This window comes from Phaethon lepturus, unplaced genomic scaffold (assembly GCF_000687285.1).
Source record: "Phaethon lepturus isolate BGI_N335 unplaced genomic scaffold, ASM68728v1 scaffold18715, whole genome shotgun sequence".
NCBI classification, from domain to species: domain Eukaryota; kingdom Metazoa; phylum Chordata; class Aves; order Phaethontiformes; family Phaethontidae; genus Phaethon; species Phaethon lepturus.
The window spans coordinates 1-63,956 of NW_010541406.1; the positions used below are offsets into that span (position 1 = coordinate 1).

Sequence of the window (63,956 nt, forward strand, 5' to 3'; positions counted from 1 at the left end):
GGCGTGCCGGCGCAAGCTGCCGGCCGCGCCGCTCCCCTGAGTCATCGCTCCGTCCTGCGAACACCCGCGACAAAATCAGGCCCGCCGCGCTGGAAATGGAAGAGCCTTTGGGTTTGTTACGTAAACTGGTGATCAGCTTCAGGTTGGCAACAGCTGGCGGCTTGGTACGCACATTTGCTTCGCGAACCGCCATTTTGTCCTCCCGCCCGCTGGGCTCCCGGGTGTTCCGTGGTGGTGTTTGCTTGCTCGGCCTTGGCACCCAGCAGCACGCGTTTGCCAGCTGTGCCCCGGCGGCAGTCTGCATCCAGGTGGGAGCGGCACCAGATGCCGGGCAGCGTCTGGGCTTGGTCGTACCCGTTCCTTCCAGGGCTGGTGCTCAGCGCTGTTAATACCAGCTGCACCAACGTGCAAAAGTACCAGACAAATAGGAAACAAGTCCTGACCTCCAGGTCCACGACCCGAAGGAGGAAACAGACGCTTACCCAGACATTTGCCATTGCCATGGTTGGCAGCGCATCTCAGGCGTAATGGTGTGCCTTTCCCTTCTGATCCCGTGTAATGCACCAAATCCTCTTGTCCTTAATGAGATTAAATGAGGATTTTCTACTAGTTTCGTGCTCCAGCCGTTAGGCACTGTTGTGCATCTCTAGGCAGTGATGCACCTTTGCATGCCTGGCCCAGTGTCTCTCTCAAAGCCACGATGTTTAGACTTCTTCCTACCAAAATCATTTTGGTAACTGGTCTTAAGCTCGTTGGCACAATGCTTTGAAAGGCAGATTTAAGTGTATACACCGAAGAGGCAATCGGAGCCACTGAAGAGCTCAAAATATCAGCAGCTGCTAGGTGTATAAATATTTCAGCTACCAACAAGTCATTTTGCCAGGCAAAGTGCTGCACCCCCTCAGAGGCAGGAGATTTGCCATGAGGTAAAATTTAAACAGTGCATTGTGGCCTAAATTTAGAGAGTGCTTGTTAAGAAGAAAGAACCAAGACAAGCCTGTGGCAGGATTTCCTAGCAGGGAAGGGAGAACAACGATCCGGGCTAAAGTTTCCACGTACAGATGAAGAGCTCCTCGTTGACCAGTCCCGTGGGAGTTACAGATGCTGCCGGCACCCTGTGCAAGCCACAGTGGTGGACAAGTGCTGGCCACCCCGGCCACCCCGGGGACAGCTCACCGTGCCCCCAGCCGCCTACCCTCTGCTCCCATCTGGGTGTATAACATGCCCCCCTCTCACCCGCCCAGGCATCGGAGGAGACCCCAGAAGTGTCCTGTGACACGAAGGTGTGTCCCCACGTGGGGGGCATTGTGCTGCGGAGGGGGGAGCGCTTCCCCTTGGGCTGGCGCAGGTGAACTGGGAGGCATCCCACAGAGCTCCCGCTGTTTAAGAGCTCGCCCACTCGCAGAGCCCGCCTTCAGCGAGGGGTGTGGGTTTGTCTGTTCTCCCCCCAGATACTCGCTCGGGAGCCGTCAAATCAAATCGCAGTTAGCTCGCTTACCACACGAAGCACGGCGTGGGGTGCGTTCCCTGGCAGGCAGCTGCCCTCGCTGCGGTATGGCAGCAGAGGCGAGGGGGAGGCGGGAGGGGCGAGGGGGGGACCTGTTGCTCACACACCCCCTGACTGGAGCATCACTGGTACCCTGGCAGGTTCCCATCACCAGACTAGGACAGCCAGTGCACACAGGCTGCGCCTGAAATCCCGGGTCTGACACAGGAGCATCCGCTCTGCTCACGCATCCTCTCGTGTCAAATACTCGGGCTTTTTGGAGCTTTTATGTAATATTTGGCGCAAGGCAGCTGCTGCTGCAGTAATTGCTGGTAACAACAGGTATTGTAGCAGTGCTCTAAACCACCTCAGGAGCATCCCTGGGAGAGGTTTGGTTCCTGTTTCGCTGCCAGGTGGTTACCAGCTAGCTGGCAACAGGGTGAATGCACGTCTGCGGTTGCTGGCATCAGCCCATCCAAGCAGGGGCTGGGGCTCGCACCCTCCCCAGCACACCAGCCCCGGTTACATGTCCCGCTGCCCAGACTGGCTCTGCTGCCGGTGCAACCACATGGGCAACAGGCTACTCTGGCTGAAAACCAGCCCCTTCAGAAAAGGTTTGTTTTAGCTCATCCAGGCAGGTTTCACGAACTCGGCACCAGGGGCATGGGAACATGTGGAGAGATGGGGCTGAGATCGTCTGTTTTGGTAGCAAGCCCCGATCTGGCTGCATCGCTGTGATCACAAACCTCATGTGCAGCAGCGATGCTGCAGAAGCTGAGACAGACCAGCACCCTCTGGCCTGTCATTTTGCCTGACTTGTGCTGGAAAAGCGGGACTCACCACCCAAGCCCGCCCTCCCTTCAGAGGCTGCTCCGAATATTATATTCAGAAGCTTAATAACTAAGCCATTAAGCTTCTCATTGCATGTGAAAAGTGAAAATAAATTTAGTTTTGTACAAATATTTGTGCGATAGAAGAAAAACAGTATTTAAGTTTGATTATCTGCTGTGTAGCTAGACCACAGTGAAGAGCATGGGACAGACTCCTCAACTTTTGGCAGAGATCAGGATCAGGGGACCTGAAAGAGCAGCTCAGGTACCAGGTAACAGCACTAAGCTGTCCCCAACTGCAAGAGGGTGACATGGCAATGAGCCATGGGCATTGGAAGAATAATTCCCAGGTTTGCCCAGTGTCTTTGTGTGGATCTCAATGCTGATGGGCACCATTGAGCTGTTACTGACTTGTGAGTAATCCCCATCGTGCCTGTCTTCTGGTGGATGATGTCTAACTGCTTTTATTCCTGCAGGCTTTGCTCACGTGGGAGCAAGGAATGTGGTGATAAAAAGACTGGAATAATTTCAGTGCTGGATAGTTTCCATTAATATATTTCTCATTATATAACGCTGCCATCACTGTAAAAAATCTGGTAAGGTGCCTTTCAGGAAGATGGAACATTTCTACACAGCCGCACTTAAGAAAGTTGTGTGGCAGAGCAGGCTGGGCTTTGATCAGATACTTTTTAGTTGCGCCGGATGTGCTTGGGCTTTTGCATGGTATGGATTTCTTTGCTTTTACATTATGAGGCACCTCATAAATTAAACGGTTGATGTTGTCAAATGCATGCCACTAGCACTCTGAGCAGATAATCCGTTCGGTGGCCTCAGCGGAGTCTATCGCAGGGCCTGTCTCCAGATAACGCCCTGGAAGAAGAACAATGGTGCTCCGAGCTCCCAGGGACCTCCACTCTCTGGTTCTGTGCTTCAGAAGAGAAAAATTATCATTATCTGCATGGCTCAAGCTCCCTTTGAAATGTGGTTATTTTTTACTCATACATTCCAAGTATTTTTTACATGATATCAGCGAGAAACTTGAAACCCCTTTGAGAAGAGAAAGATTTCCTGCAGCCCTACTACTAAACAAAAAGGATAGATCAAGTAGTAAAGTTCAATGACTTACTTAGCATTAAATAAGAAAGAGAATAATGAATTGGATTTTGTGTGCCTGTTTTTCCTCTGCAGGGAACAGTCAGGCTAATGGATTTGCATTGCCTTCTGCCTCTGTTCGTCAGTGTAGGTGAGTTCAAAACACTGCTGCCTTTTTGTACTCTTTTTTCCCTGCTCACTTGTCACAACTTCAAGTATTTGGAGCCTAACGAACACATCGGTTTGCTACCATCAACACCATCCTGGCCAGTGAGGAAAACATGTGAGATTAACCCCCTATGTCCAATGAAGACTTGTGGCTTGCTGCGTAGACATCTGTATTTTATGCTAGGTAGCTGCAAGTAGGCAACTCCTTACTTAGGGTGGACACTAGTTTCCTACTATTATGAGCTCAGGCTTTAACGTCCTTCAAGAGAGACATTATTTCCCTACTGGCTTCACCAAAAACTGGTTGGGTCTCCAAACCCCTCCTTTGTTTACAGGCTTTGCCGAGATCGCCGTAGGGCTTTTTATTGGGGAAGGAAGGGAGGTGGTGTAGGAGGAAACTATTACAAAGCTATATAACATAAACAACTTTCTCGTGTAAACTCCAGACACCGCTTGGCAAGGAAGAGGTTAAAGCTGGGGGGAGGATGAGGGAACTCATTAGGGCAAGGATATAAATAGCAAGTCGGGAAGCCTTTGGAGGGACACGGGGGAAGAGGAAGCGATGAGTTGACCCTAGATGGGGTGGACTCCCTTGGCTTGCTGAAAGCCCTCTGCTGCTTTGCCCTTGGGGTTTGGACCTGGTCCTCCCTGTGGCATCCCAAAGCAGGGGGATGCTCAGACAGAAACCCTGCATAGCTGAATGGGGATTGCATTTGTTCAAAGGTGAACCTGAAAGGTGTTTGGGTCACCTGAAGACTCTGCAGAGCCAGAAATTGCTGCTGCTCCTGCCTGCCCCTTTCTGCCCCACACTTTCACTGGGTCCACCAGCGCCTGCCCGGAGCCAGGGAGCTGCTCTCTGCCCACTCAGATGGTTGGAGCAGGATTTCCTTTTTCCTACCAGCCTTGGTGCCTCAGGCTTTCTGGTCTGTTTTTTGTCCGAATGGGAAACACATAATGAGAAACTGTTTAAACAACTCATGGTACAAGGAAGCTTGCTGGAGTAAAGTACGACACTGTAATTTATTTCCAAGGAAATGATGCATTCTCCAAAAGCACTCCGCACAAGCACTGCAATTTAAAGTTGCAGGATACTTGCTGGCCACCTTCGGTGCTGCCTGCAGCCCTCCTCTAGGTCTGCGCATGGTGCACAAGGAGGGCAGGAGCCTGCCAAGATTGTCTGTGCTGCTGTCTGGCCTTGCCACCAGCAACCGTTCATCAGAAGGTTATTGCAGATCTTTGCACGCAATGAGATGCTCGATGTGGGTATAACTCCGCTGGCGAGGAAGTGCCAGGCAATGTTACATAAACTCTGTGCCAACAGGGATGTTAAGATATACACAAATGCTAGCGAGGGTGTTGCCCTAGCAATGTTTTAAACCACCCATAGCAGCTGCGTGGACCAAGATGACAAAGTGCAGAGAGCGACCAAGCGAAGGACCATATCTCCCATCTCCCAGCCTGTAGCAGGGTCGGTACTTAGGCGCAGCTGAAAGCCTGAGGTTCAGGAGGGGCCTGGCTGTTAAGAGCTGTCCTGACTGTTGGTTTGCTTGCACGGGTGGGTCTGGACAGCCTGGTGCTGGTGAAGAAAAGCCCAGGAGCCACTAAAACCCCGGTGGAATTCTCTTGTGCTATTTCCAGCCCTGCTTTTTAAGATACAAAGAGCTTCAGATCAGATGCATTTCTGAAGCTTATCTGTGTGAATATTTGACTGCTTATCCAAACAGAACAAAAACCTTCAAACCTTCTGAGGTCCATCCATCAAGAGCCTTATCTCCCCATGTCACCGCTTGTCTCCTGGCCGCTGCTGCTTGGAGCCTCCTGCTACCCGGGGCTCGGCTCTGCCCACCGGCTTTCCATCTCCACTCTCTGAGCGGCTTCACAGCATTATCCACAGTCACCTCCTTGGCTCCCTGCCACCTCAGTGATGGCTTCTGCATTGCACGCAGGAACAGCAGGCCTGGGCTGCTGCATGGTCTACAGCCAACTAGCCAGCATCCCAACAGATGGCATTTATGCTTGCTCTATCGCAGCCTATCGTCTCCATCCCCCACGTACATAGCCACTGGGGCGATGACCATAGCCATGACCAGAGCAGAGCACACTGACTCTGCTTGGTCCTAAGAAACGAGAATGTTTGTCTTTTTTTATGAGTTACTAATGAAGCCCGGGTAAAGGAATACAGTCTCCTCTATCTGACGTTCAGAGACTGAAATATCCAAGGAGAATATTTCTGATCCACTCTCTGGTAAAAAGGAGGATTTGTGAGAGGTCTTCTAAATCCCAGCTGTTGGATAGGGGAGGAGGGGATGTCAGCCCTTGCCACCCGACAGCCGCTGGTCCCCTCTGGCAAAGGCACCCTCACCACTGCAGTCAGGCTGCTGGAGATCTCAGATAGCACGCCTAAAATCCCCTTCAGTAGCTGAGCACGGCACCTGAGCCACCAGGATGCAGCGAGAGCACGGCAAGTGGGCAGGGGGGCACCAACATCATTGGCTCCGTGGAGGTTCCTGGCTGGGTAAAATGGCCACATAATTAGCCTTACACCCAATTTATACAATGCATTATTCAGCCTTGTCAGAAGAGCCTTTGCAGTGCGCTGCACTTTGCGTCGGGACCGCAGGACATTTCTTGCTTTGAAGCTGAGCTGGCGCAAGAAGCCGTCTGCAGTCCTGCCGTCCTGTCAAAGCCGTGGCCAAAAACAACAGGGTGAAGACTTTGGAAAGAGCCACCCATCCACAGCATAAGCAAGTTAAAATGGGGTCCTGGCTGGCTCAGGGCTTGAGAACAGCTTTTAAGCAAGTCGGAGGTTGAAATCCTGTGCACAGCGGCAGGGATCAGAGGTCTCTGCTGTTTGGTACCGCCTGGTCTTGGCCCGGATCTAGACAAGCTTCGTCATCGGGGTGGCCTTTTCCAATGGGGACCATTTTACTCAGGTCCTTTTCACAGGAGACTCTGGCCGGTGGGCTGTTGTTGCTCTCCTTCCCATGGTTTTGATTTTTTTCTCTGTTTTGATAGGCAGAAGGGTAAAACTAATTCCCATCTCATATATAACAATGAATTTGACTCAACAGCAAGAGGATAAATGTACATTTTATACTGTGGTGTATGATAAGCTATTTATAAATATCATATCACTTCTTGGTCATCTTCAGAGTTTAAAATAAAGTCATTTTCCAGTGTTGACAGATATGATAAATATATTTTTCTTCCAATAAAACCTAATTTCGACAATGTTTTGTAAAAATCATTACAAGCTAAGGATTATTCACCCAATTTTTTTTTGCTTTGTTTGTCTCCATGTTCCAGTGTTTAGTTTAATGTTACATACCATTATAGAAAAAAACATCTGTGACTGCAGTAATTCGTTCACCAAGGCCTCTGCTTAAGGGATGGGAGGATGCTTGGTGTCACTGGCTAGAAAACAGGCATCTCCCAAGCATGTGTCTCATGCAGAATTAAAATAGGATCCTGTGAGACCCCATTGCCATTTCTCTCTCTTTATTACTGTCCAGGTAGGCTCTATCAGGCTCCCCAGGCTCAGTAAGAGAAGAATGATGGCGAGAGGCCTTAGCTTGTCTCACGGAGGCCTTGGGACAGTCACAGCACCTCTCTGCACCATTAAGGGACACCATGCCTTCCTTGCAGCTGCATGGGGGACTGCATGGGGGACCACTGGGAGATACCCTGCCTTGAAGGGGCTCAGGACACGCGATCTGGTGCTGGCACAATAGGAGCAAAGGTTCTTGGTCACAGCCCAAGCTCCCAGGCCTGTGTGACACCACTGCAACATGATGACAGCAGTACATTAGCATTGCTTCAGGGAACCACATGTTTGTGCAACGGCCCAGCACCACAGGGGCCTGTCCCTAGGCTCCAGTGGCACATGGGACTTCTTTTACACTCAGACTCCGTTACTTAAATCATTCTCCCAGGTGTGAAGATGATGGTCACCTCCTCCCCTCCGGAGCATCCCTCCTCTCTTCCAAAGGCTCCTTCTCAGGCTTTGAGACCATGGCAGAACCAGCCCTCAGGGCACTGCTGCAAAGCCTGGCGGCAACTTCATGGCAATTGAGCTAACCTTGATATTCAAGGTGATCCCCAAAAAAAGCCATGAGGGCACAGTGGGACACATTTCATGTCTGGAAGGTGAGGTTAAACAGAAATCCTCCATCTACAGGAGGGTTGCATTCCTGTTGCCTGAGCTAACCAGCCATTGATGAGCCGAGTCCCTCCAAAATTTCTGTGGACCTTCTCTGGTTTTTCTGCTTTCCTATGTAACCAGCTCAGAGGAAGATCTCTTTTTCTGCAATCAAACATTTTCATTCTGAATAAAATAGCTCTTACATCAGCTTCCATTGTATTGTAGATGCAAATGCAGCACAACAGAGCCCTTACACGTTTTGAGGTGAGTAGCTCAGATCCTGTGCTTGAACAACAAAAGTACAAGGAACGATAAGCAGGAAAAACAACTTGTTTTAAAGTGCTTTAAAGCTGCTATCTTCTGAGCCCTGCAGCTTACAGCCCATACTTCTCACACTGCCTTCCTGTTAGACAGTCAAACAAGAGATGATGCTATTGGGAGAGCAAGTCTGTGCTGGAGATGTGCACGCACTGACACTTGTATCCACATGGACTGGCCTCCGTCTGCAAGGAGCCTCCAGCTGCTGTGCTGAAAATACCTGTGAGAGAGACATGCAGAAGGGGAGGGAGGTCTTCTACTGGTGGGCTGCCATGTCGCTCAGGCTGCTTTCATGGCGATGCCTAGTGGATGTCATCCGGCGCGACCAGCTATGATAATCCTTTCAGTGGGAACAGGTGCTGGAGGATAATCCTGCTGTTTTTCTTGGTTATGGTTCACTTCAGTCACTAAGACTGAGCAAACAGGATTATCATAGCAGCAATTCAGGGGGTGAAGTTACTGGTGCTGTGTGTCCGTGCCTCTGTGGACAGTCGTTTCCAAGGCAGACGCCGGCTTTGCTGAGCAGCCGGCCCCGGCGAGCAGCGGGTGAGGAGGGCTGGATCCCCGACGCAAAGCCCATGCTCTCTACAGCGCTCCTGCAAAGATGCCTCCCCCAGGCCCCCAGCTGCGGGTGGGGTGGAGACTGCCCGGCCGTGCAGCAGCTAGCAGCATCACCCCAAAACCTGGGCTGGGCCAGGGCACTGCTGGAGGAGCTGAGGGAGGACAAGGGGCGGCAGCTCTGGCTGGGCTGCCAGATCTGCTCTGGCAGGGAAGGCTTGAGGCACTGCAGGCTCCCCCGGGGTCTGCGGTGAACCAGCCCCTCCTGACTCTATGAAACTTCAGAGCGAGTCCATCCCTGTGCACACGCTGGCTTGTGCCTGCAGCAGACTTTAATGTATCGTCAGGTTTTGTTTTAAATCCCCGGAGTGCTGCACTCATCCTTGGTCTTCTTCCACCGCTCTTAGAGACCAAGGTGTGCCCCAGTGGCACTCCTTGCTACACAAAGTCAGTGCCTCTCTGTTCCCGTTTTACCATCTTTTGCTTCTGCTGATAACAATCCCCTTGTCCCCTGCAATTCCCTTCTCCACCAGCAAAGGGGCACATGTAAGGTTCATGGCACCAGCCTCCACGCAGTGTCTGTGCACAGTTGTCTGCTCCCCTTTCCTGGTTTGCTTCGGGACTTAGCTGACACCTACGTTGAGCAACAGCAAAGCAATTGCGCTTGGCATCATGGTTTTGTGGCGATCTTGGCCCAAAGCTGTTTTAAATAACAAGCTGCAAAATAAGCATACATGTACAGGGACAAATACTAAACTGCAGGAATAGCAACTAGAGACGTGCAGCTCAGGAAGGGCTGTTAAAGTTCCAGCTTGTAGCTGTGCTGATAAGGCAGTTTCCAAGAAGTTGCCCAGCCCTTAAATTCTAGAAACTCTCTCTTCCCAGGTCAATAACCTTTTATGGACTGAATCCTGGTGTCGTCCTACACGAAAACATGGTCCAGACAGGACCTTCTGCAAGTGATACAAGAGAGAGGAGAACCGGTGTTGCTAAGGAAGGGGTCCAGAATCTTTCTGGTGTAGAGAACCAAAACACACAGTGAAAAGCACATTTGGTAATTCTGGTAGTTTGGAAAAGCACAAGAAAATGTGCTTCAAATTCATCCTTCTTTGGCCAAGTCTCTTCCTTGCCCGAGATGGGATCAAGGTGGCGTTAGCTGAGCTGCTAAGGCTTGGACTCCCTCCAAGGTCTCCCCTCTTCCAGGGAGCAGGGCTGTGCACGCTGGCTGCCCCAACACCAGCTTCCTCACAGCTCCACTCCCTGCTTTTCACCAGCCTTAACTTCAGACATGAATAGATCTCTCTTCGGAGAGAAGATTTTCCATAGCAACCTGCAGCTCTGTTCACAAAAATGTTAAATATGGCTCTAGTGAGAGCACCAAGACAGGGCTGATGAAACTCAGTTGTTTGGCTCCCTCATTTCATGGGGATTTTTAAAAATATCTCATGCAGGTGCGAGAGTTGACACAACAGAGCATGCACCACATTAAGAGTCCATCCAGCTTGTGTGTAAACACTGCTAGTCCTTTTTTAAAACTCTTAGGAGTTGTTTCATAAATACAAAATATTTTGCTTAATTTCCAAATCATGTGCCATTTCCTCAGCACACTGGCGGTGGAGGAGCCGCCCATGCGGACATGGGCTGCAGCCCTGTGTCCTGCAGAACAGTCCCGCGTCCCTGCTGGAGCTGGCAGCAGAGCCAGGCAGAGGCTACCACCTGCTGGACCTTCTCCATTGACTCCCTGCTCTGCACCTCTCCGCAATGCCCCTTACTGACGGCACCAGCCGCTTTCTGGGCAACCGCAGCAATGCTGTGTGCTGAGCACCGTGGCACAAACACCTCTCACTAGCTCTTCGTCAGTAAGAGAGCTCTTGAGATGTGTGCGAGCCGTGCAAATGGTGAGGATGCTCAGCGAGCAGCTCTGTGGACCTGACCTGTTTGTGGCTCGTTTGGGGTCTGACACATGTTTTCCAGAGTCTGGGTGTGCTTTCTTCCCTTGCTGGCCCCTCAGAACCTTTCTGAGCTGAGGCAAATTGCCAGAGTTTCGCTGAATAGGGGAACCTGACATTTCCCCATCGAAACTTGCCCCTGCCAAAAAAAGAAATGACTCTTCCAACAGTCCTTAATAAGTGTGGGGTGGGGGAGGCAGGAATTCATGCATACTGGATGGGCACCTGCCTGAATTTACATGGGATCCCACCCTGGCATGGGGGGTCTTGGGGGTCTTCACAGAGAGCCCCCTTGCATGCTTAGGGGTCTTCATGGGAAGCGGTGCTAGAGCATGAACCCAGCTCTGCCGTGCAATCATGCATCATCTCGCAGGCAGCACTCCTGAGCAGCCGCGTCAGGTCCACAAGGCTGCTGCTGCTTTTGTGAGGGTGCAGGACCTGGCCTGTGTAATCCAGACAACCCAGGGTCATGTTTGTCCCACTCAAGGAGCTCATCCAAATGACTCCTGTAACTAACCATGACTCCTGCAGTCTTGAGATTAAGGGACTTGGTATCTGTTTTGCATGGGCAAACTTTGGGCATCATGCAGGGCTCAACGTCCAGGGCTGCCAACATGTCCAGGGGGGCTCATGGTGCTGCAGCATGTGCATTTTTGGGGCAGAGACTTCGGTTTTGCACCAAGCACGCTGAATGCTGTCAGCGTAATTTCCTGATCTAGCCTTTTTTTGATTGACCTGCTTTTCTGAGCTGCCCTGAGCCTCAGCTGGTCGTGCTAGCTCGCACCTACAACACGTCAGGCCACAGCTGCCCAGTTAGACAGGCTCCGGGAAGGTCACTGGAAGGACTCCAGTGGCCTCAAATAGGAATTGACTCATGCCCCATGAGATCAAAACAAAATGTCTCTGCATAAGAAAAAATATTATGGAAACTGTATCATTCATGCACAAAAGCCGCACTTCAAACTTTATCATATAAAATACATAATAATGTAAATGGAAAGAAAAATTGCATGAGGTCTGGTGTGCATTAAAATTGTTTGGCCTGTGAAAAATGTCCCTTCCCATAAACACAGCTATTTCCTGGGGTCTGGCACACAAGTAGGCATCTGAAGCTAGAAAACTCAGACCCTTTCTGCACTCCTTCAAAGCACTCTTTCTCTGTAGCAGTTAGTCTTTTCAAGAGTGACCCAGAGCAAATGCTTACGATGGAGTTATTGATATGAGGCGATGCGGCAGTGTGACAGGTATGCTTCAGGACCTCCTAACTACAGCAGGGGCACCAGAAAGTGCTGCCTGGGTGCAGAGATGGATGCGGAGAACACCCCATGGGTAGGCTGCAGCACTTGGCTTGGTTAGGTCTTTGTGGGAGGTCTGACTCTGTTGACCAGTCCTGCCCCACTGATGCTGGCCAGGATTTGACCGTGGTGCTCAGCAATGCAGAGTCTGTGCAGTTCCCACAGCTGCCATCTGCACCTTGACCATATTCCAGCAATAGCTGTTTGCCATAGCCCAGGGAGCAGGATTTAGCGTATCACCTTGAGGAAAAGAGCCGAGGATGGCTTGGCATGCTCAGCAGATGCAATTCTTAGAGAAAAAATTAATTAATGAGGGTATTAACCAGAAATTTGTTGTACAGCCTCTAAAGCCAGCTTCTGCTGTTGTGAAGTGTGCGGTGAAAAGTGATGGATACTTCTGCCTCTCCTCCGGCTCCTCCGAAGTTCTTCACCGCTGGGAGCAGGTGAACACCACCAAGGCTGTTTGTGGCTCAGCAAATGGGAGAAGTCACGATGAATGCTTCAGCTGCTGACTGCGAGTGGCTCCCTATGGCTGACCTGGGGCCATAGGGCAAACTGTAGCTCAGCCTTTCCCTCTGTGCCATGCTTCCCTCCTCAGGCAGGAGCATCAGGAGCTGGCTGCAGGCACTGCAGAAGCGCTGTCTGTCTCCTCTTAGGACCCGAAGCACTTTCCATTTCTCACTCTGCTGTGTCTCAGCACCACCACCCTGCAACACGTCTGTGATGGAGGGGTCCCACTGCACGCTCCCCAGCAGCTGGGCCTGAATGCAAACACATTCAAGCTTCAAGCGATACTGAGCCAAGTGAAAGAACCCAGCTGCACCATTTGTCCACTACTGCAATCAAATTACCCCTTTTTTCCCCCAAAACACATGCAGTTCAGGCCAGCCAGTCACACTGTGCAAACCCATCACTGATCCATATGCCTACAGCGTGCAAGAGCTGTGAGACGGCTGAACAGCTCTCATGCTCTCCTGCCCCGGTGTTACGGGCTGGCTGTGGAATGGGGCTCAGCTAACTGTGCTATGTTGGTTCCCTGCGGACCCTGTTCCCCTAACTGACATCAGGAGATATCCCGCTGTGATGACTAAGCTCTTCTTACATTCCACAAGGCCAACAAATACATATTTCTTGAAAATAAGCTAGTGGTTTGTTTTGGGAAATGAGTGAACCATCAGCCTGGTTGCTTTTGTGCAGGGGGCAAAGCTTCACAAGGACCCGCAGGGCACCAGGCAGTAACATGAGCATCTCGCTTGCCCGCCCTCCCAGCTCGCCTCTCCTCCTTTGATGGGTTTGGAATGAGCTCTGGAGGTCTAACTGTGGAGAGTAATGATGTGTGAAAGCTCACTTTCATTTTTCTCTCTACTTTTTTGGAAGGTGGAACATTTTACAGTTGACAGTACCATGCTAAAGCCATATGAGGCAAGCAACTATTTTTAACCAGACAGAGACTATCGGAGAGTCTACTGCTGAATCATTTTAAACAAGGAAGAAATCATGGGATCCAAAAGTGGTGCTGGGGGGAGGGAATGGGTGTGGAAAGGCTTTTATCATGCACTTGTTCCAATAACTGTTCAACTGCTTCACGACTATGACAACAACTATCTGAACGTGTCTGTGGGGTCACTTCAAGTAGTGGCTGCGTTTTACAAAATGTTTCTGCTTTGAGAGGGGGCAGGTACTCAGGTTAGAGCAGCTTGAGAGGCTACCCGTGCTCGCTAATGCCCTTCACACCCCGCGCCATGCTCCAAACTGTGCCAAATGGGAGAATGCACTTGAGCTTCTCAGCGCTGCCCTTCTCCCAGCCCCCATTGCCCCACCAAGCATTAGCTGGGTGCAATACGCCGAGTGCTTGCGGGACCACAGCCTGGGGTGGGAGGAGAAAGGGTGGCCTCAGCCCTGGTCTGGATGTCCTTCCACCTGACAACGTAACGCACCATTTCCCCCTTCTTTGCCCACGCCGGTAGAGAGGTAGCACTTCAAATAAGGTGAGTTTGCCAAGTGAAACCAGCCTTGTGGATAAACTGAGGAATTTTCTTCCTGTTTCCTTTGTCTAACATACCTCAGACTCGCAGCTACAGCCCTTCTGGCTGGAGGGCCGACAGCTATGGGCTAAGGCAGCTCCTCGCACGAGGAAAGGGAGAGCTAGAAAGGGCAGCTGTGTTCTAGCCCCGCAACAGGCCGTGGCCCAAGCCGTGTTACAAGCCTGTCAGCACGCTGCCGTGAATTAACGCGTAGTCCATTTATACTCCCTCAGAGCACAAGGGTGGTAGACACGTGCATGGGGTTAAGCTCTGTTCCGAAGGTTTGCGGTTCCGTTGCATGTGCAGCATTTGGCCTTGGAGCTGAGCTGCGTCCACGTGGAAACGCGGCACTGCTCGGGCACGCCGCGGTGTCAGACCAAGGGCCGGGAGGAACATTTCTGCGCCTGACCCTGCTGCGGTCTGCAAGGCTTCCCATTTTGCAAGGGGAAATCAAACCTCCTTCCCTGACCTAGTTTGCTACTCGGTCGTTGGCCTGTCTTCTCAGTGTCATCGAAACCATGGTGGGACGCGTGTCCTCAGCCCTCTTTAGACCATTCTCTTGGCTCTGATTTCCCAAAAGCTGCTGCTCCTGGGTTCCTCTGCATTGAGAACAAAAGTCAAACCCTGTCCGGGGCTTGCAGGGCAGCATGGCTGGGGCAGAGTGTGCGGAGGTGACACCAAGGCCTCATGGAGAGCTCCTGTGTCTGCTTGCCACACAACAAAACATAGTGTCTGGCTTTTGGGGAGATGGGAGAGTTTGAATGAACTCTTTCTCTACCAAGCCATCAGTGTCATTCTACAGGAGGAGTAAGCGCATATCAAGAGCAGTTTTAGCTGCCAACTTGGTGGCAGCCTCAGATGAGGGCCCTGTTGGCCATAGTGGGTTGCAGCTCTCTCCGGTGTCTCTGCTGCACTGCGTTTGCCTTTGCAAACATCCTAAATGTGAGCTATAAGACCAGGTGGACATTTTGGCTGCAAGGACCCACAAGCAAACTTAGCCAAAGGGACTGGATACATCCCCTTTAAAAAGCCGCCAGGGTCAGTGTCTGCAGCACGGGGAACTGAGCCCAGAATAAACGATCCTTGAACTCCACGTTTTTAAGAGCAATTGCAAAGCAAAAGGAGCGCAGCACGGCCTGCTGCGACCTCTGACAACCTCCGCGCAGAACCCAGAGCGCTGCAAGGCCCCGGCTCCGTATCGGGTAGTTATAGCTGTCACCATAGCTGTCACCTCGTGGTTTTGCTCTTACCGTGCAGTGGGAAGAAGTGAGAAGCGCAGATTGCATCACTACCCGTGATGTTAAATGCAGCGCAAGCTGCCAGACTCACACGTGTGGTCTGCGTGGCCTTGGAGGAGGAGACTTGCATCTCCCATGGGACTCAGCTCCCACGTGGGATCTCCATCCCCGGAGAGGACCACAACTGCCCTTCCCTCCTCGTCTCCCTTTTCCCCATCTTTTTCTGATCTCACCCACCCTCTCCAGGTACTGCGGCGGGGAAGGGATATCTCCCTGCCCACCACCAGCCTGCCCAGACGGGGCAAACCATGACCCCATGCAAAGCTGACCTGGGCCTTTCTCTTGAGGAAACACGTGGTTCAGCTGGTGCCTCTGACCGGCACCCAGAGTGCTCACGCTTGCACGCCACGCGTGGCTTATCCTGTCCCCACGCCTGCAATCTTGAGTAATGGGGCCTGACACGTGTTTTTCCAGAACACAATCTCTTCAGATCAAATTAATTCTGTGATTTCCATCTGCTTCCTTCTCTGCATAAATGATGAAGATTTCCTGAAGCTAACGGCCAAGCTTGCTTGAAGCTGGGACATGAAAATTAATCTTTTGTTCTTGGTTACTTTCTGTAGTCTGATGACGCTGGGTGCTACTTCTCCCTTCTCGCCCGCAGACCCGTAGGTCCCAAAGCTGCAGCAAAGAGGCATTTGCGGGGGGGAAGAGGAGGGCAGGGCAGGGTGTGAAGAGACTTGTCGGTGGGTTGAGCCCGCCTGGAGGCTCCCACTGAAAGATCTTTGCCGAGAGCCTCCCTGTTGAGTGGGAGGCTCTCGGCAAAGATCTTTCTGGCCTCCAGTGAGCCTGCATCTGCACCCCGCTTCCCAGCCTAAGCGTGAGGGTCACCCAGGCATTGCGGAGGACATGGTAACTGAGGGCTGTGTTTAAAGCTACCAGATGATCTCTCCTTCCCAGGTTGAGGGGGTGCTTGCTGGACGGGGTGTTTGTATTTGAGTCCTAGCAACACTGTGTCCTGTAGGTCCTCTTTGCATTAAGAGGAACTGAGATTTTGATGGGAACAACTTGTGGTGTGTTTTCCCTCTCCCGCTTATCAGGGATTGCATTGTGTTACTTATATTAAAGTCTAAAATACAGATGAAGCTGTGAAGTGTGAATAATAAATGCTGCTCATCAGTAGATACCCCAGAAGCACATCCCGTTAACAAATTGTATTGGTTTATGTATTGGTGAATAAAATGCCTTTTACACCCCGTTAAAGACATTTTTGTTCACTGCTTTTCAGCAAAATACAGGACTCGGTCTGAGCCAAGCTGTTTATATTTTTATGTGGACCTACCTTTGCATTTTCTCATGTCTAGTTCTATAACCTGACTGCATTGCTAGTGTAAGTAGTGCTGGCACCACAAAATTTTCATAGCCTATAGAAGGCATGGGGCAGAAGTCTAGAGAACATACCCTGCATCTGTCTCCCCCCCGCAGTGCAACCACCAATACTTACCTTACGGGTAGGACGTCTCTCGATCAGAGATCTCAAAGCCCTTGGTGAAGTGTATTGCTTCTTTTTTAAAACGTGCTAATCGCATCCTTATCCCGTTTTTTGTTCGAGGAAGGTGCAGTGCCCTGGTGCTGAGCTGCAGCTTTCTCGGCTTGCTCCGCTCCCCAGGTGGGTCTGTTCTAGTGGGATTTTAAAGTGTGGTGGATTTTAAACTAATTAGTTAAAAATTTACAAACCTGAGCATGCAGTCCTCTTGCGTACCTCAGTATCGCCCCTCCGAGGCCGGCCTGGTTGACACTCTTGGTAAGGCCGAGTCCATCCCGTGTTCGGAGGGCGCGTCGCCTCGCAGCGAGAGGGAAAGCAGCTGTAGCCACGTCTGCCCCACCGGGCCCCTCTGTTTTAGCGCTGGTGTTACCTGCTCCTGCTTCTGTGTCCTTCTTCTGCCTGCAAGTTGTGAGGTCTACCTCCCTGTTACACAAGCTACCGTTGTCGGTGTTCCCCTTCTTGATATTTAGACTCCACTAGCAGCATTTAGATTATGTCATTGCACCGTTTTAGGGGTGTTTTTCTTGGCTGCATGTTTGATTTTTTTGGCATTGCAGTTAGGGCATCTTTGCAGACACGTACACTTGCTAGCTGCACACTCCGTTTCCCCATCGGTGCACCTTGCACTCGCCTCTGCAAATGCAAACTGCAAAATACTTATTTTGCAATTCTTCCCTTGCTTTTTCACAAAGGCTAACGCAATTTCTCTTCCTCTTTAATTTTTGTACGTCAGTACTTATCTTGCATTAAAGTTGTCCTTATACTATTTACATGAAATCTTTAAAGTTTTCTTTTTGATAGCAGTGCTTAGGAGATCCAGGCAAGGATCAGGAACAATTTCTGCTGGTTCTGCATGGGCAAAACCCAACACTCCTGGTCGCCAAGTGCTTCTGCTCTAACCTTCACATAGGACAACAGAGGAGCATCAGGAAACGATGGTGCAGCACCACCCAGCGCGACAGACGTACGTGCTTAGCACTAACCATTTTCAGACCTTTGCCAGCAGCCGTGCAAAGGGATTTCATAGGAACTGTGAAGGATAACTAGGTACTTTTGAGTGTTTTTCACCACTGCACCCACAGCTCTACTGTCACATTTTGCTTCTCCTTCTCTGGGTGCGTACCTTCCCAACAGAATGGATTTAGGACTGTGTTTTGCCTCGGGCTGTTTAGCAAAGCCCACTCCTTACTCCTGGCAGTTCTGCTTTCAGGGTGACTCCAGCTTCCCACAACATTAGTGCAGAGTTTTTGGTGGATTCATTCAGATCCTCACCTTTTTCATCCCCAATACTATTAGCACACAACCTGCCCTTTCTTGTAAGAGCTGACAGTCAAATCAGACATGTACAGTTTGCCAGTATAGAGTTATCTGCTTTCTTATATTTCCAATTATATTTCTTGCCAGTTCTTTTTGTTAAACAAAACCAAAGCAATTGCTTCCCAACAACAATCTTCTTTCTCCTTTAAACCCATCAGAAATCCTATAAAGGCATCAAGCTAGAATCTGCATCTTCCTTTTCTCTCCCCCTGCCTATATATTGCTGTTTCTGTGCTCCCTGCCCTGGTGCTCCTGGCTTTCAGCTGCCACGGCCATGGCACCCAGCCACAGCGAGCCCAGTGCCGGCTCCCAGCATAGCCCTGTACGCCGGTGGCAAGCATGGTACGTGCCATACGTCCCACCACACAGAGCAAATTCACCAAACTCTAGGCCTCCAGGAACCTAACAGCAAACCCGAAATGCAAGCCAACATGCGGCCCTCATGACTTCTTGTTGTAAGGTCTGGGAAGAAAGAAGAGAAAATTGGCCCAGCAATTACTCCGTGAGAAAGCGGTACTGGAAGCGCAAGGTTTAACTGAGGGGAAAGTCCCTGCGCTGCCGTCGTGTCCTGCTGCTCGGTGGAAACACTGCGTGAGCGATCATGAAGCTGAGGGAGGTCTGGCAGGGGCTGGGGTCCTTGGCCCCTGCGCAGGCAGCAAACTCCCAAAAGCACGGAGAAGAAAGAGGGGAAGGGAAAATCGATGGGGTTGGGAGCCTACACACAGCCCAGCGCAGGCAGGCGCTTCCCAAAAGGAACCTCCAAAGTAAATACAATTCTGCAAGCCACTTGTGTGCCATGTTGGCAGAGACAAACTTTTCTGTTTCTTTCTCATATATATCCACTCAAAAGTGCACAATTTAGATGCCCCGGGGTTGAACAGGAGAAGTTAAGACCATGCTGTCAGCTGCACTCCAGATCTGGGCTTGCAGCACCCCGCGTTCTTTCTGTGGAGGAGACGCTGCAGTGCTCTGAAAGTGCGCGGGGTTTGCTCTTGTGCCAGGATGGCCTTTCTAAAAAAAAGAAAAAATTATTTTTTTTCCTCCATCTCTCAGCTTTTCACCAGCTATCCAGTTCCCAGCCCCTTCCTCTCCCCCGTACGCTGGTTTTAAGCCTTGCCTGCGCACGGCGGGCAGGCAGCCGCCCCAGCCCGCGGTGCCCGGGGCAGCGCTGGGGGGGAGCACGTGCTCACACCACTCCCCACCACGTCTGCACGCCTGACTGGCCTCTTTCCAGCCCAAGCTTGCCGCTTTCTGAAACCCATCAAGGACACAAAACCAAACTGAACCGGGGATTTTTTCTTTTTTTTTGCAAGCATCATGTTTTCAGAAATAAAGTCTTTGTTCAGGCCCAGCCTCAATGTCTCACGGACCAGTCCAATTCCTCAATTCATGGACAAATTGTACATAGGAAAGTCCCACAAACAACAGGCTCATTTCAGGGTCTGCTCCACCTTTCTGACAGTGCAAGCTGGGTTTTCTGGTTGCCTTCATGGCCGGAACTAACAAAGCCAGGTCTGGTCTCTGGGGAAGACTGGCTCCTCTTCCAGCCCCGCCTTGACTACTCCAGCTGATTTTGTCACCACTCAAAGGTTTGCCCTAGCTGACGAGGAAGCAGGTTGGTAAGGGAACAGGAGGTCCTTCAGCATCCCTGTGCTGTTGCATGTATCAGGTCCCTGGTGGCCAGAAGACTGAAAAATCAAAGGAACCATCTCATGTTGGAAAATGTATGAATTTTTCATCTTAATATATATCTGAGGGATCAGGACCCCAGCTGACCTGCCCGGTGGCTGTGGCTGAGACAGGCTCCTCACGAAGCACCCGCACAGAGGACGGCGCCCGGCCGGGAGCTGCTCCTCCGTGCCCCGGTCCAGCGCGGCAGGGACAGGACGCCAGCGCAGGAGCCTGCGAGGCTGCTCTGAGTCACCCTTTGGAAGGGCCTCGCTTCCTCGCGCTCCGATCCAAGGCTGCTTTCTTGGCAGAAGCCTCCCCCAGCAGTCGGTGGTAAACTCCCTGCTTTGGGTTGGGAGGGCTGGTTGGTTTGGGTTTTTTCCAGTGTTTGCTCTGATACTCTGATACACAATTAATTAAACGTAAGTGCCTCTATTTATTGCTCTCTAGAGAAAGCCTACTGGCTGGCGTGCCTTGGACTTTGGGGACATTTCTATTGTTTCAGCTACCGCCAAAGCCAAGGAGAGCTAAATCATGCTCTCCTTCAGTGCGATGGGAGGCAGCTCGCCCGCCACCGTGCCTCGGCATGGCTTGCGGTTGCCTAAACATTGTCTTTAATGAGAGACACGCTGCGGTGGATTTGGCATTACAAGGTGACCACTGCCAGCAAGGTCTGGGCTCTGTCACCAACCCAAGCAAGGTCAAATCAGTTTGAAATAGTTGACCGGTCTTTCACCGTCAACAAGCAGCCTTGGAAGATTGCAAGGGAAGTCTGAGAGAGGGAAATGGTTTGACGTAATTCAGGTAACAAAAAAATGTAATCTGTGAGCCTCGTGCTACAGGCTTACTGCCAAATCTGTCACATCTCTTCCAAGGGCTTCACCTGCCTGAGGAGCGAAGGTAACTTGATCCAACCCGTCTTTTGTCAGGTCCTGGTTTAGCGGTGCATCTACATTTTTGAAGTGCCAATGTGGTGGTCATTCCCTGCCGGCAGACCATCTTGATGCATTTGGTATCAGGGTTGCACAGCCCAAGAAAAAACACGAGGGCTTCAAAGCATGGCATACGGGGCCACAGGTGCCCGGACCGATGGCTGCTCACTTCACCAGATCGGCTTACGAAGCAGAGGCTTTCCTCTGCCAGTCCTTGCTGATGGACAACGCCTGCTTGGCTCCAGCTGGATCTTTCTAGAGCCCAGAAATGTCTGACTGAAGCCAAGTGAAACAAGGGGCTGTGGACGCTGAGGGAGGGCTTACCCAGAGCCGCGCAGGGGTTTCGCCGCCAGCCGTCCTGCCTCGCGCGAGGAGCTCTGTCTCCGCAGCGTGGAGGACGTGGGAGCTGTGCAACCACCTCCGACACGCTGCAGGCCCCAGCGCGGCATTGCCAGGGAAAACACGTACTCCTTGCTTTGCCTCAAAAGGCTGAGCAGTTACCTGCAGCGCGTCAGGAGCTGCTCGGACAGCTGGAAAACCGCACGGCTTGGGAGCAGGTAGGCAGCTGTGGGCAGTAACCTCACCCCGGGACAGTCCTGTCTCCATCCCCACTGAACTGGAGCCCTGTCCCCTCCGCCAGCCGTCCCCAATGGCCTGACTGAGCCCTAGGGCCAGATCAGACTCATGGCAAGGGGAAGGGACCGGGGAACGGACACTGCGAGCCCGGTTGCCAGCAGCCTGCGTCACTCCCTGTGTTAAGCCCATGACAAGTCAACAGCAGCTCATTCCAATTTCTCACTTCACCTTATGGCTGAAGATCCCTTCTCCAGAAGGGTGAAGCCTTTAAACATTTTCCAGACTCCATCTAATCAGTATTTCTCTGATAATCTAATTGCTAAGGTGAAGCCAGACCAGCTGATTAGTGCAAGCCACTTACAGCATTAACAGGTCACAGCTCCGAGCCCAAGTTGGGTGTTTTTCAACCTCTTTGACATGTCAGAGTTTCCAGGGCATTTGCAGACCTACGAAACAGGTTTAGGCTGACCCGCGCTAGGCTTGTTTTTTCAGCCCGTAACTCGGCCATACGCTGCTTTTACCCCCGGTGTTGATAGAAGGGATTCTCACCTTCTTCCTTTCCCCTGTGCCAGGCACTGACTGGAGTTAAAATCATTTCAGATCTAATCATTTTCAGAGTATTTTTAACCAGCTCCTTCCACTGTGCAGCCTCACAAACCCTTCTGTCTGGCTGCCGGGGCTGCAGACGGCAGCTTGAAAAAGCATCGCCCTGCTTGCACCTTGCTCCAAGCCGTCTCCACCCGCAAGGGCAGCGCCTGGAGAACTGCGGGTTGGACAGCCCAGGGCAGCGTTTGAGGACCCCCAGGCCACCCCAAAGGGAACAGCAGTGCCTGCTACGCTGTGCTCACCTACCTCGGGTCAAACACCAGCATTTTGGTTAGAGCTCGTGGGCTCCTCCGTGCTTTCATTTGGTGCTTTTCCTTATACCACATACAGGGGTTTATTTTATAAATAGCAACTTCTTAAGAAGCCCACAAGCGTTCAGACCAGAGCGGATTCAGCCTTTTAGTCAGCAAGGTGCTGCACTTGAGGCATTAGAGCAGCCCCGCGGAGATCAGTGGGCAGCTGCATGTGGTAAAGAGCCCTGAAAAACCCAAAGGCCCGAGTATTTCCTATAGGGCACCCACCGAAGCAGAACAGCAACAAACACATCTAACAGCATATTTACACACATTAGATGAGAACAACTTGTTCAGCAGCACTCTTCTACTGCAACAGTTACATTTATGCATGCAAAAATCTTGCAAAATCTGGCACAGACCCACTATGGTTTAATACAAAATAGCCTAAAACCAACCACAGCAACAAAAATCCAACCACACCTCTCAAAAAAAACCCTTAAAATAGAGCAGGGAAGGAGAGAAAAATAGCAATGCTCATTTCCTCTTTCACAGTCAGATAGACAAGTAAACTGCAGGCATAAGGTTATATATATTTACATATATATTTATTACCCAACAGCTCCAGCATGAGACTGGCTTGCTTCAGGACCGAGTACTTAACTCTGCAGTGCCGTGACAACCCTTCTTCTGCAAATATAGTTGTGCTGCGTCAGCCTGAAATACAGACCCATCTGTAAAACCGGGGTGGGAAGTTGTTCACCGAATGGCTGCTTGCAAATACCACCCAAGCCAAGGTTTGTATGTGAGGAAGTTTAGCTTCAGGCTGTTGTTTCTAAACAGCAGTGCTAAGTACTTGGGGAGCACAAGTAAATCTTGATTTTTGGTCATGTCTGTCAGCAAGAGCTGTATCTGCAATCAGTGGAAAAGGCTGGAAGAAAAATGGTGAACTGCAGAACAACTCCAGCAAAGGGTCATACAGGTAGCAGTAACCAGAAACTTAGTGGGAGCCCTCACCCTGACCCCGGCAAGCTGGTGGTGGCTTGCCATTAAATTTCAAGAAAACAGGACACCTCCTTCTCTCACTTAAGGTACTCAGGGAGATACCAGAATAAACTCCATAAATTATCCCCTTCATGGTATTCCTTCTTCCTTTTTTCTGTCTCCCTACAATCACTTTGGAAGGGCAGGACAAATGTGATTGCCAGACTTCTAGTATAAGCATAGCCACAACGAACAGCCAGCAACCTGACAGCTTCACTTTTTTTTTTTAAACAGTAATATCATGGCTAAAAACCAAACTACATTACCTACAATCAGTTTGGAAGGGCAGGACAACTCATACAAATGTGATTGCCAGACTTCTAGTATAAGCATAGCCACAACGAACAGCCAGCAACCTGACAGCTTCACTTTTTTTTTTTAAACAGTAATATCATGGCTAAAAACCAAACTACATTACATCTCTGCAAGGGAATAAATAAACCAGAGCAGCAAACAGTGTCCCAAAGGCAGAGCTGTGGCCAAGGGAACCAGCACTTGCTACTGGGACTGTAGGTCTGTCAAATCCCCACAACACAAGGAAAGAGGACTCCAGCCACGAGGCCACGCTGTGGAATTGGCAATAGCTCACTGCAGTGCTTAGCTGCAGCACACCCATCACCTGTCCTCGGGAGGGACGAGTCTCACCCCTTTTTCCAAGAGATGAAGTACAGTACGAAAGGCGTGCAGCCCTCTCTTCCTTGGCTTCACTTGTGAAGAGCAACTCGCAGAACCAGAGGTGTGCGGCAAAGACGCGCTGACGCCTCGTTTACAGAGCGCAACAGGAGCGCACAGGCGGGCAGCAGGCATCGCCCTGCCAAGCTGCGGGAAGCAGTGCCTCCAACCGCAGGTCATACTATAGGGTTATATACAGTTATATCCACTTGAGGGGAAACAAGAAGGGGCTTTTATGGTCCCCTCCCAGAATCCATGCTGGCAAGAAGTTTTCTGGCAATTGGGCTGCTTTTAGCCCGGAGTACTTGTAAACAAGCATCGCAAGGACGTTTCTGCACTGGGGGAAGGGAAGGCTCCCACTCACTAAAGACGACCACCCAACATGGAGCACCCTGCTGCTGCCACCACCGGCCTTCACTAAAAGCTACCAGCACAATCCAGAGTCAGGCAACAGTAAATAAGCAACAGTGACAACCACAGAGACTTTCACACATTTGTATGTTTATTATTTCAAAGTACAATATATACATAATGTATAGTCATAGCTTCAAAAACTTTATACAGAAACAGGTATCTACAAAATTAAATCAATAGACATTCTGTGTGTATTCAGACAACATACATACATATATTGGAAGATTCAACATAGTTTCAGTTAGAACACAAAAACGGGAAGGAAACCCCCATCCGTCTTGGAAAAGGTCTAAACGCCACCCAGCTCCCTCTGCAACGCAGCCCTCCGCCAGGTTTTGGGTCCTTGTGGAGACACGGTAACCCTGATTTCTAGTGCCACCTACTGCTGACATTTACCATGACAGTCGTTCCCCTGGCAGCGGGAAGGGTGAAGGCCCCTTCGGACACACCATGTCCTCAGAACCCCTTCCTAGATTTGGGTCTCTGCAGCATGTGGGCACTCAGCTTTACACCCGATTCAGTGGAAGCCAAAGATTTTGATTTTTTAGCTTTTTATTTTTTAAGTTATGAACCAGAATATTGTAATGAAAAGTATTTCAAGAGAGTAACTTCAGTTTTCGTAGCTGCAGATACTGCTGCTGTTGCCAGCAACAAGTGAAGATGATGAAAACTATATCCGAGGAACAAACAGATCTCTAGTGTTGTCTGGAGACTAAAATTAAAACTATTGCACAAGTCTATGTGGCAGAAAGCCAGTGATTTCTAGGGCATAAAATGGTATTCTTCAGTTCAGAGGATCTGGCTTTAGACTATGACAGTGCTGGATTTTACAGAGGGTAGAAAAACACAGGCAGCTTTCCTGTGGGGCCTCTAACATCATCTGCATGTGTGATGTTTGAATTAAAAGAGCACCTGAGTATTTAAGAAACAGATGTTTAAGCCTGTAGGACAGAACTAGCTACAAGCTCAGAATTTTCAAAAGCAGCCTGTGGCAATTACATGTCTAATGGACGCTGAATTTCAATGCTAGTTATGTAGCCAAACAATCCAGGCTGCCTTCAAAATAGTTTATCAGTTTCTCTCTAAAATTCAGTTTATCTGAAGACAGCTTCCAATCTCAGGTTCATAACATAAAAAAGTTTCCAAAACAAGTGTAAGTGCAATGTGACTGCTACGCAAGCCTTGCACCCGCCGGTGCTCACCTGGTGTGAGCCACCCCCCAGAAACACAGAAGTGTTCCGGTTACACGCCCCAACAATACTACGCTCCTGACAATCTACCCCGTGGAAACAACAGACAGGTGGCTTGCCAGCAACATTTTTATGACTACTACACCACTGCGTCTCAGGAATGAGCAACACCATTAAGCAAGTTGCTGGCTGACCCTGGCATGTATTCATCACGTTGTGGACGTACTGGATAGAGAGTCATTTGCCAATGTGTGAGCTAGAATGAAATGGCCATGCCTACCAGGTATGTTTAAAATAACACCTGTAGAAGGTTACTTTGGTCCCTGAAAATATTGTGCAGAATAAACGATGTGGTATTTTGGCTGCTTTGTGTGTCTCCAATAACCAAGAAAAAAAAGTCTGAAAAGTTACCAGTGCTACAGAGAGGAAGCAGGATTTCCAGCAGGGCAGGAGGATAGCTAACTAGGTTTCTCAAATAACTTAAAAGGAGAAACAACCATGCCAAAAAGAAATAAGAATCTCCACAATGTCATTGCACTTATTCCATCTGCACCACACCTCTCCTTCATTCATATTGTACACCTGGAGAACATACATTAAATGATTACAATATTAACAGGTATCTAAAATACTGGAGTCATTCAGCTGAATGCCTGAAAATATCCAGAGATCTGGTATGTTAAAGCATGAACACAAACATACAAGAGCTAAGCTATGTTTTGACATGCAAATTGTTCCAAATACTTTCTTTCAGCAGCAGGTCTTGTTCAGTCACAAAACAACTGCCTGTTCACTTCCTGGAAGCTGGTGACAAAACCGTTTCAGCAGAGCCAGGTATTTTCCTCTTCCCATCATTCAACAGGAAAGCATAGGTAGTCCCATGACTGGACTGGTCCAAATTCCTTAACGCTTCAGATAACCATTGCTCTCAGGAATTAGAAAAATATATGTATAAAAAAACCCCACCCAGATTAAAGGCTCACAGTTTCTGCAATGCTCAGTCAGGTTTTAATAATTTGTTTCCAGCCTTCCTTTCTAAAAAATACTTAATCCTTTGACACTGAAAGGACCTGCCATCCAAGACTCCCGAAGCTCTCTGGACCACAAATCAGGTCTCAATCCCACAAGGACTTTCAGAGATGCCTATCTTTAAAGTAAAAAGGAAATCTCACTGTCTTGACTCAAACTACTCAACCCAAATCAGGCCCTTTCGCTCAATCTGGTTCATTACAAAGCTCAAGTGACTCAGTGGCACCTGGAAATAGAGTACACACCCCTAAGTCACCTAGATGCTTTGATAAATTGTCCCCCTGTGTGCTGCCAGATTCAGGCCTCTTGTTTTGTGTATGATGCAAATGGTGCCTGCAGTGAGATAGACTCTCCCCCCCCGCCCCCAGTACCCTTTCTTATTAAAATGGCTAAAGCATTGCTATTGTAAATGTACATTGAATCTTTTTTCATGATAATAGGAAATTCAAGTATTTAATAAAACCCCGAAGTATATATTTACACTGTGATCTGGTCAATTCATTTTGGTCAAAAGGCAATAAATACAGAAATCTATGCATTTACTCCTGGAATAGAGATATTTCAGATCCTGTAAATTACTTACCCTGGAATTAAAATGTGAACATGACATTGTGACTAACAAGAATCTTGTCACCTTGATATCTTCCTCCATCACTCTCAGAGCTATCGAAGGACTACGTAAAAGTTCTCAGTTCGTGCTACTTTGACCAACTAATTCTTCACAACAGTAAAATTAAGGAGTCACACAGATTTCTGTGCCACTTTCACAGTCCAACCAACAGATTAAAATCCCAGTTAAATGTATTTCCCATTTCTTACCATTACTTTCACTGGCTGGTCTAGCTACAGTTATTGAGAAAACTTAACTTCCATTTGTTTTAGAAAACAGATTTTCTGATCATCTGAAAACAGATGTGATCACGATGTCTACCTGTATATACGTAACTGTAAAAAACTTAAACTAGTTAAACTAGTTAAAACTTCTACGTTTTAAATGCTGTCAGTTATGCAGAAGGCCAGGGAACTTCATTAACCAATTAATCTGATATCAGACTTCTTTAGATCTGTATGTCTAAAGATCAAGGGTTTTCAGGATTTGTTGAATCAACATTTGTTTCAATTATACACACTCAACAACTGAATCTGAAAGCTTCTTAATCCCTTAATTTTACTGTTGTTTCACTTCTTTTGAATAAAGAAACTGAGCAGTTGAACATTAATCTAAAGCAGAAAATATGCAATATCATGGCCACCATGTAAAAATAAAAATTTTGTAACAACTCATCTTTCCATGCATATGTCAAAAATGCTGAATCAGCCTAAGTATCAGAAATAATCTGCCAGAGAGGAAATAATGTCTGAAAGTCCTTAAAGCTCAGTAACACTGGATATGATCAACAGCAAATAAGACGTAATTGGTTTTATTTTTTCAAGCTCCGTCATTAAGAGACTGGTTAATTACACAGTGCAGAAATTAAAAGCTCACTGCAACTCACTCAAAACATAGTATGCACTGCAAAGCATCTGTATGTCATTTCAAATAAAAGTTTTAGATAAATGTAGTGTGTAGTAAAATTCAGCAACACCTCAGGCTGGTATTGGGTAGACAGAACCATGCTGATGCCAAACGCTGTAGATCTCTCACATGAGTAAGCCTGTATGGTTAAAGGCTGTATATGCAAAATACCAGATGCTTGTGCTGGCAGGTAATGAAATTTCAGGAAAAATGTAAAAAAAACCCCAGTGGTCTGTAGCACCTGCCTTTTTTGCATCTTCGTGTTGGTTATTCAATAAAAGTTTTAGTTATGTCTGTTTTATTCTCTGTTCCAGTTCATGCTTGTGTTTAATAAGCCGTTCTATTTCTGTTCCTAGAGTTTGAAGGTTTTCCTTTGGGGGAGGAAAAAAGGATAGGGTAAGTTATACATGGAAAATCAATCAATCAACACAAAATGCACTAATAAGTTAAAATTACTGTTTATGTCAGCAGGTTGATGCTTTCAAGTATCTGGAACAAGCGCAAATGATTAGACAGTTGGAGAAAACCAAGCTCATTTCAATAAAGGATGCAGAGCTCTCAGCAAGTCTTTTTTTCATTTTAATATTCTACCAGCTGTCTAGAAAGTATAGTGTTCAAGGGGAATGATAATTACAAGAAGAGATCTCCAACTTCCATGTAACACTGCAGGCCACCTGGCAGCGTGCACATTTTCCAGCGTGCACAGTATTTTCCAGCGTGCCTTCTTTCCCTTCCAGCAGACATGCTGCCCCAATAGAGGTACCCAGCTACTGGGTACAGGGCCATGCCCCTGGCTCTATGTGACTGGGGGAGAGCATGGAGAGGCCCTTCCCCGCTGAATGCACAGGCAGCCCGGAATTTATTTCAAAATGCAGCCATTTAGTGCAGCGTACAATGAGAGTCCCAATACAAAGGTTCAGCATGGACCATGTTACAGAGCTCTTTGATTAACCCAATGCTATCCAGCATCACCGATTCACAATGCACTGACTTCTGAAAAGCCTCCTCCTTTTAACATGCAACTTTTTGAAGGCAGTATCTCAGAACCACAAGAACATGCTGAAGAACTGGCATAGCTACTCACTTTCAATGTAATATTTTTCAGTAATGTATCTTCTAACACAGCCTGCAGCTTCCTGTTTATCTCTAAGGAGAGTTCCAACGTGAGACCACTATCAGCGGGATGAGATGTATACAGAGATGCCATAATCCCACCCCGTCTACTCAAGTGTACTTTGTTGAAGTCAGAGGCCTCTGATGATAGTGTTCCAGCTTCTTCCCGCAAAACATAACTCTGAATAATTCTGGGGTGGAAAAAAAATTAAAAAAAACCAAACAAACAAACAAACAAAAAAAAAATTATAGCATTATAAGGCAATTAAAAGTCAGATATTGAAGTAACTTCAGATTCCCAACATAAGAGTCATTTTATTTTCAAACAGTACTGTATTACTGAAAAAGCAGTAAAAATCAACTCCTGCAACTTCAGGGTCAGAGGAAAACCTGGGATACCACAAGTGTTACAGGAGATGCTGGTAAGCTGAGTCACTAAAATGTGTGAGATTTACATGTGTAGAAGCATTCTGAGAAAGTCATACTGCTACTGGAGCAAAAAAACAAGGTACTTAAAAAATGCCTCTCTCTCCTTTGCTGAAAGATTCCAACAGGGAATCTTGAGCTTTCTACAGATGAGACAAAAATTACGAAGTCTCTGCTCAAGACTCTTCACAAGCTGTGATCATGTTCTATGAAATGGTACCAGATAGGCATAAATGTATAGGCTCATTAAGCAAGGGCTACACTTAACAGACAACTGTACTTTCCAGAGGAAGGTATATGCCACAATTTCTTCCTCTCCTAACAGAAGTTCCAGGCATCACCCTGTAAGATGATATTCTCATGTAAGTGGAATCTTGTCTCACATGTTAAACATCGACCACCTTTGGCTCAGCTACATTGTTTGGTATGCATGCCAGACTACCATCTGGAAGTATGCAGAGTCTCCTTCCAAAACACACACTTTCAATCAGCACCTTTTTAAGCACATGAAGAGAATGGACTCCTGTTAGACAGCGGCAGCACCTCAAATCAGCCACCTGGTAACCATTTTGCTACCAAAGAAACATACCATTCTATTCCTCCTGAAAAATTGTAGTAGTAAACAACTCAGCTATTACTGTAACTGCTGGGGAAAGCTAAGGAGAAAAAAACCCCAAGACTAATCCTACCTTTGAGATCTACTGTTACTGCAGTATTTTTATTGTTTTAAATATTTTCATTTAGACAATTACTTGTCTTACATAAAATCCAGAATACTTCGCTAGTGCACCAGCTCAACACTGAAAAACCATATGAACAGAACTCAGAACATACTTTGTTTTTTTCCTGATTTCTTCCACCAGTTGTTTAATGTGATCCTCCATAAACTCCATCTTTTCATTTTTTCGAGCATGTGCCTTCTGTAGCCTTAGTATTCTTTCAACCAAGACAGACTTGTCCACCTCTGGGAAGCTATCCACAGCTACTGAAGATCCAGTATTCTCAGGTGACCGATCCTCATTGCTGCTGCGCGCATTAAGGGACCCTGCCAATACATCCAGATTTGTAAAAGCTCTTTTTGCTTTTATACTAGGTAAAATGTGTCCACTAGTGCGGTGCATGCACTCATTACATTTCAGTAGCTTAGGGTATTTTCTTCAGAATGTCAGTTTCCCTTATATTTTAGTGGGTTTTTATATAAACTATCCTTACATCATTTAAATGATACATGCTGAAACAGCAGTATAGTCCCCTAGCATGGGCATAGCTCCTTTACCATAAGTGTGCTTGCTTCAGTAATGCTTATTCCTGTGTAAGTACCTTTATATTCATTAATATTACTTTGTACAAGACTGATCTGATTTCAATCTCTTTTGGAGTCTACTAAAATTACAACACTGAAAACTGCGTACAGAGTGACAAAAGCCCTATGTATAACACCCTGCAGAATTGTTCACTTAGAGCTTGAAAAAACATTCTTTTCTTTCTCTCCTTCTCTCAAGTATTTCTCTCTCTTATACAGAGAGATTACAGGACACTAACAGAACTAACCAAACTTAAAAGCCAAAGATATCAAGGAAGAAAACAGACGTTGTTTTCAGTGCTAAAATAACCGCTTTAATTCTAACTGGATAGAAAGTAATGAATTCTACACAAATATGCTGATGCCTCTAAACATGCTAATTGATTTATCATTTATACAGTTGCAACTGTCAATAGTGCAATTAAGCAATGTTGGAAGCCACTGCTCATTTTTGTTTTGCCTCTGGCAGAATTTAAGAGGGTCCTCTATAAACTGGAGTCCTCTGAGCTTCCTCCAAACATAAAACCAACAAAATAAAAAAGGTAGGCATTTAAAAAGAACCAAAATACATAAACATTATAAACATTAAACTTAAATCTCATAATAAGAATAAGCACCCACAACTGCATTCATCCAAGCGCATTTTGGTGCTTAAAGGCTATTTTGTCAGCTTAAATGGGCGGCTGCCCACACACTGCATATGCCCAAACCACAGAAAGAGCAAGGCTCATGACAGCACACCATGGCAACCTTATTAAGATTGAAGGATTGTTTTGGCAGCCCTGCTATGTGCTATATTACCTGATGAACTGGAACGGCTCCCCATGCTGCTGACTTCTTTGTCATAATTACCATTTTCCATCTGATCCAATTTCCTCCGCGCTAAAAGTATAATAAAATTATGGTTACCAACAGATTAAAGCCCCAAAATCATAGCGTTACACAATATACACAAAACTCTAATCCTCTCTGACCTGCACTAATTTAACATGGCTTGACAACTGAAAGATAATGGTAGCAACTAAAAACTTCGGCGGGGCCGGCGGGGAGGGACACACGACAAAAACCAAACAGCTCGCCTCCTCTTCCTGCATCTAACCACGAAGCACCTGGATGCAACTTCCACAAAGATCCCTACACCCTGCGGCAGTTGCCAGCTGACAGGGTAATGTCATACATAGGATTAACTGGGAACAATTTGATTTTACTTTCAATTAGGACTGCCATGTAAATAACTACTGAATGACAGAATGGCAACGCCGTTCCAGGATCTCATAACTGTATCACTACTGGGAGCAGAGTGTAGTACTTGTGCCAGAAGCACCACTCATTCAGTAAGGATCAAGAGGGAAAGTGCACAGCTGTTCATATATATACAAAGACATGGAACTTGTCTTGCACAATGCCAACAGGATCTCTTCTTTCAAATACATTTCAAAAAGATCTGATTATATTAAAATCTGTTTGCCTTCAGAGCATATACATTATTGGGTATTCAATGATTTTACACTTGTTGACAAAATTAGTCATCAGTCTCTCCATATCCATCTTTAAAAACTGAAGCACTCTGCTTAATATACTAAAAAGCAACTGTCACCAGCAATTCCTGATACAGTCAGCAACCATGAAACTTCTAGCAACCTTTGAATATACTCCTAACACAGACCAGGATCCATATATACCCACAGTGACATTTCAGTAGTCACATGATAACAAAGACCAAGCTCCTTTGAAATAAATCTCTCATTTTATATCTAAGCCTATTTCAAAAGTTGTATTTAAGACCAAAAATTGACACCAAGGCCTGTTTTCTGTAACTGCAGATTCCCCAAGATCTAACTTGCTCACTCACTCTCACTGTCTTTAGGGACAGGGAGAGCTTGAAGGGCTACACTCAGTGTGCATACACAGACCGGACAGTTCTCTACCAGACACTGTGAAGGGTCTTACAGATGGGGCTGACTCAATATATTTGAAAAGAATTTCAACCTAGCTGAAGTTGTTTCGTGAGATCTTTCAGGTTTGCTGTATGCTTGCGCTTCTGGGTAGCCAGTTCATCCTTCAGTTCATCCACGTGGGTCTTCAGCACTGTTAGTTCTTTCTGCTCTGAAGCTAGCTGAGCCTGTAGTGTCTCAACCTCTAGCTTTCGCTGATCCTCCTCCTTCTGCAACCTGGTGACCTGAAATTGTAGTTTTATTTTCAGTCATATACAAAAAATGCCAGCCTAACATACTGTACACTCAACAGTCCTAACTCTGCACTTTACTTTTGACCTGCAAATCATTCACATTTTACATCTACTATTTAGGCTAAACACTACAACTGCAACTGAATATGCAGTACAGTGCAATGCTGCAGTAAGACTCCTGAACTATCTCCAAAACATCTACATGTAGAAAGCCATGCTGTACAGTGCAGTCACATCACCTTCCATGACACACTACGTTTATTAAAAATTACAATCATCTCATAGTACAAACAGGACCCAAGACACAGTTTACAGTAATAAATTTCACAGACAAATTACAACTTTTTGATTGTTTAAATGACAAGTTGCACAGAGAACCCTGTAGTTCCAGAAAGAGCAACACAGTAACACCCCCTCATTCCAACGCAGTGTGCCTCAGGACTTCTTTCCCCTTAGAAACATGAGGTATTCATATCCCGGTGCTATTAATCTATCAAATTGGCAAACTCAAGGAGAAATTGTAGTGAGGTAAGACACAAGGTGGAATTCACATGCCACATCTTTACTAGTATCACATATCTTACTAGTGCAAAAAATAAGCTGCACGCTATACTCACCAGATCATCTTTAGTCTGTTGAACACATTCCAGCTGATTCTGCAGCTCTCTTTCGCTGTAAGAAAGCTTATCCAACTGGCTCTGTAAGGAATTGTTTTCAGACTGAAGCTGTGCATTCTTACTGGTTAATTTTTCAGTGAACATCAATAGCTCAGATTCTCTTTTCCGACTACCTTCAATGTCCTTCTGGAGATCAGTAATCAGAGAATTGAAACCATCTACTTCTTCCTTTAAAGCATTGATTTCTTGTTCATCTCTGTCAAAACAATTGTATCTTATTAGGGATAAGCTGAGCTTAAAGATATGAAATCTTACTGAAATAAAAGCATTCAGGTCAAGACCAAATAAGGCAGAGGAACAAATTAATGACCCTGGTGCATCTGTTAGTCACTGGATGGTTTTTAAATGCCAAGGGAGTTTGCAGATTCTGTTTCATGACATGTTGCAGTGCTGAAGTGACAGATATCTGTTATCCCACAGTCATTAGCTTCCTCAAGGAAGACCATATCTCTGTATTAAACTTCATGAGCTTCGGTACAGGGTATAACCAAAACCCTCATCCAGCAATAAAAGGAAGGTCTGCAAATCCAACAAAGGTAGTCATTCTGTAAGACAATTTGTCTTTAAGAGATGGAGAAATACTCATTTTGAGCTTCTCCAGGGCACCAGTACAGTGACTTCTGAAACACGTCTGAAAACAGTGCAGCCCCGATCCAAAGGACCTGTCTTACTCCGCTATCCCTCCCCCAATCCTCTACAAAACAAGTTCTTGTTTCTACTGAAGCACTCCCATTAGGAGACTTTTGATCTACCACTTGTAAACCCTTTGAGTGAGAAAGGCCCTGTCTTCAGTTATTTTAGAGGAAGTGACAGAAATTAATTCCAAAATTAAATAGCTGTTAAAAAAGTTACAGACTAAAAATGTCCTCCTCTCATTTGCTCTTGCAATATTATTTCATTAGTTTTTCAATCAAAGGATTTTCTACACCTTTCTAAAACCTTACCTTCCAACATCAGCAGAAAAACCTTCACCTCTCTTTCTCCCAAGGCAGTGTGTATATTTAGTTTTATTTTTGAATTTTAAGTTATACAAAGTAAGGGCACATATCTCATTTAATTCCTTGTCAGACAGTGTAATTACGAGAAGGCTCAATTCACTTTAAATCAACAACCCCATATCATCATGATTCTTCAAGCAGAGGTGAGGCTCAGGCAATCCAAATCATTAATCATTCTGAAAATTAACTATAATTTTCTAAAACTTTATTAACTGAATTCTACTAGAATTCCATTACTATAAAATATATGCTTCCAAATAGCAAAATGAGGAGCTCATGTGGTTAATGACAACAGAAGTTAGCTAGCATTGCACTACCAAAGGAAAACATCAAATGTATTGCACCCTGCCTTCACAGCCTTTTAGGCTAATTCCACCTTTCAGAAGACTTAAGACTGAACAACTACAGCACTGATTTTTTTCAGCCATTTATGCTACAAAATATGTCACCTATAGCTCCCTTTTAAAAAAATATGCCAGAAGGCTATGCTTGTATTTTACATTTCCAAATACGGTGTTTCATTATGACAGGAGAAAACTCTAGTTAATGGTCAGGGTTGAAGCGGCCAAAATTAAATGTTTAGACCATCCTAAAAGAGATCTCTAGCTTATCCTCAAAGCTCTCCAATGAAGGAGACCAGGCAACACTAAAGGTAATCAGTATCCAGCCCAGCAATAAAGTTCTCTCCAGCATTTAACCTAAAAATCGTTCCTGCAGAACTCTTTATTGTTATCCTTCCTCCAGTGAACAAAGACAGCTGAACATTCCCTAATAGCCTTTTATACACTTAAGGACATCTCCTTTCCGTCTTCTCTTCCCCAGGCTAAAGAAACCTGCCACCTCTATTCTTCTCTCATCATGAAAACAGGTAGGATTTTGTGTGAATTAAGATGAATTTACTTCCATTTGCTTCCAGGAAAATGAAAGGCAGTAAGTTTGTTTATTCTACCCAACAACAGAAAAAACAAGAGGTCAAGATTCCAGGATTTCTCTTTCATAAATGATAATGGGAATTCACTGGTCCAGGTTTTAAATCTCTGGTTGAGATTCCACAACTTTATCAAGCATTCGATGGAGTACTGGAAAACTGTTCAAGTCAGAGAAGTAAAAGACAATATGAAACTTCATATAGGAATAAGAAGTGTTGTACAGGAAGGATACTCTAAAAAATTTATCTAAACTGAGTAGGAATCAGAGACAGATATTTAATCATCTGTCAATTACTGAGAGGAAAAGATAACTGGAAAAACACACTGTAGTTTCACACTGTGATCACATTCATTTTAATTCATTTGGCAAGATCCCAAGTGAAAAATAACTGTTATTGATCGAAGTGTAAGCTTTCATCATCTCTAACAAATTGTAGTTTCCCCACAAAGGCTGATGACACTGTGCCAATACAGCTGACCAGCACGCAACAAATGGAAAATGCTTCATTCTTTAAACCCTGAGGAAGGCATGTAATCACTGAAACATTTTTCAATGATAAATAAGAACTGTTCAGAAGCACACGAGGGACACATGGGTGGTTCTGCTTATCTGACAATAGTCTATCTCCATTTACGCAACACCATTACAATCAGTGATGAAGTGGATAGCATTTGTATATTCTAGTCCGTATGTGCCATATAAAAACATGACTATGCTCAGACAGTCCTGAAGTGTCCACAAACCCAACTCTTCTCTGAGATTATTTACCTCACATTCTTAAATGAGCAAACTTTGACAGAGCAGAATGAATTCCAGTCCATTAGAAATACAAGTGCTCCCTATTATCTGAATATAGCATCTGTCAAATATATAAAATTGTTTTTATTAAATACTTTCATTCATTCAGCACAATTTTGAAGCAATCTATCTTTCCAGTTCAGTTGCTTTTCCCCGATTTTTCAATAAAACATGCACTGGGCAGACACCTAGAAGACATAACTTCCTACAGTGAAGGGCAGAAAGCAAGCACTTCTTATTCTAGTAATGAAAGATATAAGAATTAGACTTATCAGTCTCAATCCCCTCATCTTAAAAGAGGCCACCAAGGTTGTCTCCAGTACTAGCAATACTGTTTTAGATTAGAAACACACTTAAATTAGGACAAGGATTCTTCAAATTACAATACATTTGAAAGCATAAATAATTTAAATTAAAAAAAAAAAAATTCCACATCCCAGATAATCTTTTAAATCATTCCTCAAAGTGCATAGCTGTACCTCTGACGTTGATCCTGCAGATGATCTACAGTTTTGACTCTGTCCAACAAATTCTGAATTTCAGTTTTCTGTCTATTAATGATTTCTTTATACTTGGATAACTCATCTTCTGTTCTTAAACGCTCGTCCTCCAGACACTTTACCTAAATAAAAAAAAAGCAGAAACTATTTATTCTCCCAAACTTCAGAGCAGAATTATTCTCATCAAATGTCTAGATTGTTGTACAAAGCTTCTGTGTTATTTTTTGATGATTTGAAGTAGCTTAGAACAATATCCCAAATATTTCAGATCAAATACAGTCAGAAAAATAAACAGACAAAAAAAAAAATTAAACAAGTATGAATAACTCTTTTGTCCAAAGACTGAAACTTATCAGTCTAATGGACCAGGATCCAAAGACATCATCTTTCCCCAGTTACCAAGCCAACCCCTTATTATGTCTTCCTCCCTTTTTCTAAAGTCCTACTGAGCTAAAACCCTGCTCTGGATAGAGGAACTAGCACGCTAATCTATAGTCCATTCAAAAGTTATGGAGAGCATATACTCCTTTACCAGAGGTCACATGTATGACCTCTGCAAAACTAGCTTCACAGGTAGGAAAAGTTTACAAGTATTTTTCATTTTCCAAACTTACTAAATTTAAAAGGTGTTTACTAAAATGTTTCTTACAATTTTTCAGTCAAATGAGGTGCATACCATCCAACAAAACATTGTTGTGCTATGGATCAACTGATACTCTCTAAGAAAGGCTACCCAGAGTCACAGTTACATATACCTTCCAGTCTCATGCCAGCCAGTCTCTAATCACACCCTTTATTCCGAAAGTAGTAAAAATACAATTGAGAGATTGAATATAGTCTTGTCCCAAAACCCAACACTATGCTTTTAGCCCCACGGCAATCCAACACAGCACACATTACCTTTGTTCTCAGTGTTCGAAGCTCATCCATGCCTTCTTTAAATGTTCTCTTCAAGTCTTCCAGTTCTTTTATTTTTGCATGATGTACCTTTTTAAAGAGTGAGAAGCTCCTTGAGAAATTTAAGCGGACAGTTGCATCTCCTGGAGTGTCAAAAAAATCTAGGCCAATGCAGGCCACCACAAGAGCTGAGAGGTCTTTAAGGCAGAACAGGTACCCTAAAGATTTTTTTTTTAATTCAAAAAGCAAAGCCAAGCCTAAAAGCTTCTTTATCCTCAGAAAAACTGGGAACAAAAGTGAGATTACACACTCCAGTTTTAGGTGTACAAAGTTAAGCCACAACAAACCCTGGAGAAAGTTCTAGGCAAACTGAAGATGGCATATGCACATGAAGTGTGAGTAGCTACTAAATCATTAGAGAATTTAGCTTTTGGGCTAGCAAATCTCTACACAGAACAGAGGCTGTTCCCTGTTTCTCCTCTTGGCAAAATACTGGTCAGAGAAAGGCCTATCATCTGAATTCGTGCTCTAAATTATAGCAACATTCATGTTTATAAATGAAAGAGCAGTTATTTTGTCCTTGTTATATCATCCTTTTCCCATAACTTTGATTTTAGAAAGTGCATCCAAGGCAATAGCTAAAAACATCCTCCAAAGAGCAGGGCTGCATGCAGAAACCTGGGCTGTAGTACTAGCCCATGTCCTGGTTTTGGCTGGGATAGAGTTAATTTTCTTCCTAATAGCTGTTACAGTGGTTTTGGATTTAGTATGAGAATAATGTTGGTAACACACTGATGGTTTTAGTAGTTGGAGTGTTTGTACTAAGTCAAGGACTTTTCAGCTTCCCGTGCTCCGCCAGCGGGAAGGTGCGCAGCCAGGACAGCTGGCCCAGCCTGGGCAAAGGGATATTCCCTACCAGGTAACATCGTGCTCAGCACACACAACCTGAGTTGGCCGGGGGGTCAGGAATCACTGCTCGGGGCTGGCTGGTGAGCGGTTGCTGCATTGTGCATCACTTGTTTTTTGTATATTCCTTTATCAGTCATATTATTATTATTTCCTCTTCCTTTGCTGTCCTATAAAACTGTTTTTATCTCAACCCATGAGTTTTTTTTCCGATTCTCTCCTTCATCCCCCTGGGGGATATTTACCACATATTTACCTCCAGGTGATCAGATCTCTCCTGAATTTGTTTCTCTAGTTCTCCTTTAGTTACTCGGAGTTTTGCATCCAATTCATTTGATTTAATTTCTTCTGATTCCTAAAAGGATTGAAGATACGTAAGTATAGTTTTAGAGTTTTATGTACCCCCTTCTGGTTTTATGAGCATACGGACAGCTTTTTGCATCACTAAGTCTCTTTTCTGTAGCTATGTATCTGATAATTCTGAACATGCCAAGGAAGATCCCCACACTGCATGCCAATCCACAAGAACACTTTCCCTTTTATTTAACTTGCCAAGTAAAGAAATCGGAGACTAGTCATCTCAGCTTTGTAGCTCGCACAGAATAATTCTTTCCTGCTATAGCTTAAGACAGAAAGGGAGGAAAGAGAAGACTCAGATGCTAAACACTAATTTCACCTCCTGAGAAAATATGCCTACTTGATAGGTTTTTATCATTTCTTGACAGTTTTTCCTTATCTGGTCTGCTTCTTCTTTTGCTTCAGTTAATTTTGTGGTTGCATCTTTGAGACGTTCTTTGGTTTCCTGTAACAACAGTAATAAATAATGGGTTAAACCTATTTATTTAACTTAATCCGGGAAAAGTATTTCTCCTAATAAAAGCTTCCTACTTCAGTCTGGAAAGAATTAACAACAACAACAAAAACATCCAGCATTATTTTTCCTCTTTCTTCCATTCAGCTATTACTTTATGCAATTTTGTTTGTTCCAACATGAAAGCACAACAAAAGGACCTCTTCATTATGTGCCATGCACATTTTCAGATGATAGATTTAACTCCATCACATAAAAATTGAACTAAGACAACAGCTAATTCATACAAAAAACAAATTAAAAGTTGATCACCAATTAAAAGTTGATAACAACTAAAAAGTTGATCAAACAGAATCCACCCCCCCCACATTCTCCCCTCACATCATTTCAACATTTCATGGTACCAGTACCACTTCACGAACCTTGTGTGAATCCATTTCTGTTTTCAATTTGTTCTGAGCCCATTTTACTTTGATAACATGAGAATTGATCTCTTCTTTCAATTTTTCTATTTCTCTGTTGAGTCGAGTGGCTTCACCATCCTAAGAAGAGGTCATAGATTTTATTTTATGGATTTAAATCATCCAGTGCTTCTACAAGAAGACTCCCGCTCAAGTGTCAAATGCAGGGGGTTTTTTTCTTACTGTCTGGATTTTGCAAAAGCATGCACAGACTTGAGTGCTCAATAATGCTTTAGCCTGTAATCCAGTGAAAAAAACATCAGTGTTCTGGTTTGAATAGCAAGGTAAGGCTGCATTACTGTTAATACACATTAATGTTACATATCTGTCTAAGGGCAAAGCACAGTCTAGAGTTCTGATCTAAAATAACTATCTCCTGGGTAAGCTGCACAGTCCTCTTTTTGTTCTTTTTTGCCAAAAGGATGAGGAAACACAGGTTCAAAGTGGTGAGGCCACATATTATACAAGGCTACAGACAAAAACTGCAACACCAGTGGAACGGTATTACCAACTATAGCGGTACAGACTAGCGTGAGCACTGACAGCAAGTCAGTATGCAAGTCAGATCACTAACCTGTAAGTCAGTGTCAAGCAAGGATGTTAACAGAAGCATATATTGCTGGCATAACCTTCTATACCACTATCCACAAACCACTGCATTAAGCCACATTTCCAGACTGTGTTTCTGAAAGTAATAGCATCATCTTAACAAAAAAGTTTAAAGCAGCACTGTATGAGGGCAGTACAATTCCAGTAACCCTCAGGAGTTATGCAGATAGATAGTATGTTAAGTTCTGTTTAGGAAACCTGAAGTCATGCTCCCGCTGCCTGTTCATGTGAAAGAGGACACGGAGGTGACTGTGTTTCAGAAGCATAATTTTTAGGACTTTTATTATGATGTATTTTTCTGATTGATTTGTGCATAGTACAAGTGCTCAGAAGAGGCCAAATCAAAGTTTGAACCGCATTCATTTATCAATTTTTGGAACTTTCATGTGAAATAGAATTGTGAAGGACAATACAAAAAGACAGGTATAATTTTAAGAGGCTGGTGGGAATCTCACTGCCTTCTAAAAAATGGAAAATTTTTGGAATTGGGCCTGAAAAATCCTATTGCTTTATTACCAATTTTTAGTAGTACAAATGAGAAAATACAGAGTGAACACCCGGAAAAATAGCAAAAAAGGCTGCAATAATCTAATGCCATTATAGGCTTTTAAAAAAAGAATTCAAACAAGCTAGAAATTCCCTCAAAATCCAGGCATCTGCAACAAGCAGTCTTTTCAATTTTGTCAAAAAACCCTAATGTTTCACAAACTAGTATCCAGGGAAATGTTAAAAGGGATTTCAAATACATGACAATGAGAACTCAGTAACTTCCTCCCCTTCCCTTGGAGGAAAGGGGTTTCCACAGCTATACAGCAAAACCCAATAAAAACAGGTTTATTGCACCAAGTACAACTGCAAACAAGTGATAAGGTTGTTCTGATAGTACTTTTAATCATTCACTCAAGTCATACAGCAATACTTAGAGCACCTTAGTTTCATAGAGCTGGTGCAATCTTCCTTTTTCCTGAGAAAGTTGTTTGATTTTGTTAGTATGCTTTTCAATTTCTTTGTTTGCATCTCTCACTCGTCTCTCAAGCATCTCCTTTTCCTTTCGGAGGTCAAGTGACTCCTTCTCCCCTCGGACATATTTCATCACCATTGTTTCCTTCTCATGGCGTGCTTCTTCACATTTCTTGTTTGCCTTGAAAAATATTAAAATGTAATGAATCAATCTTGTATTCCATAATTAGCTTTTGTAAGACACTACTGGATATTTTCAGTATTGCAGTATAGTAGCATAATAAAGTAGGTTTCAAAAGCTCCAGTTTTGCAAAGACTAACATTAGATCCCATGTAAGTACTGGAATTACTCATACTTCTAAAAATAAACATGCATCTAAGGAGCTACAGCTTCACAGCTAAACATCTCAAGTGAGTTATCAACACATTAGTGATTTGGAATATAATTTGTTGTTTCAGAAGGAAAGAAGTGTATTTGGTAAGTTTCATTAACGAAGTAATTTTGCAAATACCCAGTCCCAGTCCTTTGTCTTCCCTCACCCACATGCGAACTGCACCATCATTATCCAGTGGCTTATTTTTCAGATGGCTTATTTTTACGGATTCCCCCTACCCCAGCACTAACAAATTCTGCTTCAAATAAAAAAAAGAATCAGACACTGAGTTTTAGAATTCATACAATAGAGAAAATACTTGTCAAAACATGATATTAAGAAGGAAAAAAAAACCCCAAACATCTCTGCTCTCAGTAATACATCAGACAAAATAAGAGCTTCGTGCTGGAGTTGAGAAAAATATTAATTTTGTGATAGCCTGTCTGAAAAAAGCCACTGCCAGCTTTTACCTCCTTTTGAACAAAGATCAGCTTACAGGCAAGGAAAATGAGTTTTTCTTGAGGGCTGAATTCCATACACACAAACACACACACTAAAATGAGTTATCAGTCACTCTAGAACATTAGCAACTATTTAGAAATTCACTGATGCCAGTTATCAAAAATGCATATATAACCACATGCTAGTAGTTCCAATTTTGGAAAATTTTGCCTTACCTAGTGATCTAACAACCTAGGCTGCATGTTTCCTACAAGAACCAAGTTTGTTGACAAGTTGTTCAATAATTAAAGCTTTTCCATATTACCTGCTCCATTCGAAAAGCCATCTCTTTGTGCAACTGCTGAATAGCATTTTTGGCTGCTGCATCTTGAGTTAAAAGTTTGTCTTTACTAGCTTTCACTTCTTTATTAAGCTCTTCCATTCTTGCTTCCAGCTAAAAGATGACATTACGATATAATTATAGGGAAAATAAGACTTTGATCACGTTTTGTACAGGCAGGAACATACCACACAAAGTTAGATGCTTCAACAGATACTCACCTATATTTTACACTTGTCAAGCTGCAACCTACCCATATCAACATCTAGCTTCGCATTACAGTACAAGCATGAGATATGTCAATTCTCATCTTCAGTGAGACTGAAGGTGTATCAAATGAAGTAAAACACGAGGTATAGTAATTTACTACACAAAAAATTAGATTGACAGCAAATGCTGGGGTGCCAGAGCAGAGATGGCTGCTCTCTGAAGTTGCTTCACCTCTCACCCTTTCGTTGCTATCCCTCTGCCATATCCTACACTGTGCCAGCAAAGCAGTCACGCATCCATACTGAACTGGACTGGGAATTAATTCATTGAAAAATAAGTCAGCAAATAGAGAGATGCTTAGTCATTGTGCTGGCACTTTTTTTAGACACCTAGTGAACCAAGTCAGAGACCTGATCCAGCTGGAGAATAATTACCAATGTTCAACTGGAACGCTTCCCAGAGCATGTTCACTGCGCAGTCATGCAAGTTCAGTAGAAGAAGCAGCAGCACTAGCACAAAAGCAAGTGGTGGCTACAGAAGCTGTAATGCAGCCCAAAGGTTGTTGAAATTGTGCCTTAATGACTATCTTCTTGTTGCAGGGGAAAGCCAATTCACCCAGGTTAGTTTGCTTTGGTTTTGGGAGGGTGTGTGGCATGTAAAAAAGTTACAAGAACCCAGGGTCAGTATCTTACATTTTGTGCAGTTCCAAACTGCTACATAAAAGGCAAGAACAACCTAAAATGCATCTGTTACCACACAATGAATTAATCACACCCTCTTCAGCAAATGAATCATTGCCCATACAAAATAAGTTTTACACGTACAAGCAGGCATGTACAGTTTGCCTGCAGCTGTGAATGCAACCAAGCTTTCACTGACTTGAAAGCTACCAGAAAACACTAATTTAGAAATTGTAACATTAAAACACTCTTAACAAAAATGAAAAAACTCGTGTTTCACTGCAATGTATTTTACAACTCCAAGTGCTATCCAGCTACAATATAAAAGTATTACACTCCAAACCAGTATTTTCTGAAGTCACTTGCGAGCATGTAATATCACAGATCCTTCTTATCTGACCAGAAAGCAAAAGAAAATCCCTTGCAAGTTATTTTTTTCATAATAGGATAAAGCAATTGCTGCATAATATAGCTTCATGAAATCATACAGTGAAATGTTTTGAAAATGAATTTTCAAAATTGAAATTCAAAATTAAATTTGAAAATGAAAAAAAGTGAAAATCATTTTTCCATGATATGGAAATTGCAAACAGAGAAAACAAGTAAGATGCTCATACAGATTTATTCAGGCATATGCAATTCCAATTTGTAGCTCAAAAATAAAACTTTTCAATTCCATTTTCAAAGATTCTTTGAAATTAAACAAAGACAAAGTTTCTACCTACATTAATACATTCGTCTGGAACATCACGAGCCTGACACACTGAGAACAGATTTCTGAGTGATGTAGACATTAACAGAGAAACCTGACAATTAGGGTAGTACCACCAGTACTTTGACAAACAGAAATTAATAATTTAAATGCTACCTCTTGCCAGATTTCTAAGCTGTAATCAATTTATAAAGCAAGGCCAACCAACTGTAGGAACGTTAGCAGATAACTTCGTAACAGACAAGCAATGACACCTGATGTGATACCTTCTCTTCCCACACTAAAACCAGCCTATGTCAATGCACACTCTATGCCCCACTTTGGCCTGCCATGGTTCTAATAATTCCTGGATATAGTAACTGATAATATCAAAATAATGTGCAAGACTACAGTTAATATGCTCTACTCTATACAGGTTCCACATATTGTTAACATTCACAACTGTAACTACACATCCATCCACTTATTAGCAAATGCAGTAGTTAACAGCAGGAGATAAAGATGATAAGAGAGTCATGTAGGATCTCCTTTATGTCTACATACAAGAAATAAATCATCCCATCAGGATAAAAGACTAAACTTGTCATTTTTTGTAAAAATGTCTAAGAGGCTTTCAACATACACTGTCTCCAGCAGGAAGCCAAGGTACACATAACCTACCCACCAAGGCAACCCATGGAACAGGAACTCTCTTGACTTTTTAAAAGACTTCCAGACATGGAACATGAAGTGATCTGAATCCAGAAAGTCAGTTTATCCAAAGACACTAAATGCTTTTAGCCAGTGAACAATATTCCTTGGAATGGCAAAGCAGATTTAGCCTCATAAAAAGCTTAGGATAATAAGCACAGCCATTCCTTCCTTTACATTCCTTCTTTCTCCTCTAACAAGATGTCCTTGGTACCATAAGCAGTGAAAATAGTGACATCCTATACAGGTGAGATACTAACCAGCACTTCTGTTTTGTTATCTGTACCTGTTTAATAATGTTTAGGTGCTGCTTTTCTGTTTCTGTTCGTTTTTTCAATTCGTCTTTTAAGTTGTCTTTTTCTGAGCAAATTTCCAAAATCAGTTCCTGATGTTTTTTATTTTCTTTAATCAATCTGTAAAGAAAGAGAAACAAAATCAAGTGCAGTCCTGGTTTGTTTTTAATTTTGAGACACGATTTTTCCTGTTTGATCTGCAAATTTTATTGGGAGTTATAGTCAGAAACAACAAATTGCTTGTTTCCAGCATTTGGGCATTGTTATTGTCCCAAACGATGAAGTGAGACATTTGGTACCTCTATGCAACTACAGAACTGTAAATGCTAACAATTTTAAGGTACTTGTAAGACAAGTAACTTCCAGTCAGATAGCTCTACCAGTCAAACGCCTGAAAACACAGGTACTGTGCTCACTTCATGCATTGCTCTGAGTAGCCCTTAAAGTTCACAACCTGGTAAGAAATGAAACCCTGATTTTCCAAGTCCTAAGTAAGTACGTAACTACAACAACGTCCATGCTCATACTCCTTCTAAAGCTCAAATTTTTAGCAATTGTTTGTTCCTTTGCAGCTCATCTGTTTGAAGCCTGAGTTGAAGCTGACAAGTATTTAGTCTGACCTTCTAGCACTGCAATAGAAGATAGTTATACATAAACCTCCTAAGTTAATGTTAGAACTGCTGAATAAACAGTCTCAAATGTATATAAACATTTAAAGATACAGTTAGATGGTGGATATTTTAGGCCACTAATTGCATGAATTTGTGGGAGGCATGTGCTTACCTGAACAAGATATTTGAATAACCTTTTATATATATACTTTAATCTTTAGCTTCCCTCCTTTGAAAAAAGAAAAAAAAAAATCTCTAAACAAACTAGGCTTCTAAATTACAAGGAATTCAAAACCATCAGTGGAAGAGGGTTTAGCACTTCTGAACTGGTTTTTAATCTGTTAATGAATACTCCAGGATTACAAATCTTAATTCACACAATTGCCACTCACTGATACATCTTACATCTGATCACAGGAGACAACTAGGCTATTTCCTGAGCAACGTTACAAGAAATTCTGCTGATCATAAACTAAGGCACAAAATCAACCCAACCCAGAATGCCCTTTGGAACAAAGTGTTTCACAGCCGTTTTACACTCTTGAGGTGAGTCCCCAAGAGTCAAAGGGCTGCAAGCTGGGATAGCAGCTGGCAAAAAAACAAGAGAGACTGAAGACATGTTTGTGGAAAAAACTGTGTGTGTACACATAATACATACATATATTTATATAAACATTTGTCTCTAAGAAAGTAGAGTATGTGAAAGTCCATGGCTGAAAACACTGACCTACCTATGCATTTACCATAACCAAGTAAAACCCAAATAACTTGTTCATTTATGGACTCCTGCAGTTACAACCATCTACACACCCACTACTTCAGATTCCCACTCCTCCTCCTCCGCAATTACTGAACGTCTTAACTATGCATTCACAAGCCTTCCTGTCATCAACTGACTTTCCTCACATTTATCATTTTTATGAGAGGTTAACTGGTGAGGTGCAAGAGAATACTTTCCCTGCTCTGTTTTTTGGGCATCTCTTCTCCCTCTCCTGGTTTTCCCTCCCTTTGATGTCCTCCCATACCATGGGTGTCAGAGTGCCTTAAATGTAGAGTAGGACACTCATTTCCAGCTCTGCAAGAGGGAATAAATTGGAAGTTAGAGGCTACGTTTTGTCAGCCAAACACATTTCTAAAATGGTAACAGAATATGAAACACCAAGTGGGGAACCAAGAAATCAAGCAATGAACTGGTTTTTCATTAATACAATATTCTTCAGGTAGTGCACTGCCTCATAGAATTATTAAGCCCATTTTATTACAGCACAGTTTATAAGCCATGCATTTCAAAAACAGTAGACAGTAGTTTATCTACATACGACATTTCTAAGTCAAAGAAAGCTCTCGACTGATTAGCAGCTTTGTTGGATTATGACAGGAGACTGAATGCTACTCGAAAAAGAAGTAAGCAATTTCAAACTCATAGATGAAACGCATACAGCAAGAGTAATTACAAAGGTTCATTTCTACAAATACAAATATGGACTGAATGAATCCTGGACTATTTTTATATCACTATTACATTCACAGTATTTAAGTAATTCTAGTCATTGGCAGGCAATTCAACTGAACAGTTGGCTATTCAGTTCCTGCCAAATTCCACAAGAATTTAGAGATCTAAGCACACATTTTTATTTAGTACATACCACAAGTAAATATAATTCCTCATTTAAAGAACATAATTTAAAAAGCTCATTAACCATCCTTACAACAATGCACAAGAGACTACTTGTTTCATACCAAAATGCTGTATGCAGTTGCACACAACATGCAAGCAAAATTTTTCAGTACACACCTCCATTTGTGATGAGCATACTCAAATACTCACTTTTTTATAGTTTGTTCTTGTTCCAGGTACTTATCCTGCACACATTTTTCAAACACGGCCAAGGCATGTTCACCCTTTCGCACACCATTTGGGAATTTTCGTTCCTTCGAAAAATCCGTAGATAAGAGTTCAGACTCTATTTCCTTTAGCAAATCCTCCTGTGATGAAGTCTGATGTATTGTGGAAATAAGCTTCTTTGTGCAGTCGGTGTCATAAGGACTTTCTGAATAGATTTTATCACTAGATTTTTTCACAAAGTCAGACTCCTCCCTTAGGTCCTGTAATATTTCCATTAACGACTGTTCCGTCTGATTAGCTTTTGGATCTTGTCGTTCAAATTCTTCACTAGATATATGTTCTGTTTTTGTGGAGTCTTCTACCTTTCTTTCAGAGCAAGCACTGGCACAACAGTCTGCCCCTCCACACTGCCGCTCCTGTCTTTCTGCCAGGGACTCATTGTTGCTTATGCCAGTAACTGTTGAATCCTGGTCCGAGGGTAACAACCGTAATTCCCTTTCCAAGACATCAGCGTCCTCTCCAGTACAACTGATGCTTGAGCAGTCCTTCATTCCAGACGTTTTATCAGACTTCTCATTATCTGGGGATCTGGAAGAGGCATCATCTGACAGACTGACTGGCTCTAGTGTGCTTTGCATTTCTGGGAAGTATCCCTCCATCACTTTCCTTTGGAAATCTAGAAGTAGAATTTACATTACACAAGATTATATCTCAAAATCAAAATTGAAAGAGATTGAGAGAGGGGAAAGAAAGGCTACAGGAAGTAAAATTCAAAGGGCAAAAATATTTAGATATGTAAGTGTCATGCAGAGTTTGTTGATTTTCTTCCAGCCTAACTTTTAAGTAAATGCTCCAGTACAAGTTTTTCTAAAAGAAGTTGAGAAATCAAAGATAGCAAACAGGAAGTATTGGGACATAAATGCCAAGACAATAAAAAAAGCAGAGCTTTTTAGAATTAATAATTCTATTATTTCAATCCATAGGCAGTCCAAGTTATCACCTCTGAAAAACACTCAGACATAAAAGAACAATAAAAAAAAAAATTTAGAGTCTTACAGCTTTCATTTTCTTATACACTATTTGAAAGCAGTAATATGCCTTGACCTACTCAGTTTTACAACATAGGGTGGCTACTCCCTCATTCAGCCAGAATATACAACTTCCTCACTGTGACGTCTTCACTCACCATCCATGCAGTGAAGTGTATCTGTACCCAGCAACCTAAACGAAGGAAGGGCCTGGGGGAGGGTGGGGTGAGATTCTTTTTTTCCCATCTGCTTTCAAGCAGCCAAAATCCCTTGCTCGAAGAGCACAGATGGCCTGTGGCAGATTTGTGCTCTCAAAAAGTAGCTTGCAGAGCAAACATTTAAGGAGTTGAAAAGCCATGTAGAAAGTGTTCTGCTAGAAGGACACCATATTGAGATCCAAATAGCCAGAGCACTTATGGAAGAGCCTGGGTATAATGCTGTACCTTCTCCTTCAGGAATCCCAGATGGTCAGATGTCTGGAAAGACTTCTGGCATTTTTAGCAAGCACAAAAAGCCCTTATCATATCATTGCCCTTAGAAGAAATTCATTACAGCAGTCATAACTTTTAGATGCAACCCTATTCCCTGATACAGGATAAATTAGACTATTTAATAACAAGGCAAATTTTTCATTTATAAATTCAACTCTGCTATTCCAACAATTATCTCAAAGGAAGGAGTAACCTTGCCATCTTGCAACACTGAGCTTGTTTTCATACTTGCTTTCTCATTTGTTTAGCTTTCTCTTACACAGTCACACAGTCCAAGTCATTCAGCTACACAGTCCAGGCCCCGCACTCTGACTCAACCTGAAGGCAAACCCTTCATGCTGCTGGGCTCCACTCCTCCAGAGTCCTGCCTTATTAACCAACACGCAGCACTGAGGCTTGCCTTGTTAAAGCAGAGGGATACATAGAATCCCATTAGGCCTGTGACTACTTGCTACCACTATCACCTTTCACTATTAGGTGTAAAAATCAGGTAAGGAAAAAAAGCAGCAGCCTCAGCCCAGCTGTTTCTACCAGGAAATACAAACAAAAAACAGAATCACACAGAATCACTAGGTTGGAAGGGACCTTCAAGATCATCAAGTCCAACCATTAATCCAGCACCATCATGTCCCCTAAACCATGTCCTGAAGTGCCACATCCACATGTTTTTTGAACACTTCCAGAGATGGCGACTCCACCACCTCCCTGGGCAGCCTGTTCCAATGTCTGACCAAAAAAACCCTACCACTAGTACCTGAAACCAACAGTTGGGCTACAACCGCCAGTTAATCAACAAGAGGAACGCATAAGGAAAACTGAGCATAAGGCTGAAAGCATGAAAGGGAACACACCATGACTGGACAAATGATGTCCACATCAAATGACAATTATACATTTTTAAGTAACGAGCAAATCACTTTTCCTTTTTCGTTTCAAAGCAAAAACCTCAATGCTACAGCCCCTAAACCAGTACAAACCAACAGAAACCAGAAAGCAAATAGTAAGGAAAGCTACCAATGAGGATAGAGATGATCAATTGAGAGTATATATGCAAGGTGAAACTTTTATAAGGACTCCCCATTTTACAAACACATCTCCTCCAATATTAATAAAATCTCTGATTCCCCTTTGCATGAAAGGATTTATGCTTAGGTCAACATGGGAGCCAACAAATCCATCCACTTGGTTTGTGCAGACAAAACAAATTGCTCTTCTGGTTCCTATCTACTTTTTGAGAACTTCTGTTAGTAATGAAACTTCACAATGTACTACTGCTATTCTAAACTAAAACAAATGAAAGAAACAACCCCCACTGACAATCTCGATCTGCAGGTAAAGAGAATGAACATAACTGCAAGAAAAAGCATTCAGTTTCATAGTAGCAGCACACGCTAGTTCCTACTTAATTAAAAAGCTGTTAAAAAAAATGTTTTGAGACTGGTGCATTTAGCACAGTCAATAACCATAAGATAATCTGCAAATGATGTTAAGAGGGAAGAGAAGCTCATCTTTAGTATTTGTTCCCTCTTGTCACAGGTAGCTTATGACCCACACCCTCAGCTGTAGAAAGAGACTGTATTAGTATAAAGCTGAGGTACAATTTTTTTTCCTATAGCGGTTACTCTAGTCTAAGTTCTTGCTGACACTTTCTCTGGAATGATCAGAGGGCTTTTTTGGCTCATTTTAAGCCTTTTCTAAAGTACTTTCTAAAGTGTTATAAAACCCAAAAAATGTGCAGTTGTTTGATGTATTACTGCCTAAAAGCTGTTTATCACTGCCCAGCTGCTGCAGTTCACTCCCACAAGAAAAGTAGTGGTAAAATCAGATATGCAAACTTTGATGTTGGTTACTATACCTAAAAATCTACAGTCCAGTCAGCAAACTGGATGGTATTTCTTTTCATACGAAAGCAAGCAGGTGAAAAATACAGCCCTGTTAAGACAGTACACTGGGAAGGATACTAAGTTTTCATCTTATTATGTTACTTCCTTCTGTAAATACTACTGTGAATTAGTATTAGAGAGAAAGATTAATTGATGTGGAAGCAGAAATATAATTTGCATAACTCAGTTGCAGAGCAATAAGATGCCACTAATTCCATATCTGTAACACCTTACACAATATGAATCATAAATAAAGCATAGTTTTTGTATCAAATGCATGGTGAATTTGAATAGTGATTATACAAATCAGTTAAAGCATGAAAAGTAAATCATCATGATTCAGTGTTCCCTGCAGACCTACTCTAATTTTCAGTGGTACCAGAACATAATTTACCACATTAAGTTCATAGCCTTTCCAATTCCAATGCATTGGATTTTAGCTCTACCTGCCCAAATGTATCTGAATCTGCTCACGATCTGAACAGATTTTTTTTTCCCTACTGCTGCTGGATATTACTAGTTTTCATGTTCTAAGTACTATCTCTTAAACAGAAATAAAACTTAACAATTGGTCATAGGATCACAATTTATCTTCACATCAGAAATATCCAGACAAAGAAATCATGTGGATCAACTGTCAATGCAAGTTCATCTTGATATTCAAATCTCTCTTGAAGTTTCTTGTGCCTACCTCAGGCAACTGAATATAGCCGATACCTCCCTTATAAAGCCAGAGACAGAAAACTAAAGAAAAGGCTCCTGCTTTCTAAGGAAAAGGGTTTGTGTGAAAGGAGCTTAAAATGATCAACATTGCCAGCCTAGCAGCAGCTGGCTGAAATGAAACATAATAGTATTTGACTGTTTCACATCAAACATACAAATACAGCAAGTCCCAGATAATATTTGGACACCAGATACATATTTGACAGCCGCTCCATGTCTTTCCAGGTTTTATACCCATCTTCTATTATCCTACCCACCCTTATAAGTGACTCTCCTAGAATCAGGGAAGTAATAGGATTATAGTACCACTCTCAGAAAATACTGCACTAAGAAAACAAAACAGCTTATTGTCTTTTATGATGTCTTCAGAAAGCACTGAAAGCAATCATAAAAGGGAAATCCTGAATAAAGCAGATCAACTGTTTTATGTAATGATATCTTGTTAATGCATCACACAAGCAAACCATGGTAGGCCAGCATACAGCATCTTGAGTGATAGCAAATGCCAGGTGAGGACCGGCCAACCTTCTTGCGCTGTTTTGCTAAGCTTCTACCTTCAACCATTTGCTCTACTCTTTCTTCAGGACTAGTCATCATCTGAACAGTATGGCCAAGTGTCTTGCTCCTCAGTCCCCTCCATGGGATGTTTGTCTCCCCCTCACAGCGTATGTCCCTTCTGCTGCCTACGCCACGGCAGAACGTAAGTCAACTTAAAACGCCCAGGGTAGGAATTTCTCAAAGCACCATGTTCAGATTAGCCCAGCCCAAGCTTGCCTGCCTGCATACCTTGAATAATAAGCCATCTTGTGAAACTGCCACACATCTAGTGTGGCACGTGGAAAGCTTTGTCACTGGCTTGTAACACTTCCTGCTGCTGTGACAGGCCTCTGGGCGCACACACAACTGGTCTGACCAGTCCTCCTCTTCCTCCTCCTCCTTTGTTTTACAGCTCACAATTAGTTTGACACTCTGACACACCTTCCCTGTGTTCTTACCCTTACTCTAAAGCTAACAAGACAGCTGTCTCTGTTCCTCCACGATGCAGTAATACAAAGCAAGTGGAAATGCACCAGTTCAAAACCCAGTGATGTGAGTAGCAGAGAATGAGGAACACAGCCAAGCTTCCATCGCAGCCATAATGGGCCCACAGGCCCAGTTTGCACAAGTAAACAAAACACCTCTCTGCATATATACATCAGAACATAGACAACTTGTACCCATCAAAACCAAAACTTTGCTCTTTAAAAAAAAAAAACCAAAAAAACAGACACTGTTTTTCTCATCATAGATGTGTTCTTCAAAGAAGCAAGGAACATGCATACTTTTCCTCATTATCTGTGATATTCACAAAAATTTACATCTGCATCAGCGCATATTATGTCCATTTTAAACATTACGCTAGTACTTGGATAATTAGTTAAACTGCAGCCACAGGAGACACAGTACTCGTGCAAGGGGTGCAACCATTTCTCATACTACTGTAACTGAGAGGTGCTAAACTGCTGATAGCACAGCGGACTGGAACCAACAGCAGGGAGCGGAGAGCCTACTGATACACGAGTGGGCAGCACGCCATGCTTTTAAGGCAGAAATGTCTCACAGGTATGTAAGGGAAAGCAAGGACTCAAGAAATAGTACCTTTTTCATTCACTTGGTACACAACAGAAACATCCTCTATTAACCGCTAATCAAATGACAGAATTAAGAACAAATGTGACAATCATTTATTTAAGCTCTTCAATGAAGTATCTAATAGAAGTATTGACTCTCTAGAGAGAACATTGAAAACCTTGGTACATGGCCCTGTAACATGCCAAGAAAAAAGAAGAAAAAAATAATTTCTTCTAGCTACCTTCAGCAGTCATCCTACGTGTTCAGCCCTGGCCTCAGGGGCTATTCAGATATGAAGTTACAAACATATAAAGAAATTTTGCAGAATCTTGCATATAAAAAGGTAAAACTTGCAGATGAATAAAATGTACAAGCTACTGGAATTTATCTTGGTATTTCCATTTACATTCTACTGTCCACAAGTAATCTATCTCAAGGTTTAAAATTACTTAAAAATTAAGTCAAAGTATAATACTTAGCTATTTTAACAGTATAGACTAGCTCTGCAAACTACCAGTATGTAGGACAAAGGTCTTCACTTGTTCTCCTAAATCAATCTGCTAAGTGGACAAGTCAAGTAACTTCTTATGTAAGATTTGGTATCACTCCTGCAAGCTCAGTATGTACTATGTTACACCATGTTAGTTGGATTTCTGGAATAAAAAACTCTAGTAATGGTACTACATCACTGCTATGATAATGATGGTAATTAGATATTTGTTTATAATGTAATTTTTACAGTGAAATGAAAATAGAATGTCCAGAAGAGCCATTGATATAATGTTTGAACACTAATTTGACTGTTTATTAATCCAAGATTTATTAAACTACATAAAATAAATGTATAAGAAAGTATGTGATCAGACATTAGTATTTAGTTCCTGGACTAAAACCATAGCAATTACCTGCAGAAATAAAAAGCCAATTAACAACTGAAGATACACATGACTACTTTTAAAAGCCTCCAATTCAAATTCTGATTTTAATACAACTACACATTCCGATAAATTAGGTTATGAGAATTGATTTTCACATGCGAGGGCAAAGTTGAATTATTCTTATTTTAGCATCAGTCTTACAAGTATATTGTTAGACATGACATTAAACACACAGATGTCAGAACACAAGCCAGCAATGGATAGCTTCTACAGGTACAACTCTAGAAACAAGATTACACACAAAAAATCCCAAACTTCAAGCAATACCTACCCTGAACCATCACACTAACTCCTCTATTCAATTTCACTTGAAGAACACTTTGTCTGAAAATTTAAGAACTCTATTTTTCTGTATTAGCAGACAGCTAAGTGCTATCATTTCAACATCAAAATTTAAGCCCTTTCTCCCCCCCTCCATTTTCTTCCCCATCTTTCTGCCCATTATCCACCCATAAACTGAAAGAAAATCCTGCAATAAAAATGGAAGACAGAGGGAGGGATAAAAAAAGGAGTATCAAAGTTGTTCCTTTCCATACATGCTTTAACAGCAAGTTCTCACTTCAGAGTCCATTCACTGGCATGGAGAAAAGCAGTTTCTCCAACACACAATACTCCTCTTTGCTGAAAAATACATACACTCTTACTTTTTAAGGAAGCTGTTGACACCCTCATCCCTTGGTTGTCCATCAGGTTATCCACTATACCAGTTGAAAATCTTCCTCCCATGCCACTACTGCTAATTCCCAGCCACTAGAAAGTAATTTGTGATGAAAGTAATTCCCTGTATGCTTCCTACTGTCTGCACAGATCTAATTAGGAACATAACCTTCCCCAGCTATAGCCTGCTATTCTGGTACTACAGGCATGCACTGAGAATCTGGTACATTTTAATTCAATATTATGCCGTTTCAAACTGCCTGTCTTTTCAATCTTCTTATGGAGCACAAACACAAAGTGGCTCTTTTAAATCCCTGACTACAAAGGACCTTCCTAAGCAGATGCACTATTAATGCTAGCATTTAATTTCATAAAATAGATAGTTTGACCCAAGCTGTCAATACTTATGTTGTAAATAGTCGAGAAGGAGGAAATTACTTTGTTTCATCCAATTTCAAAATACATGTGAGATGACATCTAAAGAAACATATTAAATGACAACTAAAAGCATTTTCTGAGGTGTGGCTACCTAGAAGAATTCACTAACAACAACGGAAAAAAAAATTTTAAGCTACAGAGCTTAAAAGGGGCAAAAAAGGGAAGGAGGGACGAAAGCATCATGGGTGTGTGCATATACAGAAACTTGTTCAAACCAGGGTGGATTTTGAAAGAAAGTGAAGAGCACTGAGGTAAGTGACTCTGAGGCACAAAACCTTCTGCAAGGGGAGTAAATGCAATTCACTGGACACCAGGCATAGTCAACCATGTATTTCATAATATGATGAACAGCAGCAGTCAATTATGTCAGTTCCTTTCAACAAAAAAGGGTTTTGCATCATCTTTGGGTAGATGTTTTTTGCTCATAGCTGTGGTCCTAAGAAAGACCTTGCAGCAGAGTTGCTGATGAAGAGGGAATCATCTACTCTCCAAATAAGTATACATGCAATCCACAAAACAGTGAAAACACAGTTCTCACATCATCAGCCTTGACCATGTGTACTCTTGTGCTGGGTTTGGCTGGGACAGAGTTAATTTTCTTCATAGTAGCTAGGATGGGGCGATGTTTTGGATTTGTGCTGGAAACAGTGTTGATAACACAGGGGTATTTTCATTATTGCTGAGCAGTGCTTACACAGAGCCAAGGCCTTCTCTGCCTCTCACCCCACCACACCAGCAAGCAGGCGGGGGGTGCACGGGAAGCTGGGAGGGGACAGCTGACCCCAACTGACCAAAGGGTTATTCCATACCATATGATGTCATGCTCAGCATATAAAGCTGGAGGAAGAAGGAAGGGGGGGACGTTCAGAGTGATGGCATTTGTATTCCCAAGTAACTGTTATGCATGATGGAGCCCTGTTTTCCTGGAGATGGCTGAACACCTGCCTGCCAATGGGAAGCAGCGTATGAATTCCTTGCTTAGCTTGCATGCATGGCTTTTGCTTTGTCTATTAAACTGTCTATCTCAAACCACAAGTTTTCTCACTTTTACCCTTCCAGTTCTCTTCCCCTGGTCCTGCTGACAGGGGAGTGAGCGAGCGGCTTAGTTGCCAGCTGGAGTTAAACCATGACAGCTCTTCACCTCTGGATCTGTAAAAAGCATTCTGGCAGGTTTTATAGGATATGAAACAAACTCATTTTTTAATAGAATCACAATGTAAATTTACAAAGCCATCCTCTTTCCCCTTCCATTTCATATCTGTCACAGCATAGTATTCAAATTTCCTGCAAGTAATAAGCTAAAGTCTCAAAATGACCCAAAGCTGCAATACAGACATGATGTATTTCAGAGAGTAGGTGAGGGGTAAGGAAAGGAGTGATGAAGCGCTCCATGACTCATGGGCAGATATCCCCAACAGTCATCAGGGTCCTAAGTCATCCTGGTCCTGACCAGGCCAGGCAAGCAGCTACGTGATTGAAAAATCTGGTGACACCAACACAAGCAGCCCGAGTTCCCAGCAGTCCCTACCACACTTATATGGATGCCACCTCAGTACTCACAGTTGCATTGCCACTGTAGTATGTGCTGTAAACTTGCCAAGGAAACACTGCATACCTCTAAGCAAACTCCATGTGTTTACAGGAAAAAAACCTGTATTGCTTCAGAGCAATTCGAGATCCTTATTTCCTGGTTCTTTCTCAAACTGCACTGGATCGATAACTCACAAAATTGCTGCTGTTAGTCTTTATTTTACTTTTCAAGATGGCACCTTCTCAAGATAATTTCCACTGGAAATTCATCACAAAAATCTAAGCAAACACCCTTAAGCAGTAATCTCTTCAAATGCTCTGCAATTCTCACTAACCTTCCATATTGGTTCTGGTTTCTGGTTTAATTTACTTGAAGCAAATTAAACTTCATTTGTCTCCTTTAATATGTAATTTGGGTTTAGTGTGCAGCTTGCCTTGTCAGTTACTGAGAGAAGGGGTAATGCTTGTTCTTTGGCCAGCTTCTTACGAAGACAGCTAGAAAAAGGGTTTACTCTTAACATCCTCAACCTGCACAGTGAAAGCAAATCACTACTTCTTTTGTCTACTACTAGGCCAGAGGACTTGGGCAGCGCTATATAACACAAATAACCAGCTATCTATCTCAGGTGCTTTGTTACTGTTCTCTGTACCAGATTCCAATTTATTTTACAAAAACCTCTGCTCCTCTGTGTCCTCTCCAATTCAACCAAAAACCACTCATCTGATCTATGGGGTTTTTTTGCTAGCAGATCCCAATGTTGTGGGAGCAACTGAGGAAAGAACAGCTTCATTTTGATACTGGAGGTACCAGATGCAGACACTTATGAATCCTTCCAGTTTTAGCAAAGCTGAATGTGGGAAAGCAGATGTACAGCTTGCCTACATATTTAGAAAGTTATGGGTTTTATCTCTGTATAACCCAGGTGCTAGATGAACAGAAAATTCTATACCCCAGTTAAACCAGTTAGAAATGTAATGCTTTCATGATCACTGTGCTGTTTGTTCACCTGCAATTCTCTGGACAGCAAAGTGAGCACTGAAGCACCTGAAAATGTAGCTGGTCTAAAGAGATACCAGAAACTGTTTTCTCTATTTTCCTTACTCTAGCTTTCTAATAGCTCTCCAAACATCAAGAGGCCTGTTCATTGATATGCGTTATATCTAAAGGTAGAAATACTATAAACTTCATTGTGCAACCTTTCAAAGTTGATCCAATAATAAAAATAATAATTAAAAATCCAAGACACATACACAGAAGAAGGCTACTAAAAACCCAAACTAACACATTAGTCTAGAATTGTGGAGGTCTGGAAGTCAGACTTTCTTTTACACTGATTTTTATTTTTTTTCCCCTGAATCACCAAATAGCAATTTAAAATTTTCCAAGAGGAAACTGCATGCATTTTACAGCTTTTCTGAAGATTCACACTTCCACCTCCAGCCACATTGTAATACACTTTCCCATTACACCAGGCCCTCCAACTACAGCGCTCAGCAACACGCCCAGCCACGCCTTCAGACATACACTGCTCTCCTGGACTCAACTACAAATGAAACTTCCATTACTTGTCTTTACATTGTTCCATGCCTTGACCTGAAAAACACTGAGCACTAGAAGCTCCCCTTCTCTAGCAAATACACAACTTGGACATGAGCTGGAACTTCAGCTCTTTTTGCTGGGATGGAATCTAACGTTTACTTTGCATACCACTCAGGACTTTTCAAAATGTGCCTTTTTTCTGACATGATTTTCAAAAATTCATATAAAGAAAGATCAGCACTGTCCTAAATCTATCCTGAGATAGCAGGTTCATGCTCATCCCTTGGAAACTGTGATTCAACAGTAACTGTGATTTTAAAAAGGAGTAATATGACATTATAGTGTACATGCGAATGCATAATCAATATGTACGCCACCATTTAAACAATTCTGCCTCCTATTCACTCATGTTAAGCACGTGTAATATTAAATTTCAATCCACAGATTGATTTTTACAAGTGGTTCATTACACTTGAGCAGAATACCAACTCAGAAGCACCTCTCTTCATGTAAGCAGTTACTAAAACTCATGAAGCAAAGACAAATACGTAACTTTAACAAAACCACGTTTATCATTTATACTTCAATAATGTGTTGGCTCTTTCCCCAGTCACTGCAGTATAGACTAAAGGCTCTGGTAAAGAGTTTTTTTTATATAGCCTTACATTTCAACTGATGCATCTATGAAAGGAAGTGACATATGACTGAAGTTTCAACAGTCAAAAGGTTCTTCTCGATGAAGCTCATATGTTCATCAGAAAACCCCAGCAAACGCAAAAACTGCACATCGGCACCATTTGAACAGTTCAGTTACAGACGCACTTCCCTCTTGCAGGTTCCTGGGCAACAAGACAGAGTCCAAGTGATCTAGCCAGTCTTGACAAGTATTAACATGAGACACAATATAATCCAGTCTAACACTGGAGACTGACTTTATTTCAAAGAGTTAATTAGGATTTATTGGCTGAAGAATACTGAAGAGAATGATAATGATTTTTAGAGTTTTCTTGACAAGTCTCACACATATGAAGTAACCAAAGTAAGACTTAGAGAAGTTATATACAAAAAAGCTCCACAACTGCCGTAGCATTTATTATGAAGACCATAATTTATTTGTCTGAACAGTCTGTTCCACAAAGGACTACTCCTCTCCTTTAAATATCATGGTACAAAATATTCTATTGGAAACATAATCTTAGATGAATCACAATAGAATAAGTACTTTCTATTATTTTTAAATAGATTAGCCTAAGACAGAGACATTAAAGTAACCATTAACAACCAGACAACTGTTAGAATCACATGAACTGCCACTTCATTTCAATTCAAGTTTCATTCCCAACCTATTACACTTGGGTAGGAAGTGAAGCTGTAGGATAGCTTACGTGCTACCATATGTACAATGACAATCCAAAAAGATTGCTAAAGAAATAACTGATTTTGAGGTATGACAACGTTGTTTTCTTCTTATAGTTGTGTTGTTCATTGTAAAACCCAAGATGCATCTCTTCAAGGACTTTTCACATCTTTACTAGACAATAATCATTATGTGAGCAAACTAAAATGCTTTTCCAAGTCAGTGCCAACCTGTCACTGCACCAGAACTCTTCCTAAAAATTTTACATAACAATAAGACTAAAAAGGAAATGTAAGAGAAATCTTAACAGTTTGTGTTAGCAGTTAGCTGTGGTGTAATCCTAGTAATACTTTTCACCTAAACCAATATGAACAGACTGAACATACCTTTCTACTTTTTCTACTTCTCTTGTTGGGTGAGGTTTTTGTTTCTTTTTCTAAAGCAAAATATCTTCAACTACTGTCATCACAATGACTAGCAAAACAAACTTCCCTTTTGTTTCCAATTAATATCAAACTTTTCTGTATTTTGCATAACATCTTTCATAAGAACTCCATCACAAACGGCTTTCCCAGACTAAGCATTATACCACCAGGTAACAATACAGAAGACAGAAACTCAAATCCTAGAGACAGTTCTGTTTTCAACTGAAGTTTATAAAGAAATGAGGATTCATCTAAAAAAGTCCTGTTCTACATGCTAAGATACGAAAAGAAGCTCTACTGTGTATCAGCTGTGTAGAGGGACAAATCAAAGACTGCAACTAAATCAAAAGGGACTGGGATAGAAAGGTCTACAAAGCCAGATATTTGACATAATCTAGCATGAGATGTATAAACATGAAGCCAGAAGGACCGTTTGAAATGCATTGGTTACACCTCCACACCAGAGCAGCAAGCGACCTAACTTTTGAAGTGATGAAATACAATAAAAGGAGATGAACTGGATTGAAAAGTATCACACTACCTAAGACAAAGTCATAAAAAGAACAGCCTAGGAAGAGATGAATTTAATCACCACTGCCTGTATTCCATATGAAACAGAGAGAGGGTGGCCATGAGGTCTCATACACTGACAGCCTTCCTGCACAGATCGCACGTATAGGAAACAAAAGAAACACATGTGAGTCCCACCTACACTACCTCTCCCAATATTAATTTACTTTTGCCCACGACTGAATACAAGATACGGCTCTAATTTAGAGAAAAGATTATTGGGATATCACCTATATTGCTGAGAAGGAAGATGCAACATAATGTGGTCCTATCTACACAACAAAGCTAGAGGATTGCAATACAGACAGGACAACTGTGACTCACAGTACTAGTGGTAAAGCTGGCAGTGCACTGGGACACCAAGTCCTCCAGCCCAGACATAACTTGACACAGCTCCCTGATTCAGCTCACACAAAGGCTTGCTTTGATGCACGTACTTGAAGGGAGTGGAACAGTGCGTATACACAGTGGGTCCTATCAGGATTTCCTTGCTTTTATCAGTTTAATACTTAATCTCAATTATTTTTTCCATTTTTTAATCTGACTTTATATAAACACAGATTGCATAGCCCCATGGCAGCGCCAAGGTGCAAAGCTCAGCACTTCTAGCAATTCTTTTAACATGAGTAAAGTACTTCAGAAGACAAGGTTTACTCAAACTTTATCTTTGCTTATGTCACAAGTTAGATAGTTGTGCAATATTGCATTAATTCCTTTAAGGCATCACTAGTTTTTCTACCAATCTCATGCAAGTGGTTAATATTACGGTCACATTAACTCCACATATGGAGTCAAGTAACAGCACAACTCCAAAATAAAGTTCACCAGTTAAGATTTAACAAGCGGGACTGGATTTGTTCCCATCATAACACAAGTCATGGGGTACACCTTGTGAGTGTCATTTTTTGTCACACTAGTCTCAAGGTTGGAAGCTTATGTCTCAGGGGAAAACAATATACCAGCAACAGCATACTTTTACCATGGACTTTAAATAAGACTTGAATACTTAAGGGTATACACACAGACTTGTAATCTTCTGTTAGTAGAGTGTCTTCAGCACAGAACTCTTATTCTTCTAAATCAAGAAAAACAGTCTCTCCTTCAGAAACCCATGCCATGCCAGGAACAACACTACTATAACCTTTCAGGATTTTAGCAGCATGCCTTCTACTCACAACAAGGCTAGTACCAGCCAGTTAGTCACTATCACTACCCTGTCTGCATTCACATTCTGACAGCAATAACATCACCTGTGCAACAAAGAATGTTTTAAGGGAGAGGAAGAGATCAAATTTATGATCAAGTTAACAACCTGGACAAAACATATATTCTATGAGAGGTCTTTTCTACCTACAACTGAGTCATAACTTTCATTCACACTATGAAAGTTATAGCAATGGCAGACCTTCTTACAAAATTGTCGTGTCACAGTATTGGTAAGATATGAGTCTTAGCATATTCGGCATTGAAGATGCCAGCGTATTTGCTATCAATGGCTGTTTTCAAATGTAGTTTTAGAACATACAACAGGGTTGTGAAATGCCAACCATGGCATTACTGTCTGCATAACCACTGCATACTGAAAAGCACCATTCATGAGGATGGTAAGGCTCTACTGTTTTCAATCCTGATTTTCCTACAGAGTTTCTCCAGCATCCCTGGAAACAAACAAGCAAAAAACTTAAATCCTTTAAGAACTGAACGTGTCAACTCTAAGCTCTACAGAAGACTAACTTCTGCTAATTAATATATGAGGTAGTATTATATACAATATTATTACATTAGAAAAAATCAGTATTCCATGTACTTCTTGAAATTAGTGTTGAGATTTATTTCTCTATTCTGACATCAATTTGTTTCTGGTGTCAGAGATTTTTTTTTTTCACCCTCAATTTGAGGCCGCAGGGTCTTGGTCTATGACTTCAAGATAAGAATTATCCATACGGCTTTCCAATATTGTTTTTGGCAACAGGAAAAAAAAGTTCAGAACAAGCCCACAGAACTAAGTACAGGATATTGCCTGCTGAAGCCCACCTGTTAACAGAAGTTGTAGGACACTGATTTAACATGTTTCTCCTGCCTAATAACACTACTAAATCCAGAAAAGCACTTGCTCTTTAAAAAGCAACCTTCAGGAAATTCAATATTAGCCTTCAGTAGTGATCAGCAACAGAGCTGATAATTAGGATGAAAGAAACCACTCTCTGTATTTGGCTCTTCATCCCTTTTCTCAACACTTAGAAATAGTGAACCTCACAGTACCAAGAAACATCTGTCAACAACCCTAAACCAAGTCTTATAAACCAACAGAAAATACTGTTTTAAAGGCAAGTCAAGAATGGGTGATTGAAGAATTTCAGAAAAAGAAGAGGACTCAAAGGCAACACAGAACAAGATTACTTTTTTTTTCCCCATAAAATGGATTACATTTCAAAGTGACAATCTCTTGAAATATCTTCAGACTTTCAGTTTCCCTTATTTATTGAGCTTAATCATGTCCTAAAGTCAATGGCAACATAAGCATTCATAGCAGCCAGTGATTACACTTCCTTGTCAATATAAAAAATGCAGTTGTGGCTCATGCCATTTCAACAATTTCCTTAAACAACAAAACATACTGGAACTTTGACCACATGTGGGTTTTTAAAGTGTATTCTGCTAGCAACGTTTTAACTTCTGAAAAGCAGTTTTACGAGAAGATAAAGCAAACCAACAATAAAGCCAGACTACTATATTTCTATCTTACACACTAATTTCAATTCCACAAAAGAGCCGCTGCGGGTCTGCACCAAGTCTCACTGGAAGTATACACTTATCAGACTCACCTGTACAGACTATTTTCCAGGACAGGAGCCAAAATCCGCATGCCTACATCATAATCATCTCACTGAAGTTGCAGTAAAGCTTCCCGCTTTCAAACCCAGAAGGGCAAGCAGCTTTTGCAAATGCCATCTGCAAAAACAAGGACACGTACTCTACCGCAACACTGCAGCTAGCTCTAAAAAAAAATCACCTTCATACTGGTGTAACAGCTGCTGGGTTTTGTTATCTAATTATTTAACCATATAGTGAAATCAACACACAACCAACGAAACAGGACAACCTAATTAATAACGTGGAGAAGAAAGCTGTCAAGACACAAAGAGACT

The 63,956-nt window shown here is 43.1% G+C and overlaps 1 protein-coding gene across 1 annotated transcript; it reads right to left on the bottom strand.

Annotated features, from left to right (window-relative positions):
* Positions 1–27,852: 27,852 nt before the first annotated feature.
* On the bottom strand, positions 27,853–48,285 carry CCDC186 (coiled-coil domain containing 186). Its single transcript, XM_010287736.1, has 15 exons — positions 47,599–48,285; positions 45,153–45,279; positions 42,560–42,688; positions 41,388–41,600; positions 39,812–39,931; positions 39,276–39,380; positions 38,835–38,933; positions 37,676–37,762; positions 36,755–36,897; positions 33,490–33,745; positions 32,674–32,863; positions 31,486–31,566; positions 30,216–30,426; positions 28,927–29,146; positions 27,853–28,213 (listed from the first exon to the last, which is right to left on the bottom strand). Exons 1-15 carry the CDS (start codon positions 48,273–48,275, stop codon positions 28,130–28,132), a joined length of 2,742 nt encoding a protein of 913 aa, XP_010286038.1. The 5' UTR covers positions 48,276–48,285; the 3' UTR covers positions 27,853–28,129.
* Positions 48,286–63,956: the final 15,671 nt, after the last annotated feature.

Excerpts from the sequence above, each read along its gene's own strand:
- CCDC186 (XM_010287736.1), bottom strand. The coding sequence starts at position 48,275 with ATGGAGGGATACTTCCCAGAAATGCAAAGCACACTAGAGCCAGTCAGT. Across the intron at positions 39,932-41,387 it reads ACCAGCTCTATGAAACTAAG|GATGGTGAAGCCACTCGACT; the intron begins GTGCTCTAAGTA and ends ACCTCTTCTTAG. Across the intron at positions 36,898-37,675 it reads TTCGAACACTGAGAACAAAG|GTAAAGTGTCTGGAGGACGA; the intron begins GTAATGTGTGCT and ends TTTTTTATTTAG.